Here is a 72,089-nt window from a genome sequence, read left to right on the forward strand (position 1 = left end):
AACCATAGTTGACAAATAATATGTTCTCTAAATTAATTGCCACAAAAATGGTCCTTCACCACCAGCATCACTCCTCTGTCTCTAGAGGTTGGCCACTCAAAACTGTCGGCAGACACGTGCACAGAAAAAATATCTTGTAAGTGGTCTTTTGCTTTGTATCTTGACCAGTAAAAGTACCTGATGTGTTTTCTCCACTAAATAAAGAATAAAGCTCACTCACATGCAAGTCCCATCCTTGCTGTGGTTGACGAACCACTGTCGCCTTCGTCCATAGCGGTGGACTCGAGCACCCCTGCACAATCATAAGAAACTGTGAAAACCATTTTGCTTTGACAAGAGCTTTATGCACAGTGAAACCTCAACATAACAAGCTATTTTCATTTACTGATTTTAGTTCCACTGAAAGCCATGTATTTCTTAGGCAATGTGCAAAAGTATTTTTGCGACACAGTTTTAATCAAGTTTTTAGCCATCTGATATATGTGTTTGGAACTGAAAGGTAAATCCTGAAATGTCGACAGATGCAGAGGTTATTTGCATGCATTCTTTCATATTGCTATGTGCTACTAGAAAATGATGTCCACCCTTGGATTTAGACATATCCACAAGCCGCAGTTGCTTGGTGATCAGATGGTGATTCGCCTTGTTTGATGTTGGCTGGATTCTATGGTGGCCAGTGTTTATTACCCTTGTAAACATTTTTACATATATGTGCAGCCATGGGACAAGGAATGGATGATGAATGCCAACTAACAACCGAGTTTATTGATCGACAAATCATTATAAATGCTTGGTCATGTGGTGCGTACCAATAAATTAGGACATTCAAAATGTCTTTTTCTTTGCGATGCAATATAACAGACATTTGGCTCACACACGAGGCAGAATCTATGTACATGCGATGCCTCAGCTCTCTCTAGGCATGTTAGTTTGCCATTTTTGAACAGCATTGCGGTTTGGCAAAACGGGGCCGCATTGGCAGTGCCTACAATGTGCCGCCAGATTTGAGCCTGTAGAATTTGTAACAGCAGCATTCAGTCTGTTTATAGTACATTTTGCGGCATGATAGCGGTACCGTGTACACCACCACTACTTAACACAAGACGAGCTGCCAAGTGCGTTTCATCTTACACAAAGTTGTGGATGCCTGCCACGTTTTGCTGACCAGATTTCTCGTCCCACTTAGCTGATCTCACAGAAAAGACAACTCAGACCTGATATTTGTTACCAATTTTTTTCAGTCCATGTCCAACATCTCGTGTTTGCAAGGAGTAACGGCCAATTATTTTTTGTTCGTGCTGTTTTGGGCGATTGTCTTTCTCCTCTTGACAAGCCCTTCATAGAGATAATAGTAGATTTAGGAAAACTGTCCTTCTATAGCTGGCTTAGCTGTCGTGAAAAACTTAAATCGGCAACAAGGTGACAAGACTTCCCAAGAGCCAAAACTAAACATGCTGCATGTATGCTGCTTTTTAATAATTTTGAGTGTGCTAACCAGCCTTAAGATTTGAAGTTGAGATTCATTACATGTCCCAAATGTGAGCAATACAAACCAATATTGACTTACTCGTCTGCACGCTAAAAATTAGCATAAAGAGGCATACAGTCGCCGACCAATTTTTCGGACTCCAAAAATTAGGACATGCTCGATTATTCGGTCTGCTTAGCGGCACCGCCACTCTCCCCATAGACCATAATGTATAACAACTGCCGAAAGTTTGGACACCTTGCAACCTCTAGTCTGATTTTTCGGACACTCCTTGAGCGAATTCGATCGAGAGCACCATGCATGGGCTTTGACCGCTGCCTGGTTCGACTTGCTGAATGACATTTTTGTATTGAACGGAGCCTCCTTGCTGCCCCACGAAGTGGCGCTACTGCAAATCGCCGCTCATCATCGTTTCTGCCCGGATAGAGTGGCTCTACAGCAGTTCCGGTTTCAGCTTAGTAAGCCATATCAAGACAATCCAGCAGCTGATTTGTTTCTTCGCGTACGACGCTGCGAGTAGGCCACATTTTTCGTTTGTGCAACTGGTGTCGGCGTGACAGCATGGTGATGTTTGCTTTGTGTTCTGTGTCGAGGTTGCGGTGATCCAACGTGGCATACGTAAACATCGCGTCAAGTGTTTAATGGCGCAGACAGCGCTGGGCAATGCCGGCAAGCGGGTTCCGGGAGGCCTGGGATTTGACGCCTACCAATGTGCTCCCTACTGACGCCGAATATATTCTGCCGAGACCTGCGCAGTGGTTGCATTGCAATTCCGTACACCGTCTCATTTGAGTTTCACAGCTGCTGACACTGCTGTACTGACATGCGCAGAACTCGACGAAGGGCGAGATCATTCCTCAGGTTTCTGCTGCACCGCCGGAGATGAGTCAGAAGATGACGTACCATGTGCTATGCTGCCGTCACATGCAGAGCGTGTACAAGCAGCGACTGCTTTCAGCCACCTATAGTGACCGTACGACCCTCTCCAAGATTCAGGCTTATCTGATTGTGTGTAAACGGAACAGCGTGCAACAGCGCATTCATGATTTCTTCAAGCCTACTGCCGAGCCAGAACAAGTGCGTGGAAATCAAGAATTTTTTTTTCTTAATCTGCTTTTTCGGACACCTGTTTATTCGGACATTTCCACAGTTCCCGTGAGGTCCAAATAAACGGTTTACAACTGTAGCTAGCTGCAACGTGTTTCGGTTTAGCTCTTGAAAGTCTTATCACCATGTTGCCAACTTAATTTTTCAGCGACAGCTAAGCCGGCTAAAGAAAGGTGGTTTTCCTAAATCCACTACTATTTCTGTGACGGGCTTGTAAACAAGATAAATATAGGCACTTCCCCATAGCAGCAAACAAACAAAAGAAGAAGAAATTGCTGTTATTTCTTACACACGTAGGATGGACCATGGACTGAAGAAAATTGGTAACAAACATCAGGTGCGAGTTTCTTTTCTGCAAGAGATCAGGTAAGTGGGACGTGTAATCTGGTCAACAAAACTTGGAAGGTGTCGACAACTGCATAAGATGAAGCACATGGCAGTTCGTCTCGTGTTCAGTAGAGGTGGTATATGCGATATCGCTATCATGCAGCAAACTGTACTATAAATATACTGGATGCTGCTTTAATGTTAGTCTCAAGGCTTGTTCATGCTACCAACTTTATACCGACACTGACAAGAAAACGACGAGACATGACACCAGTGATTGGCCAACTAGTCGGCAGACAGTGTTAGTGGCACTGAGTGGCATTCTCATAAAAAGCCAACAAACACTGACACCAAAGATAGGGGAAATTACTTGTGCTTAATGAATGAAATAAAGAAACAATAAATTAATGGAAATGAAAGTGGATGAAAAAACAACTGGTTGCAAACGGAAAACGATCCCACAACCTTCGGATGCGAAGGTTGTGGGATCTCAATGTCTAGATGACGATAGTGCGGCATCGAGACATTGTAGTAAGCGGGTTAGTATTTCACCATGGAAAACATACAAAAGTTGACAGTGCAGCAGCTTCTCAGGGTTAAACCAATATATTTGTAAGACCGGTATCATAATAACTTGGTTTGACTGTACATCATTTTTCCCAAATGAGAGAAAGTTGTATTTCTGCATGAAAGCATGAGGTATGCAGTTCTGTAAAGGAGTTTTCTTTCTTTACGTAACGGCAAACAGGTGCGCGTTACAATTGAGGGTGCGTTAGAATCAACTAAATGCGGTACTTGCTGATGCGGTACTATCCACCTGGACTGTTTGAGCAATTTGGGAAGTTATTTTTACAACTGTAAAGACCTTCAAAATCTCAAATTACCAAAATTCACAATGTAATTACATTTTTCGCTGCAAGTGTGGCTTTACTATATTGAGGGTTAGGTGTATTAGTTCCATTGCTAGCCAATTCTATTGCAGATGCATGCAAGAGACGAGGTCACACATGCATTTCACAACTAAAATTAAGTCACCCCATGACGTATATAGTGGCTTTCCAAAACCTGTAAGCAGCTATCAATGTTTGCAGAAAGTAAAAAGCAGGTTAGAGGAAAATGTACATTGACAGTGACAACAGTCGCAGACAGAAGGGTGCCATGCATTTGCAACACCCTTATTCTGGTATGTTGTCTTCTACCTACACTTACTGAAGCTGCGGCACGGAAAGTGCAGTTTTCATGCTGCGTGAGATGGGTGGAGGAGGACTTTTTCTAGACCAACTTAAAAAATGGTGACTTCCTGCATTAGCTACACTCATCTGGACACTGTACATAAAAAATAGTCTAGCTACCAGTCAACCACACACTTTGCTCGTCAAGTGGCATATGCACAACTTTTTTGAAGCATGACTTACACAGATAGGCACACAGAAAACAGATATGCACACAGAATAACAGTACCTTCATTCAAAGATGCCGCTGTGCAGACCACTGGGTCTGGCACTTCTGCAGCCTGGTGGCCCATGGTCACCGAAGGTTGGTCACCTTCTCTGGACTCGCTGCGAGCAATCTCTGCATTTAAATTTATTAATGCTGTGTTCAAATAACTGCCAGCAAAGCACTGTCATACACTTCAATTAGCAAAAAAAGTTCATTACTGTCTGCCACTGCTTCATAAATGTGAGGTACAGGTCATGTATTGAGCACACATATTTAGTAGATTCCAACAGGTATGCATCAAGAATGCACCCTCATGCAAGGGTACCAATGTAGGCTTGTTGGTACATCTTGACAAAAATGGGGTTAGAAACACAATTACAAAGAAGGCATGGTGGATACACAGACACTACTATCATGCATGCATAAACATGCATTTCAAATGCTACTCGAATATCATGGCACACCTGCTATCCCACCAGTATCTATCAAGCGACGATCCACAATGGTGTTTATTTCCTTCACCGAGCTGAACTAAAGTACCTTGAGCATGTGTTACCAATAACCTATCTGCTCAGGTTCAGTTTATTAGGCCAGTGACTTCACAATTTCTGCCCACAATAACTTTGATAGTAGCTTGAACTCGTAAACCAGGAGAAAATTCAGGAGTCGCCAGGTATGAATAAGGGATGTCTGCAGTGACCATAATGACAAATAACTAGGCACCAAGCAAACACTATGCTCGATGTAAATAATAAATAGCAATGTTTATGTGTGAACTTCGTGTGAAAAATGCACCATGAACCAGCTGGGTACTATTCTGATTTCAATATTGCACTCTGTCAAACAAACTATTAAAGTCTGGGGTTTTACGTGCCAAAACCCTGACACGGTTATGAGGCATGCCATAGTTGGGGGACTCTGAATTTATTTTCACCAGCTGGCATTCTTTAATGTGCACCCAATGCATGGTACATGAGCTTTTTTGCATTTTGACCCCATTTATACGGGGCCACCATGGCCAGGATTTTCTCCCATGCCCTCAGGCTTACCAGCGCAATGCCAAAGCCATGTTGCCACCGCGGCGGGCTGTCAAGCAAATTATTATGACCAAGAAGTGGAATATCAAAACCATAAGAAGCCAACAGGCAAGACACTAAAGGAAAGCATATGGGAAGTTTAGTTGTACATTTAACTGCACCATAAAAATCATGAAATAAAAGGAAATTTCAGCAGACAAATAAACAATGCGCCCCTGGTGGGGACCGAACTAACAGCCATTGCATTACATGTGCATTTAGTGGCAAAAATATCCTGTATGCCTTCATTGGCTTTTTTGCCTGTTAGCTTGTTCTGGTTGTCATTAAGAAAGATACAGCGCCTCGGTTTCTTTTCTTGATCAAGTGGAACAACATGATGTTTGCTAAATCTGTGAAACCATTGTAGTTTCATCCCTTATGAATGCATGGACAATATGGATGGCAGTGCTGCGCCTTGTTGGCATTATAAAACAATAGCTCATTATCCTCATGTACTTGGGGAATTAATAAATTGCCCACAATAATTTTCTTTACAATCCAGCAAGAGCATATCCTTATTAATTGAAAAGAAGTACCAGCAGCTCGACATCATTGGAAAGTGTGCTAATGCTGCAGAGTGCTCATGGGAAAACTCAACATAAGCCATTAAGCACCAAATTGTGGAAGCGAGGCAGGCAACTAATTTGTTAATGTGGCCACTATTTCTTGTTGTAAGGTGATAAGGCTACTGAGAAATACATTATGTACTCACCAAATTTATCCAGCAGAGCTAGGGTTAATTTTTTATTAAGCTCCTCTCCTTTAAGTTTTTGCTTGAGCTTCCGCAGCTCTGTTGCCTGTTTTTCAATCGTGGCTTTGAGTTCAGCCACGTCTTCTGGTGGCTCACTGGCCTGAAAATTGAAGCAGTGCAAATAAATAAGATGCATCACTATATTCTACTGAGCAGTGTACTCCTGTCCATTTTGGCACACAACGTGGCTCCAAAAAAGTCCTTTATGTTCTGTTCATACCTTGTGCTGCTCCAAAATGCGTTCATGGAGAGCCTCTGTGGCTGCAACACGCTGTTTTTTTATTTCTCGTGGTGTTGGCTCCTTCTACAGAGGTGGGATAAGCAACAGAGGAAAAATTAAATGCTCCCTCAAGGTAAATACCTATAGATGAAATCCTATAAGCATACTTGAATTTGAAGCACTAGTTGCCTAATTCAGCACACTTTAAAGTAGCTAGGTATGCATGTTTGTGACTCGCCTTGCTTTAATAAAAAGAAGATGGTTGACCAGTGGTACAATCATACCTCTACGTAGCATTGAGCACCGCAGACTGGTGTTCTAACCGTTAGGCCACAATTACACGCATGCTTAAGTTTCAAAGCCAGCCTGCTCTTGAAACACTCGGCGCCTGCACCCCATGTCTTTTCCTCATCATCTTTCCCTGCGACCGCTCACACTTATAGATGCCTTGTTGTACTGTACTTTTTCTGGGACTGGCCTACTTTTTTTAGTACTTTTTTGCAGCAGCTTACACTATGTAGAAACTATGCAGCATTGCACTAACTTCATGACTGCCTAGGCTAATCATATTTTACCATTTCTTTGCCGGAATACAAATGCCATAATTTTCCAGACCCTGCATTACATAGCCTTAAGTATGATTGATTATATAACACAGTCCCTGATCATGGCACAATCAGTGCTTCTCTCAATTAGTTCACCCACTACCTCTATGTAGAAAACAGTGATCGCCATGTCGTAAGGTCATGGCAAATAGCCGGCAATGGTCGATCATGCCATTGCTGGCTCATGATCATTTTAACACGGTTATCGCCATGCTTCTGTCACACATACACAGATACATGCTCACTGCCCCCACACACTACTGAATTTACAAAAAAACATGTTCGTCCAGCAGGCTTCCCTTTGTGGAACTCCAAACAAGGCTGGATAGCCAGGCACCTTGCCAAATGCTTTGCATAACATGAATTTTCACAGCAAATGGTATCTGCACAATTTTTTTTAGTACACAATTATTTCACTGGTATATTGCTGAACTCTGAACACCACATAAACAGCATGCAAGTGGTGGTATCGAGATAAAATGGCCAAGTAATTATAGCGCTTAGAAATACTCACTCTGTGCTTGCGTGACGCCGGCAGCTCTCCCTGAACTTTTATGAGTCTGGGGAATGATTCCCTCATTTTCTTAAGCTTCGTGTTGAGGCCGTCCAGGGTGTCTAAAACCGAAACAGCAGCACAGTGTCAACAGTCACATTTAACTACAGTGAACAATACCAAGTGCATGCAGTTGCACACAGACGTACAAAAGAAAAATTAAGGATGCTGTTATCAGCTGAACACCATTATGACAATCTCCCTGCACAGCCTTGCACTAGAATGTGAGGCGTGAAAATTTTTCGTGATCCGAGCTCACATTCCCAGGGAATGTGGCTGAAAGTTGGCTGGCCTCCACATCTCGGGCAAGAGCCCACGCATGCCATGAGGTAGGTGGATGGCAAGTTTCAACCGTAAGTGCAGGCATGTACTTGTTTGCGGGCAGTACCACTCATATGCTTCCCTTATACTTAGGTGAACGTGTGGCGGGAGGTACACTTTCTCTACACTGGTGTTCTAGGGCATCCTGGGGAGTGAGGGGCACCAGTGGTGGGAGGAAGGTGCCTGTATGGGGGACAGTAGTTCGGTAAGCAATAGCTGTAGCAGCACTGTCCACTGTCTGTTCCTGTAGCTGCAATGTGTCCCAGGCACCATGTGATACTGTGTTCCTGGTTTATTGCTGCACCTAAGGGGCAGACGCCACATGCAGGAATGCAAGCGCTACTTAATAGCACGCTATTTGCGAGTCCATGAGGATAAATGATCCTTGCTTCATGTCTTCTTTGGTTTTGATTGCGAGGGCGATGGCTGAGGCGTCTGCCATGTTTGCCAAGCTGGACTTGGCTGAGGCACAGGTGGATATACCTGGCCTACGGTCCGAGCCAACGATGGTCTATGAAAAGCCATGTGTGCGCAGTGGACCATGTCCGTGTAAAGTGTGCCTGGGTCCATTTCGTACTGTTTTGCAAGTTGTCTGGCCATTACATCGCGACGCGTACGGCAGTACAAGGCATTCATGTTTTGGCACAGGCGCGGTGTGGATTTGGGGACGGATATTGGTAGTTCCTTATTGCTGTACTGTGGCCACATGGGATACCCGAAGCCATGTAGCACCTTCCTACAGACTTTCTTGTTGAGACATGAGGGCCGCGATCCTCAGCTCTTCAAAGGTCATGTAGATTCCTAAGGCGAGAAGCCGATCCATGCGTGTGCCTGTTGGTAGTCCGAGGGCAGCCTTGTCCGAGAAGGCTTAAGATAAAAAGCATGCATATCGGCATTGCCTTTTATGAAATTTTTCGCGGGCTGCCATTCTCAATATTGTTAGGAATAATTTTGTAACGGATGGAAGACCTGGTATAAGCAACCTTAGTGATAGAATGTTGTGACAATATAAACCGCTTATACTACATGTCATATAGCATGGCATATAGCATACATGTACTTAAATATATATGAACCTCCCGACGAAATCGACGGCAATTCGCTTGGAGTGTCCATATAATTGCTATCGCAATACAAATTTAAAATATCTTTTTGCAAACAGATCTTGAGACCTGTTTGGAAATAACCTTTAGGCTCAGGAATTAGGCCTTGACGCGGATGTCTTGGACATGCAAAATTAGTAACTTCCTGTGACAACTGCTTTGCATCTGTCTACGTATGCATCAACACTTCGAAAAGCAGCTGTTAAAACACAAATAGGCTCAAGATGTGTACGTCCATCCGTTGTGATGATGCGATAATGTCAACGACGCACGCGGCGCACATTTGCTCAACATCAACGCAAGCATACAATACCGTAGAGCACATGTGACAACGCATTTATGTCCTGTGATACTATGCTAACACTGCACATACTAATGTATGTCAGGCACTCCCTAATCTCATAAAAGTGAGGCACATTGCCGCTTTCGAACGAAATTTCTGCAAGGCCCCATTATGAAGCCCAACGATAGTTTTTGCTAGCTTCGCAGTTTCTGGTAAAGATAACCGGGGACCAAGAAAGCGTTAGACAGACAGCTAGGCATCGACGGAGACTACAGAAGACGCAAAACTTGCCCAGTGTAACAATATAACATAGGGAAGCAAGGCTTACTTACCTGCCAGGGCATGCACAAAGGCCGGGTAGTAGCCTTCAGTAGCGCCGTCTTCGCTACACCAGTGAGCCTGGACTTCTCTTGACTTTGAGAAGCCTTCTTCGTCCTCTGGCTCGAACGACTTTATAAGCCGCGCAGGCAATATCGCGCGGTAGTTGTCGCGGTATTTCACGTAGGCAAGCATTTCTACACGCGGCAACAGCAACAACGGCGCCTCAACACACACCTACACGGCTACGGCTACAACCACGGAGTGGCTACAACTTTGTCTCCGCCCGCGTGCAACGTCACAGACACCCTACAACGAAAGGTTCCTGTAACTTCCTGTACTTTGCTGTGGCCTTGCCGTCCTAGCTTAAATAGTTCATGAAAATAATATTAATAATATCGACTGATGTGTTAACCTCCAAAATTTGCCTTAGACCGCACCGGCAGATTTCGGAGGGTATGTTCGATCGGTTTCTGTTTCGTTGCGCGAAATCGCTCGCGCGCATTTTGGGATTGGACGCAGCACATGTACATGTCGGTGAGATTATTGGCCATATGAGGAGTAAAATACAACCACAGGTTAAAAAAAATTAAGGGAAATATAAACGTGTGTAACTCCTCGTTTGTTCATGCCCTTCACTTTCATCATACGCCCATAAATTCGCTGGAAAGGCTCTTGTGTTCGATTTTGGGTGACCATTTAGTTCGTTCCAACGCCTCACATGCATTAATATATAGCTTGATTATTTGTATTCTCCTTGTTTGTAAAGGTGTGCCGCTTCTGAAAGTGCGCCGATTGCCTTTTTGCTACACTCATCTTCCTCTCATCATGTACGCATCTCTTAAATCATTTTCTCAATCACCTCGCGCAGGCAAGTAAACCGGAATTCTTTGTTTTGAATTCATCCCTTGGGCCCAGATAATAAAGCTACAATAATGTAACATCAAACAATGGGCATGAAGTCTCATCGACTTTCGCGTACGTCGGGTGCGTGCTTTCATGGACGCGTCCAATCGGCAGCTAATGTTTATCCGCTACAAACTGTAGGACTTCTTTCCGCTCTTGGTTGCGTCTAAACTTCACAGAATCATGTTTACTTGTTTTAATTTCCGTTACAAAAGTCACAATGTTAGCGATATTAATTGTAATTTTGTTCTTGAACTATTGCACATCCATTAGTTCAGTTATTGTACATTTCAGTTTTGAGTTTAACGGGCCGGGATCTCTGTTTCGAAAAGTGTGAGTCAACTGCGGCTCCTCTCTGCGTCATCATTCGTTCACGAAACATAGTCAACGCTGATACCTGGCAAAGGGATATGTAACAACACTATCGAAACTTGACACCGCGAAGGTCATGCACGGAATAATTAAGTGCAGATGAAAACGATTTTTTTTTGCTGCGACATGGATGCTTCAGGCGCAACAACGCCGTCGGCGTGATGTCCCCACTACTGACGTCCTCTGTCAGTGGTCCCACTCGACGACGCATGGGGCACTCCCATGCGGAGAGGACCTCCATGCAGAGACCGATACCATTTGGCTCCAAGGAAGCAGCGAAGTGAACGCATCGTCAGTGCACTAAGATAGGCTAATAAAATTAAAGGTAAATCGCCTCGATGTCGCTTTCCATGCTCTGCTAGCATATGAACGTATGTTTTCCGCACCTGCTCAATCGGTTGCTGCATCCACTGCTGTGAGCAGAATGGGCACGCAGCTAATGGGACAATTAAGCTTTCTAATTAACCTGATCTGTACATTTCACTTGGCGTCGAGATTGTTTCCCACCGTGCGCCAATTAGATGAGCATAGGCCACAGGCAACGCTCCTCCCTCTCCTCGACCATATCGCTTCATGAGACCGTGCAGAGCCTGCTAGAGCGCTTATAAGCAGGCAAATCATGCCATTAAAGCAGGATATATATTACCTTGTGTACTGTACCACGCCAAATTGGCGCGTGCCTGCGTGTATATACGTAGAACATCGTCCGAGGAGCCCTTTGGGCAAAACTGCTTATATTTTTTGTTAATTACCTTCGTACGTGCGCACGCACACACACACATCGTTTTTTTTTTTTTTGCATTGCATAAGTCGATCAGACGAATTAAAGAGTGCGCAGCCACTGATTTAATGCGAACTAAATCTCCGGCCGTGCGGCCGGGCCATGCTGCGTGTCCCCAAATTTCTCTGAAAATATAGCTCTCTTAAGAGCTTCAAACACATATGAGTCCATATATATATATATATATATATATATATATATATATATATATATATATATATATATAGAGAGAGAGAGAGAGAGAGAGAGAGAGAGAGAGAGAGAGAGAGAGATCGAGCCTGATACAGATCGAATTCAATGTGCAGAAGGGAGCCAATCGCAGTGGCACGCTTCTATATCCAAATCGGGCTCGATCGCGATCAGTAGTGCGCCGCGTGACATCAATTGAGGGTACGTGGCGTCGTTCAGACCGCGTACGCTTTATATTCATATACGACGACTTTCCACCTGTAGTGCGAGGTTTCTGTAAGCAGCGCATTACTTCCTCTGTGACACGGCATGTTAATGTCCGCTGCGGACTGGCATGTTAATGAAAATTTTATATTTGAAGCGATTGGCGTAGGTAATATCTTTACATCCTCCACACGACAAATTTTGCTAAGACAAATGCTGGAAGTCCGTGATCCAAGCTCGAAATTTCGTCTGCACATGACGAGATGTAATCACATTTAACTGTGTTTAATTCATAGCATGCAAACGTTACAGGACATTTCAGCGCTGGCAAATTGCAATTTCACCAAGCATTATTGGGAAAGAAATTTCTGTCACGTACGGCAAAACACGAACCGTGCGTCAAGTGCGGAAGAAAGGTAAAAATACAGCATCCTGCATATTTCGCTGCGTACGTTCGAAAAAGGGTTTTGCGCTCACCGCAGCACGGCTTTTGCAAAAATTTTGCAGAAATATCGCATCTTGTAGTCTACGTCGTTCAGTATAAGACTTGGCACAGTTACTTAACTGGCTTTTAAGAAAAAAGTGCAAATTTGCCTACACCTAGGATTATGTAAGCTACCGCCGCGACGGTGCAAGCGTAAACTTTTTTCGCCACCTGCCGACAGCTGCAGAAAACAGCGTTTTAAGGGGGGCTGACGCGTGTTGCCCACTTCTGGAACATGGAACTGCCCTCCGCGAAGCGCTGCTTTCTGCACCTACCGACAGGCCGCGAAGCAAGTTTATGCTTACGCCGTCGCGGCAGCAGTTCACTTCTTAAAAACCAGGCAATTAACTGTGCCAAGTGGTATATTAAACAACGTAGACTCCAAAATGCGGTTTTCTTGCAAAATGTTAGCAATAACCGTGCAGCGGAGAGTACAAAACCTTCTTTTCGAACCTACGCAGCGAAATATGCAGGACCTGTACATTGCTTGGTGGCATTCGCCGCTTCTCTATTTCACAGAGGATGCTAGTGGTATCTGTCTATAATTGAAGTAATGATTGTCTGGTTGGTGTAGTGGTGTTACCAACGCGGCTTCCTGTTGGCTTCTTTCCGCAAGCGGGAATAGAGCGCCCTTTATTCTGTGGGAAAGCAGTGGCTATTGCGTGATCGTTCGGTGTTTATCATCACCTTAGCGTGCACCGAAAGCAAGCGATGACAGAGAATTCCGCTATAAAGCGGCGTAAAGTGTACTTAGACAAGGATGGCTACTTCGACGTGCCGACCTCTACTTGGTATAGGCATGAAAAGGCGCACACCGTCGCCGTCGCATCGGCAACCTCACGGGCACCATCTACGAGCGTCGGCATCAGTGTGCAGTCGGGAAGCGCGACAGAGGCTTCGCCTAACACATCGCCATGTGGGTCAAATGACGGATACAACAACGCAGTTTCTTCGGACCACGACGGCAGCGACAACTTCATATTCGACACTGATGACGAACCCGACGAGAGGAACAGCTCAAGTGCAAGTGGCACTTCCGAAAATTGGGACAGCTCTGACGGTAATGACGAATACGTTACTAACAAATCCTTTGATGATGACACGTTGCCGTCCTGGTTTGCGCAGTACGGCGGCGAAAGATTGCCGCACTCAAATGTAACAAAGGCGGCCGCAATAGCAGCAGTAATGTCGTTTGCGGTGTCTCATGGTTTGACGTGGACAGCACTGGGCGACCTAGCGAAGCTGATAAACTTTCTTGTTGGCACAGATGCCTTGCCTCCGAGCAAATTCACTTTTCGGAAGCTCTGGGCGGGAGACATGCGGGATATTGTGCAGCATCACTTTTATTGTGAACCATGCAAACGCGTCATGACAACGCATGGCAATTCTGCTGAGTGCAGCAGCTGTCACAGTGTCAGAACAACCCAGTCATTAAAAAATGAAGGTTGCTTCTTCTTCATTCTTAACCTGGCAACGCAACTCAGGCTTATGATTCAACGGACCAAAGAGGAACTACATGAAAGCCTTGAAGCACTTCAGCACCCGTCATCTACCGTTACTGATATTACCAGGGGTCAGTGCTACAGCAGGCTGAGGGAAGAACAGAACCTTCGCCCTGATGACTTGACATTGACAATAAATACTGATGGGAGCCCTGTATGGAAATCTTCGAAGACGTCAGTGTGGCCCCTGCAATTTATTGTTAATGAACTGCCACCGCATTTGCGATTTAAACACCCGGTTCTTGCAGGGCTCTGGTTTGGTAAAAATCATCCAGAGATGCAACTGTTCCTTGAGGGGTTCGTGAATGAAGTAAACTGCACAGGGGCAGTGAAGTGGGCTCACAAAGGAGACGTTCATGTGTCAAAGCCTCATGTATTGTGTGTCTCCGTTGATGCACCTGCGAGGGCATGTGTGCAGAACATGGTGACCTTCAATGGATATTTTGGTTGCACATGGTGCCTGATTCCAGGAGAGCACCGAGAAGGTAAGTAAAATATCTTATATTTCTATCAGTCTCTGAAAAATGACTAATATGTATGTTTCTTAAAAATGTGAAAGTTATTCTTGGAGCGTGTAATGCACAGAATATGTTATACGGATATATACACTTTATAAAATACTGGTATTTCATATAATTATGCTGACTATATGGTGCAATCTAAACATGATGATGCAGGTGCTAGATGTTAGTGACAAAATCGTACTTTGTTACTTTCACTTATGTTATTGTTTCACTGTTTTATGTGCATTAGGGAGCATGCGGTACACAACGGTGTCTTCTGTGGAACAAAGAACTTCAGACCGTGTCAAGAGTGAGATGCATCTGGCAAGCAGGTTTAGAGACACCATCAATGGCTTAAAGGGGCCGTCAGCCTTGATGAACTTGAAAGGTGAGTGAGGAGCATTGAAGCCCTAATTCCTTTCCTAATTGCAGTAATACCTGTGTCACATGGACTTGGCTCAAAGATTTCAGTCAAGGGTCACTGAAACTGCCAACCTCTGTCAAACTCGAAAGAGTTGTGATGCTGCCACACGGCACTTCATAACGGCTATCAAGAGTTTCACCTTACGAAGGAGTGGGACGTTGGTTGCCACACTAAATCTGCACAAAAAATAGACAAAAACACTATCATTTCTAGCACTATCGTCGCATACGTAGATTGTTTTTAACTATATAGCAGCACCCATTTCGTCGTTATGTCAAAAGACTGTCTGTTCGATGCCTTTAGAAGTGCATGCGTGACACTGGTATAGATTCTTGGCTTCACAGCTTTTCTGCTTCTACACTGTGGACAGCGCAAATAATTCACTGCTGTACATGTCCATAACATAAACCACATGCAACATGTTTTAGTGATAATTGTTTTCAACAGGACTGACTCTTGGGCTGTAGAAGGTCTTGCATTATTATGATGGTACATTAGCGCTTGTCCTTTTGTTCTTTGTGTCTGTTAATAATTTGCGCTAGTCTACCTTGAGTATATTCATCTTCAATTATAACAAATATGTGATTCGAGGCAAAGTAATAATTTTTTTCTGCAAATAATTCATGGGGGTGGCAGACATCACATTTTGTGTGTCAAATGCTAGAAGCTAATATTTATATATAACTAAATTTCTTAAGTTAACTGCCAGTATAGCAAGTTTAAGAGCCTCGTATATGGTTTTGTAGTCTCATGGCAGAAGTTGGGGACTTGTGTGCACAGCATGGGTACTTGTTAAAAACTCTTCACGTTCACCTAGTTAAAAAAATTAGACTCAAAATTGTGAAAATGTTAAAGGGCGAAACACACAGGACAAAAAAGAAAGACACAGACAGCACGAGCACTAGCTTACAACTCATGTCAAAAGGAAGCTGTCCACTGCTGGCGTACTTAAGCACATGCGCAAAAACAATCACGATCACTAAAATTTCCATGGCAGAGGCTGAGAATACGTGATCCTAAACTGACATGAGAAAAGAAAGCTAATATAAACTTGGAAAGGACCACAAACTAGACAGAAAGATCTTTTTTTTAACGAGTGCCTTCTGAGGACATACCTGAAGGAGCTTATCACCCACTAAATAAAAACAATTCTTTCTCAGTTAATGACACAGATGGCATACTAACAACTGCCCCCATCCCCCACCTAATCATCTCTGATGCCTCAGTTTGATCATGCAAACATTTTACGCCGTACCATAGAAATAATCTTCTCCACACAGTTTTGTTACACAATCATTCTACACCGCGCCAAAAAAAAAGGGAGGCAGCATGAGTTTCCCGAGTGGCTCCTTTTTGTGTGGAAGCTAGAAATCAGGTGTAACCAAAATATGCAAGAAAAAGCATGCAGAAAAGTATCTTGTTTGTCACAGCAACGTTTTCTACTTGATCGGAGGGGCAGTTGTACAAAAGAATATCTGACAGAACATGCAAATTCTTTTAAGAGCGAGGTAGGTACTAATCTTGCCATGCATTGCAGCTAGTGCAAGTGTAATTCTGAAGACGTATTCTTGGATGATCACTTTCCACGATCCTGTCACCTTCACCTGATTTTGTACATGGCAAGTTCGGCGACTAGAGGAGTTTCAATCAGGCTGTACTGAAGGAGATATCTCTGAAAGTGACTGTCCGAGAATCTGTCCTCAGATTTCCACGGGTACCTTGATTGTGCGAAAAAAATTGTGAGGTGAGTGCCCGAGAAATATTTGAAGCAGTTTTGATACATAAGAAGGCTTCATTATAGCATGCAAAATCTTGGTCTCATGAAAGTAATCTGGAAAGACTGCCTCCTTTTCTGTGGTAAAATATCGCAGACAAGAAACTGTAATGAGGACAAGGATAAGGAGTAGTTTGACAAGACGAAGTAAGGACGACAGACAAGGTGCTGAACTAACAACCACTGGTTTACTGTGGAAAATGAAATATATACGAAACACAGGTTGAGCGCAGAACACCAATGAAAACAGTGCCTGCGCCGGGAAAGGAATAAGTAAATTACATCACGTGCAGCGTCATAGCAGGCTCTCATGTTTTTAACGAATAGTTCATCTCACAGCTACGCACGGAAACAGGGTACACTGATGCTGGAGTTTCCATGTGGTTTGTTAAAAAATGCTTCGCTAATCTCACATGCACTTTGCTCTGTACATCTACCTAATATTGTGCATTTATCAAAGAGGTTAGCAGCTGCACTCTTTGCAGTTCTGGGATAAATGACTGGGTAGACACACTTTCAGTGAGTAGTATGCATGCTCTCCAGCCGGTCATTCAAATATCAGCCTGTTTTGCCTATGTAGCCGCGTTTGCACCTTTTGCGAGTAAAATATATTTTTGACATCTTTCAATTGGTAATAAACCCTTCGGTGCTAACAATCGAGCATCCCTCCGACAATAAGATAAGGTTTTTAGACGTCGAGATATTGGTTCGAATTCATCACCACTTAGTTGGACATAAAATGTTATTATTTAATCTTCATATAAATGACCTTCGTAACATTTCTTCCTCCCCTAATATCATCATGTACGCAGACGATACTTATCTTTTTTTTTGCAAATTCTTCCTTGCAATGCTTACAAAAAGAAATAAATGATTATTTAAATTTATTATATGAATGGCTCCACATCAAGAAACTACAATAGAATGTCAACAAAACCAAATATATGATATTTAAACCAATAAACAAGCCATTGCCTGTTAATATAACTGTTCTATTTCAAGCAAAAAGGTTAGAACAAGTAACAACACAAAAGTTTTTGGGGGTATGGTTCCAAGAGAACCTCTCCTGGGACAATCATGTCAATAAGCGTAGCAATGATCTTAGCAAAGTAGTAGGCTGTATGTATAAAATAGGCGATCTAATACCTTTATGGCTAAAGAAAGCAATATACTTTGTCCTTTTTTACTCGAACCTAACTTATTGTGTTTTGATTTGGGGAACAACTACAGAAAAAAACTATGATAAGTTATTAAGCTTGCAAAAACGAGTAGTCCGAATTTTTGAAAACTACCATTGTAGGCCGCGGGACTTACCCACACACAATCTCTTCGGCAAACATTTACGAGCAAATCAAGTATTTTATTAGAGATTACTCTTACATATAAAAAAGCACAGGCTCCATGTCAGCATACCCACTTCTCCTCGATACCCATTACGTTATGAAATCAAGAAAATACCATTCACGCATACTAACTATGGACGTCAGGATATAAACTATCGAATACCAAGGCTACTAAACATTGTTGAGCAAAAAATTGATTTCTGTGCGTCTAATTTTAAGCAATGTATAAAAAATCTTCTCATACACAATCAAATTATTTATACATAAAATGCTATCGCACTAAGATTTTTTTTATGCACTTTATATGTTTTCCTTAATCTGTGCTGTAATGTGAATGCACAAACAAAAATTGAAGCATAAATGTCTTTTTCACAAAGTCATTGTATAATGTACACATTATCTTGTTTATTTGCCTTTTTCATACATTGGATCATCATGTAAGCCAAACGCGCTTAGGAGCAAGAGCCCCTGTCAGGCCTAATGGCCTTTAGCTCTTGTTTCCTCCTTCTGTAATGAAGAAAGAGAATAAACTTCAAACTAAACTAAACAATCCACGCTCAAAGAAAAGTATTGCAGTCTCCTGCCTCAGATCAGCTCTGACCCGTTCATGCCACCACCAGGTGGCTAGTAGCTTCATGCACCAAGTACACTGTGTTACTCAGGCTGGATATCCTATGGCCCTGCTGACTGCTCTTTCAAAAAGGCTTTTGGTGATCCTGACCAGATGAAGGGCAGGGCGCGACACACAGGACAAAGAACCTCATGCAAGCAGAGCCGTCATACCCTATGTCCATGAGGTCTAGTATAGATTAAAAAAGGTTGCAGGAAAAATAGGCATGTGTGTTTTGTACAGCGCAGGGAACAAGCTCTCAGCACTATGCTGCAAACTCAAGAAGGAAAGCCCAAGGAAAATCATTGGTGAAAAAAAAACACGGAACGCCATTTGTTGACTACACATACGCAGTTTTATAAGATTTCACTGAAGTGTGGACACTGCAACTAGGCCACACAGGCCGATGTTTGAACGACCGGCTGAGAGAGCACATATGCTCACTGAAAGTGTCTGTACCCAGTCATTTAGCCCCGCACTGGAAAGAATGCGGCTGCCAACATCTCTGTGATAAATGCAGAATATTAGGTAGATATACAGAGCAAAGAACACGTCTCGTTTGTGAGGCGTGTTTTATCCAGTCGTGTGGAATCTTCTGGGTCAGTGTGCCCTTTGCTTCCCTGCATAACTGGGAGATTAACTATTAGTTAAAAACATGACAGCCTGCTATGACGCCAGATGTGATGTGATGATTTCATTCCTTTCCCGGTGCAGATACCGTGTTTTTTTTTTGGTCTTCTGAACTCGGCCTGTGTTTTGTACATATTGGATTTCCTGCAATAAACCTGTGGTTGTTAGTTCCGCATCTTGTCTGTCATCCTCACTTCACCCCATCCAAGCGCTGTTTGTTTGCATCCTAATGATGTACCAACCAGCCGAGATCAGTACACTCCTTAAGGAACGGTAAGTTAGCAGTGACATTCATATTGCAGTTTGATGCAAAAAAAAAGAAAGGGCAAATGTAGGCACAGTATGATAATAGAGAAATCTGTATCAAGACTCATCGAGGGGGGAGAAATCAAACATTAAGTTCCGAGGTGACAGCGCTTTGTATTTCAAAAAACAGGAATGATACACAGCTCGTACAAAAGGTTGCCGCCAGTTTGTTCTGATCATTTTTGACAACAAATTTTCTCAAGCCCCTGGGAGAGAGGGCAAAAGTAGGCATGAAGGGGCATTGTTCTGAACTAAAACAATGGAATCCTCTATGTTTAAATGGGAAACACATTGCGAATCAGCATTGCTATCCAACCTGGGTGAGTGCTTTGCCACGTGCCTGTGCGTTGAAGCTCATAATAAGTGTAATAGGGCAACTAAGGGGTGTATGTTTTCTTACATAAGCTACATGTGTTCATTCAGGTCTGTACCTTGTGAACGGCTACAGCGTTGAGTACATGCACTGTGTCCTACAAGGTGCTGCAAAGCAGCTGACAGAAACCATCCTGTCAAGTTCAAATTCTGATGAGCGCTTCTATTCAGGTAATGTGACTCTTTCCGTTGCCATTTATTTTGTAATATTTTGATTACATAGTGAAATTACAAGATGCTTGACTTGTAGAATAAGGCGGATTCACAAAGCAAACAATGTCACCAAATGAAATTGCCTGACTGTGTGTCATGGGATTTTGCATCATCAATTTGATGTTTTGTACTTGTTCACAATTGTGATAGATCCTTAAGTATGTTTCACTGGATATTTTTGGTGCATAAAAGTGCACTTGTCCTGGTTATGAATATTTCTTTGACATTTTAAAAGGTGCATTACCATCTCCATTGCGTTTGCAAGCATCTGTTGATATGGGAGCAGTGTTTGTAAAGCATGACATTAGCAGGATCACATACTCTCAAGCCGCGACACAGCTGAGCTTTCATTTTGTGGACTTTTATTCCTAGTCAAGTTGCTTGCTTAGGTCTTTTGTACTTGTCTGCTTTCACAATTTTCTCTTCCAGAAAGTGGCAATCGTTAGTGTATCATCTCGTGTGTATGACTCTACCTTGAGAAATAGCTACTCAATCTACACTGCCATGTTTGCTTGTACATACAACTACTGCAGAAAACTTAAATGAATAGAGCAACCTGAATGCATTAAAATTGCTTACTTTCAGGGGCATAGCCAGAGGGTAGCACATTAGGCATGTTCCCCTCCCCCTGAAAAAATGTTATATATATATATACACCACTACACCACTGCTTAGCTTTAACATCCAAACTAGCACTTATGCAATCAATGACTTGTCTGTTTTGGTTGTTCATCTGCACTCTTTAAAACGTTTACATCCTTCGGGGCTTATCTTCTTCCACAACAATAATCGCCTTCTGCCTTGCTTGTGTTTCCTTTCTTGAAAACTTGGTGCTCGCTACTTTCTTGTCGAAAATGCTGTGCCACACTGATGACTCACAAGCTGTTCGTGACTTGGAAGTACTGGGCTCGCAGCATTAAAGAAAGGGAATGTGGGCAAGACAGATGATGATTATCATTGTGGGGTAAGATACGACCCAAAGGGTGTAAACATTTTTAAGAGAGCATGTTTTCAACCGATTCTCCCATCACCAAGGACAAGAAATCTTTATGTGTAGTATTTTTTAACTGAAAAGAGTGCTATGTTTTAATGTCCTAGAAATAAAATATTGCACTTCCTTATGACAATTTTTAGGCATGTAATGCTGTTTATTTTAATCTATTTTGAGCAGTGCATCCACTTGTTTGCATAGATTTGTCGCGTCACGCTGATGAAATAATTAAATTAGGTCGCGTTGTCTGTTATAGGTGCACCAACAGCCCTTTCCAAAATAGATGCACGGCTGTTGTCCATCAAGCCACCTCACTGCATTACAAGGCTGCCACGGTCTGTTCAAGAAAGAAGCCATTGGAAGGCATCTGAATGGAGAAATTGGCTCCTTTTCTATGCTCTGCCTTGCCTTAATGACATTCTGCATCATGAGTACTGGAGGCACCTTTCCAAGCTTTGTGAGGGTATATATATCCTCCTTCAAGAGGAACTCACCATCCTTGAAATTGGCAAAGCTGGTAAGATCCTAAAAGATGTGCTACTGCATGCATGCAAGCCAAGTTTGAAGTCAATACCTTATGTAAGCTTATGGTAATGTCTGCAGATACTCCGCACACAGACTATCAGTCCACGGTTTGTACTGTAGTGAGTTAACCTGTTGAATCTTTCAGCGCTTGTATGACCAAAACCATGTCCACATAGCAGAGATCTTGAAGACGAGCATGGCAAATAAGGTGAAACATGCTAGACATTATATTTCTACAGAAACCTGCAAGGTGGAGAGAAGTAATTATTTAATAAAGGCAAAATGAGACATGCACCCAAACATTGCAGTTGCTTCGGAGGAAACCCATGCAGGTTCCTCGAAAGAAAAGCCTCACAGTTGAACAAAAATTCATCCTGGTCCGGGGCTCGAACCCAGGACCACCACCTTCCTGGGGCAGCCACTCTACCATATGAGCTTGGGCCAGGACCAGGATGAATTTTTCTTCAACTGCGAGGCTTTTCTTTCGAGGAACCTGCATGGGTTTCCTTTGTAGCAATTGCTACGTTTGGGTGCATGGCACATTTTCCCTTTATTAAAGGAACAAGCTAGCCACTGATTTATTTAGAGTTGGCAGAGTGAACCTATACCGGTAGCTGATGAGATAAGCCTTCTTACACATAGGAAAAACAGGCATAAAAATGTAATATACAGCATGCATAGTGCCATATATATTTTTTTTTCTGCAACATGCAAAGAAATTAAAAGGTCAATAATGGAGCTAGTGACCTCCTTTGTGCAAGTACGGCTGTGGAAGTTCCCTTGAGACAGTCCCACTCTTTGTTAGCATCTTGATTTCTCAAGAGTGACTGAGGTACCAGACGGGGTGTGCTGGTAAATGTGTGCTTCCTTTATTCCTGATGAACAAATTATTCTCCCATGCACAAGCTCAGTGACCAGACTGGCAAAATGTGTTTGCAGAATTTTATGTGTGTAACATGGCACACTACATAGAGGTTTGCTTCTTCCTGTAGTAATTTTTCTTTTTCTGGCTGCCTGAAATCAACTCATAGGGGCTACAAGATTCTGCCAGCACTCTGTATGTTCTGCCTTTGTAGCTTATGTATGTACAGACCGCGCCAGGCTTTGCTGTTCTTTCTGACGCCAGTGGCTTTATTGTGCTCCTATGCATCGCATTCTTTGGGATATTCTCAGTAATTGGGATCGAACTAAACAAGTCTGCTGCAGCCAACCTACGTATTTGCTCGAGTCTTGGCTGACCCCTGAATGTCTGAAACCATATAAAAAAACTTACCTCGAATGTAGGCCAAAAAACAAGTGAGGGCAGTGTCTACAAAATGAAAACAGCACTTATTCAGTATGAACATGCCGAGCTCAGTCTATGTCATTGCTGCTAGCCTCGTACGCTTGCGGATGCATACCCACGCATGTGCAGACAGTGATGCACAGCGCGATCTCCGTAAACTGGGCGCGATCTCGGTAAACCACTCCTCTCTGTTATCACATGCGTATCTTCCTTATTGCCGTCATCTCCTCGTTGCGGCAAATGCAAAAAGCATCTCCTATTGCCCCTCCAACAACGGGCGTTTTTCTCATCGATGCCCAATTCCGGTCTGGCTTGAATGTTTGTTGATGCCTCTGTGGCTAGCACAATTTTTCGACTAAAAGTGGCACTGCAGTGTCATCACCTAATTGGTGTCATTGCGATAATACCGCGCCGCACACCGATACGACACAGGTCAAAATGGCAACGTCGTCGCTCGTGTACTTCAGTTGTCTACTGGTGCGGCTAGTTGTGGCTACGATACTGACTTTTCTAGATGGCGCTAGCTATGCACCACCTAATTGGCACCATATTTAATATGTTCAATGACAAACTGGCATGTTTTCAAAATCCTCGAACCTAAGCTGACCCTAGAGCTTGGCATATGACGATTTGAAAAAAAATAAACTATTCGCCTAGATTCAAATAAATGCGGTATTTTCTTGGTTATGGAAGCTGCCCTGCATCATGGAGGGCACAGCCTCAGCAGCAAAGAGTTCATATGCAGAGTTGTGTTGGAGTGTGCATCCAATATATGGTAGCAGACCTTTCTGAGCCTTTGTTTGGTGACAAAAGCAAACATGTTCTCAGGATAGCTTCAAGTTGCTGTCCAATAATTGCTAAAGTTATTGTGGAACTAGCTCACCTATCAACGAAAGTTAATTCAGTGTTCAAAGATGCTTAGACTTTGTTTCTTTGTGGGTTGGTATGTTAAAGGAAGTTCTTTTAATATAATTAAAGTGTCAGCACACCTAAGAACATTTTAAGACCATGTCTGGGTGTGCACAAAGGTTGAAAACTTGCACTGCCAGCACATGACAAGAAAATACGACACAGGATGGAAGCCATGCAAGAAGTGGTGGCACTAATTTCATTGTAAAAACATTTTGTTAAAAATGATAAGTCAACTGAAGCTTCAAAGGAGCTCGTAAAAATAATTGTTAGGTGCACCAGATGAATTCCATAATGAAATTCCTCCATTCTTGTCAGTGCAATCCTTGACTGTGGTACAAACAAAGCATATGTGTACAAATTGTTAGCATCACCCAATAATGTACATTGAATATGGTAGTCACATGTAAGAAGCTGATCAAATCATTATAATTTTTTGTGTAAGGATTTACCTTCAGGCTGGCTGTTTCTTTGTACCTCTTGGTCATGAAAGTTGTGTGTAAAGCAAAACTTACAAACTTACATATATTTAGCAGGCCTGACCAGCTCAAGCCATTTGCACATCAACTCGGGCTTTCCTCCTATTTGTAGCACCTGTCCTAACTGGAGTGAATGTTTCTGTGATGACAGCTAGGGGAAAGGCTATTATTGTAGGCACCAAAATATTACAGAACTGTCCATCTTGGCTTATGGAATCTTGGGTCACCGCTTCCGAAAAAGAAATGCGCAGTAGTTATGTCTTTATGTCATAGAAATTTATTATGAGTCTTCTGCACCTCTTTTTGATTTGCTTGTACATGTTAACACAGCTAACTTTGTGTAGAGCACTTGTCTTGTCTGTTGTGCTCATATTTGTTTCACTTATTTCTTTTCTCTTATAAGCCATGCACCTGCGGGCCCTGCAATACAGAGCAAATTTCCGTGAAATGTTGAAATTTCTTCTTTGCTGGTCAGGTTACGACCGCACTTTAGATGACAAAAGCTGGGGTTGCTTATGGCGAGACTGTTGAGGCTACATGTTAAACTTTGGAAAAGCACTGTATTCCTTCTAAATATCAGACTGGTTTCAGTGCACAAACCCTGCAGGGATGTTTTCATATCGAGCAGTGTGAGAGTACACGTGTATGCCTTTAGGCATTGTTTATCTGCAAATATTTAAAACAAATTGAGCCATGCCCTGTTTAAAACTATTTTGCTTTTCAGAGTCTCTTCTCAAGAACTTTGTGTCAAGGTGTGAAGCATTATATGGTGTGGCATTCATGACATATAATGTCCACGCACTCCTCCACCTTGGAATCTGTGCCCGTTCCCTTGGGCCCCTTTGGGCACATTCTGCCTTCGTGTTTGAAGGGGGAAATGGCACCATTGTGCGGCAGATTTCCGCAGCAAAGGGCCTTCCGGACCAAATTGTAGAACGAGTCGTCATGTCTCAGCAGCTGCAGCGTCTACTTGGAAGTCCACTTCTAGCTTCTGAAGAAAAAAGGTTGTGCAATGGCTTTCTTGGATATTCACCTGTGAAAAACTTTTTGTGTGTAGATGGCTTATCACTGTTGGGCACAGGTAACAAGACAGTGCTCAGTGCTGAAGAGCAGGATGCACTGTATAGTCGGTGTGGAGTGGCAGTGTCCGATGCTGTGGAATATGAGCGATTTGTGCAAAAGAAGCAAGTTTTCCACAGCACTGGATTCAGAAGACCTTCAAAATCTGATACGACCTTTGTGCGGACATATGCTGGGTGCTATGCACGAATTGAGAAAATACTTGTGCTTCAGGAGACAGGCTGCTGCTATGTTATCTGCAGACCAGTAATTATAGCAGATGTTCGTGCCATTCCTCCTCACATAAAGGAGTGTTTCCTTTCGTGTGATGGAACGCGCGACGTGATCTTGCCTGATGAAATTGTTGACAGTTGTTTGTGTATAGATTTTGTGCAAGAAGATAAGATGTTCATTTGTGACCTGCCGAACAAGATTGAAAGGGATTGAAGAGACACTAAAGAGAAAAATGAGTTTAGCTGTATTAGTAATTAACCGTTCCTCATTACCAAAAACAAAGTGTCTAAAGCTACTGTGGAATGGAAGATCCATAAGGAAAACACTCTACAGCAACTGCATTCCACGAATCTCCTTGCTGCTTTCAGAATACTAGGGTTCAAACATGTAGCGAACTGCTTATCACACATGTATACCAACCCGTCATCACACAAGTGAAGTGGTATCCTGCACAAACAAGAGGGATGAGTATGTGCTGCAGCACACTTCAACGCCAATCGGTGCTAGCACAGCAGAAGGCTTGCTGTTGTAACGAAAGAGCCATTTACAAGTAATCTGGGTGTTGAATACAATACAAATAAGTTAGAAGAGAATGTTTGTAAAGCGCACAAGAATGTGCCTTCGAAATACTGAAATCAACAAAAATAATGCAGCAGAGGCCTGAACAGTTTCCAGGTAATGGTTACTATCTCAACTGAGGATACAGCTTATGAAACTTCAGTAGTATCTGTCAATTCCACACTGTAGTTTAGCATTCGGTTTTACTGCCACACCTAATTTTTGTAGTTGATACTTTTTTCTCTTCATATTTTGGGGTCCGTTTTCGTTGCAAGGGTTCCCAAATTTATTCCACAGGACCGAGAGGTTCCTTGAATGACACATTGGAGTTCGGCGAGCTGTCTAAATAAATCTGCCCCATGTTCCTTTCAGTGTATTTTCACATTAGAGCTTGAATTAAAAAATTAAAAGCATCACAACCCCACTTCGGTAGCCTTCATGAATAAGATCATTGCGACAGTGGCAAGGGTCACTCGTGCTTGTTTGTGAACGAAAACTTAAGGCGGCTTGAAAAGCGGTCAGCAGAGCTAACTGTTAGGAGAACAGGTGCGCTTCTCTGCTTTCATTACTAATGATTCTGTTAATTTGAGGGTTGCAGTTTAAACGTTGTAGTTGTGAAATTACGCTAATGAACATATTTTTACTAATCACTTAAGTGGACCACTAATGCAGTGTAATTGCATAATTGCACTATTTGCGATAAGCATGTCATAGTATCGTGTTGAGGGCCACCAAGTGGAATGCAGGTATTTGGCTTTAAAAGTGCCCATCAACACTACGGAAGATGTTGAAGTTACTGGAATGATAAGCATGTCAGTCTCTGTAGGCTGTGCCAAAACAAGCATGCTACACTGTAAGCCACGGGATAAGTGCTGAGGCAAGAGAAAAACTGATTCAGCTGTTCAGCATGATTATGGTTGATGTATCTTAAAGGTAAGCAAGACAAAGTAAATGATAAATGTCAAGACGTGCTTCCATAATAACAGTGCCTTATTTGTCTAACGTGCTTGTAATGAAATTAGTTGGGGGGTGAAGGACGTACCTTTAGTCTCATCTTACGAACAAAGTCACTCGTACTATGAGAAGATGCTGTGTATTCCTGAAAAGATGTGAAGTGGCAATGCTGTCTTGAAATTGTTGCCCTAGCTTGGTATGATGTTATAGATTTTGATGCCATTTGCTCACGCTTAATGAAATCCTTACGAGTAAAAATGAACGCATTGTGTTCCAAAAGAGCCAATGACTGAATTCAGGAAATTTTAACTCCTGCCTAATTACAATGGCTTAAATGCGAAAAAATGCTTTGCGATCTGTGATGTCACACTGACTGGTTTCGGTGTGAAATAAAAAAAAAATTGATCATGATTTTATCTTCTAATAATCACCCCAGCTGTTGCCGCAAAATCAATGAAACTAATTTTTAAAGATACTTTTTATTATAAGCTGATTCAGTACATCTCTTTAGTGTCTTTTTGATGTTGCAAGGTAGGCTCTGCACTTGCAATGCAACTCATGTAGAACACCCTTTTTTGGGAAACATTTTTCTTATTGGTACCCAGCATTTAATGTTTGTCATATTTAGCTTTCAACTTCTTGCCCACATTTTTTCGAAATGAAGATAGTTCTGTTAGAACCGTGTGTTTTGTTTGGTCATTTTATGGCATCTTTAAAAACCTACATTTTCATTTTCTGTTGTGGGGTGTAAGTATGCTTCTAATAGGAGAGAGTACGTGTGTGTGTGGATAAAGCCAAGTAGAGGGACAGCCTATTTCCTCATCAAAGGATTGGAATATTTTGACACCCCTGCTTGATCTACCATGCATGTCTGGTACTTTTCTTTTTGAGCAAAGGGTGCTATCACTTGTATTTTGTTAGTGTTGTAAAATCATGTTCTCTGTGCTGTATGCAGTGCTGTGTCAATTGCACCAGTCCACGTTTCATGAAAGTTGCTACATTCGTATACAAATGAGATGACTTATGCCAAAGCTATACCAAAGAGCGGTGAACAATGCATGTGACATGAGCATATGCAAAGGATGCTGTACTTGTATGCCTTTCTCCACTCAGATGGTAGTGCTGCAACTGGCATATGTATATAACTACACTTACGTACACTGATTGATGTTCTGTCATTTTGGTGATAATGGATATTGTTGGCTACAGCTGCTGTAGAATTTATACTTTGTCACTGCAGTCATCGATTGATCTTTTGAATGCCAGTTTTGTTAGACTTGCTTGATAATTTGGTAATCTAAGCAGTGCTTCATAGAGCCACACCCCAGCCACTCCTTATGCCTATCCATAAAGCCATATATGCATGGTGTGACAAATTTCAAAAGCCATATAACAATTTTGCTAGACATTTATATCATCTCCACACATCACGTCGTAAAACTTGTAGTTGCAAACTAATTGAAGTCTTCATTTTAAGGTTATCATCCTCGCCCTTGCCATTGGCAAGTGATTTTTGACTTCCGCATGCAATTCATTGCTTCAAGACGTGTTCACTCACTGTCAAACTAATTTTCAACCACAGTTTCTGTGCAATATAATGCATGTTAGGCCTACCAATATGGCTTCAATGACTGGAGGCATGGTGGCAGGTGACAAGGCGCCATTGGAAGGTTGCTGCTATTTTTACTTTAGCGGCCATGAATGGCAGTCAAGCCCGAGATTGTGTTTACTGATGGCTGATTGCCTATTGAGGGCCAACCTCCTCATTGCTATCAAATTTGCCTGTAAATGAGTTTGTTTTCTCACGTTATGCTTCCTGTATTTCTGAGCTAACTTGATTGCGTACACCCTTGTCCTACTGCAGCATCTGTTTGGTAGTATTTTACCTCTGTCTTTTGGCCCCTATGCTATCACAAAAGGAACATACCTTTGTTCAGTAAGACCCCAATTTGGAAAGTAGTATTTGTACATTTTAGCCATTTTGTATCTTGCTTTCTATACTTAATAACATTGCACATTTTTGTGGTATATCATGACCACCTGCTATAACATGACAGCAGAGTATTGGTAGACTAACTAGTTTCTTTTTTTGTAATATCTTTTTGCACTAGGGAATTGCTATTGAAATAGCAGTGTGAAAATATTTGAATGCTAGAATTAAAATCAGAATAGTTCCAGCCATTTCTGTTTATTTTTCTACACTTCTTTAGTACACCGGCCCTTTCTTTAGGAGTAAAAAATATAGGTTGTCCAAAGGGCGTGCTAGAGGGGAACTGGGTGAAGCTGACCATGCTGTTTGTGTGGAGGTTGGAGGTTCCTTCATGTTCTACTTTGCACCAAGAAAAATATGTTTAGTGAACCTAAGCACCAACTTCCCGAAGTGCAAGTTTTGAAGTGTTTTCCAGTGCCCTTATTTTCATAAGCCACACTAGCTACTTTTCAATTGGGGTGATGCACCACTGGGGAGAGGGCATTCGGTGTGCCCAGAAAACTGGTGATAATAAATTAAATTATGGGGTTTTACATGCCAAAACCACTTCTGATTATGAGGCACGCCGTAGTGGAGGGCTCCGGAAATTTCAACCACCTGGGGTTCTTTAACGTGCACCTAAATCTAAGTACACGGGTGTTTTCGCATTTCGCCCCCATCGAAATGCGGCCGCCATGGCCGGGATTCGATCCCGCGACCTCGTGCTCAGCAGCCCAACACCATAGCCACTGAGCAACCACGGCGGGTAAAAAGAAAAGAACTGGTGATAATGTCAGCATCATCTGAAGCAGGTGAATTGTTACAGTGGCTTCCTAGAGTGGAGTCTTTGGGCACTGAGTGTCCAGGATGCACCCTCTTGGCCACATAGATATAACCAATTACCCATAGCTTGATGGTTGATGTCAGTAACAGTATCTAGCTGTGTGATCTGGTGTGCCACCTTAGCAGAAGCAGAGGGCAAACTTCCGAAATGCTGATGAAACTGTTGAGCCACATCCATCTGTTGAGAGTAAAAAACTTCTCTATAGAAGTCATAGGCAGTAACTGGCCTCTGTGAATGAGGGTTGCGTGGGTACTGATCAAAACGTCGATCAACAAGGTCATTGTAGGATTGTTGGGCTAGATCATAATGCAGACTGTCTCTGTAGCTGCTAAAGTAGACAGTGAACATTGTTAAACTGCGCGAACAAACGGACCACATAGACAGCATGGGACAAGGACGGGCGCAGACTTGCAACTAATGTTTATTCCACAAAGACCACATATAAGTACACCCCCGACATACACCACTGCGCATACGCGAAAAAAGAAAAAAGAAAAGAGAAGAAAAACCTTGTATATGCAAAACGCGACCTACCTTCGCTCGCCAATAAACCTCATCTCACTGTTGTGTAAATAAACTGAGGTGTCACTGACACAGTCTTGTCCCTTCTTTCTAATATGGTACGCCTCGAGTAGCTCTCTGGCTCGGCTATCTCGGCAGCGGCACAAAATCTTTACTTCCTTCATGATCGGCTTGCACGTGCACGCCAAGCAGTGGACTGGCAGGCGCCCATTCATTTTATTTGTAATTGAGAATTCATGCTCACGCAAGCGCACATTCACGCACCTTCCTATTTGGCCTATGTAAACTTTACCACATGATAGAGGTATCTGATAAACTACTCCAACACTGCAATATACGTGGAAAATGGAGTGTTTTGTTCCGCACCCTTGGAAGCTATCTTTACTTCTTCCTATGTGCGAGCATAGCCCAGCGAGCTTGCCGGGAGCCGAGAACGCTATCTCAACTTCATACCGTTTGACAACCTTTTTTAAGTTGTGGGAACTCTTGTGAACATAAGGCACAACTTTACGTTTCTTATTTTTGCGCTCCCTTGTGTCTTCAGTAATATTGCCTTCCATCTTTATCTTCTTAAGCACTGCCTCCACTACTCCTGAAATGACTGATTGTGGGAAACCTGCTTCTTCCAACCTTACAATCTGCCTGTCAAAGCTTTCCTGTATTTTGTGTGTGCAGGACTTTCCTGAGGCTGATATGATACACTGGGTGGCTATTGCCCGCTTTACCGTTTTCGAATGAGCCGTATCGTAGGGCAACAATTTCTTTTGGGATCTTGGGTTATATTTCCAGCACACACGGTCGTCACAGAAGCTTGTAGCGCTGTCTAAGAAATGAATATTATTATCCTTTGTTAGTTCATGGGTAAAAGTCAAACCCTTGCCAAGGCGCTGAAAGATGTGTAGTACACCTGCGATGGCGTTGTCATACGTGGAACTGGCTTGCTTTTTTAAATGTACAAGAAAATCGTCAACATAATGAAACACGGCAACAACCTGGTCACGATCAATCCCTTCGTTTACCGCTCTGTCAAATTCTGATAAGTAAACATTGCATAAGATTGCGCCTGTCCTTGTCCCATGCTGTCTCTGTGGTCCGTTTGTTCACGCAGTTTAACAATGTTCGCTACTATCTACCAACTCGCCCAACAACAAGTTCTTCTAAACTATAAAGTAGACAGTGTCTACCGGGTGCTGCCAAGGAGTCAAAGTGGGTGCATAAACAATGTCTCAAAGCATTGGAATTGTAATATTGTAGTGTATAACATGCCTGTGCTGATGACCAGGGACATGGGAGGTATTCTCCATTTCGGTGGGGGAAAAAATGCAAAAACACCCATGTACTTAGATGTAGGTGCACGTTAAATAGCCCCGGTCCACTTTCATTGCCATTAATTTATCATTTCTTTAATACAATTAGTAAATAGAAGTAATTTCCACTACGTTGTCCTTGGTGTCTTTGTTTGTTGGCTTCTCATGGTATGATTAACAAAAATCGGGCACCTCCATTAACCCCCTTTCTTCTCATCACTAAGGTTGTGTAGTTCTAGAGCCTTGGCTATCAAGTTTCCAAGTTGCCCTTTGAGTAGGCAGTTCACCTCCCATAAGAGCAGTTTTGCAAAATTGCTGCCCTTTGGAATGAGGTTGACAGCAGATTACTTCATTCGATGCATAGGACAAATAATTGATGACCTACGTATATTGCTGTATTGGGAATGGTAATGTCATGCAGTGTGTAGGGCAGACAACTTGCAGTCTGATACAGTTACGGAGTTTGGCGCACGAACAGACGGGAATGCAGTCAAAGGTGATGGCATCGCACAGGATGATATGAGATTTTGATACGAGAAAATTAGTGGCCATTGGGTAGGTTTGTTTCGCACATGAAAGTACTTAGATGTGGGAGAGGAGAGATAGCTTTGTGCTGTAGTTGACTCAGTCAAATCAAGAGTGGTGGAAACATGTCAACAAAGATGCAGAGACTTATTGGTGCTTTGTTTGAAAATACATTGTGATTTCAGTGAAAATAGAAAGCACAGCCAAAAGTGCTCCATATTAAAATTCATATTTTACATTGCTTGCACATTACTTGTCTTTATGGTGTAATGGTTGGGTCATTTGGTTACATATATGTCTGTATGAATCAAAAGAATATATTTTTGTGTAGTCTGCATAGGGAACCTGCACGAAATTGTTTTGTGCTAATACTTGGGTGTGCATAAACACCAGTGGCAATGCTCTATCAAGTGACCTACCCCATTAACATATGTGTTGCTGTGTGTTGCTTGTACAATCCTAAGTAAAGCATCTCATCTCCACAACACACTAGCAGTGGCCTGCTTGCGATAGGGTATGTCTAGCATTTTTAATAAGAAGCAAAAAGTAATAGCAAAAAAAAATTCATCCTACAGCACGGAAAAAATTAAAAGTAATTCATATACCTTAAAAGTGTCCCTCACAGGCACCAGTTATTAAACTTTGTACGGCAAAAACTACGCATTGTAACTTAAAGATATCTCCGTTCGTCTTACAATTAAATGGCATACCTTTCACGAAATATTACAGGATGTACACATTTAAGCTCACTCTAAAAGGCTTATTTAGCATTACATGTTCTGTCATAAAGTCTGGTTCCATATTTAGTGTAGTGCGCAAAACAATGGGGTGGATTTGCTTTTTCACCTTCGTTAAAATTTTCTTTTCTCTGGTGAGTCGCATTTCTTGTGATTACAACAATTCGCTACATCTACATTGCAATGTATAGTGTTCAGTGGAAACACTATATATAGCTAATCTCAAACAATGCCTTCATTATAAATAAAGCCTAAGTTTCTTTTGTCTTCTATAATGTACATTATATAGCTTGTTGATCAACAGTTACATTCATATACACAAGAAAAGCTGCTGCAACATCCAGGCCATCCTTCATTGCAACCAAAAAGAGCAAAACTATTTGATTTAAAATGCGGCATACATTAATTTCTATTGTTACTGTATAAAATAAACAAAGCAATAAGAAAATGTTCGACAGTTATGTCCGAAGGTAAACATCCTTACTGATGCTTTGTTGTTGACATCTGCATGCTAAGTTTCCTGAAACTCCGCAGATTTAGAGGCTGGGACAGCGCATAAAAAAGAAACATTGTTAACAACCTAATTTATGCAATATTTGCTGATTGTTATAGTCTGCAGAACTATTTTGCAACAGTGCACTGTTACAATAGTGCTGTGCCTGGAAGAACATTATCCTTCAGTTATATTAGAATCGAGTTAGGCATTTTTGTTAAAGTGTCAGTATTATGTGCTCTCATAATGTGCTACATGCATCATTGTCATTTGTACCTATTACTCACCAAATTATATCAGAATAAAATTTGTTTGATATGAGGATTCCCTGCCTGCTATTGATCTCTTGACACCCACTGAGAAAATTGTGGTGCTTCTCGCAATAATGATGGGCTTGCATTTTACCATAGCCAAATCAGTGAAGTATAGGTACATGTCTGGAATGCTTTACCATCATCATCAGTATTCCCTATTTGAGGTGAACTAGTTATTTATTTTATGTGCTGTACATGGAAAACTGGGAATAAAAGTTGCACTGAAGCAGCTTGACCAGATCCCACTACCTACAAAGGATGGCAAAGCAGTGAGATCTTATTCTCAACAAAAACCAACATGAAAAACTCAAATCATTACAATAATAAACATTACTATTAACAGGCTCAAATTTAGCAGGGTACAATAGTTAACGATTAAGCGTCATAAAATAGTATGCAGAAATACTTGAATAAATGTTAGAAAAGTACATGTGCACATAGAATTATATAAGCAAAAACTGGGACTACTGTGATGCCATTTGGCAAATCAAACATAACCCTCTGTACACATCATGAACCCACCCTAATGACTGTGTCACTACTATTGCCATAAGCCACGTGTTAGGTTATTGATGTCGCATGCATTCACCCATTGTACTCCTGCTATGTATCCCACTATCCACCCAGTACTCCCAGCACGCCACCATTCACCCACTATTCACACAAGTCACCCAGAATGTATCCTACTATCCACCCAGCACACCCCTCATTTACCCACCATTTACACAGGTCACCCGATATGTGTCCCACCATCCACCTAGCACACCCACTGTTCACCCAGCACATCCATCATTCACCCACCATTTACACAGGTCACCCAGTATGGGTCCCACCATCCACCTCACGCACCCACCGTTCACCCAGCATATCCATCATTCACCCACCATTTACACTGGTCACCCAGCATGTATCCCAACATCCACCCAGCACACCCATCATTCACCCAGCACACCCACCATTGAGACAAGTCGCCCAGTATGTATCCCACCAATACATCCCACCATCTTCCACTACACCCACCATCCACCCAGCATACCCACGATGAATTCCACCATACCCACCATGTTTTCCGTCATGTACATCAAATTTTCCATCATACCCAGCATAAAATTCATGATGGGCAATGCTGGGATTTTCAATAGGGTATACTCATCCCTGTGCCTGGAAAATTCCTGGCCTAAATGCCACGCCGAGTCGCAAGAAGGCCCATTCAATCGAATGCAATGCCATTGCCAAAGCAAATAATGTTGCGGTAGTACCTTGCATAGCATTTCGCATAATCTTGAAAGGTTAAGGAAAAGGTCCAAGTGGACCTACATTTTCTGCCCCGGAACTATCGCAGAGTTTCTCCAGTTATGTGAATTCGTACAAGAAAAAGACGACCACCCATGTCACGAGGCAGCGAATAGAATTTCTGAATTGCATACAGATTACAATTTATTCAATAACTCTGTTGTTAGAACGTGCGTATGTTAGTTAGACGTGCCGTTGTATTAAACAGAGGCTAAAGCCGTGTCACTATAACGCCACAAAATTTGTTTCAGGCCATTTAGGCATACGTCGTAGTGCTGCGGCGGCGTACTGGTCTTTGAAAAACCTTCTGTTTTGGATCCGGCCCAAAGCAGAACCACTAGACAAATTCTTGAAGCGCACAAAATTTGAAAAAAAGAATACGTTAAAGCTTTTCTCGCGATGGTTGTCGACGGCAGTGCGAACAGCAGTGTAACGATAGACCGTATTCCTGAAGTACTGGTTACGTACCACGGGTTGTGCTAATTCTCACACCTTCCGATATCTTCCCACTTTTCCATGGCACTCGCTTGCCAAGGTCGCCGATGAACATGACGGCATGACGACGACTGACTAACGCTGAAGCAGTGACGATGGTATCAGGAAGAATGAAGGAGAACGATGGAACGACAAAGGCGGATAACAACGACGGCTTGGACAGAGTGGGATTTTGATTAATAAAGAATGGCGTTGTTATAACGACGGAAACGTGAGCAATGAGATGACAATGATGGTGTAACGACAACCGGATGAAGAAGCAAAAATGACGACGATCGCACGGGTAAGGTGGCATGGCGATGACGGCATGACAACGGATGCGTGGTAGCATGTGTGTGACGACGACGGAATGACAACAATGGCATGACAACGACGGCATGACAACGACGGGAGTTTTACGACTGAATGGCGACGGCATAATTACGATAGAATGACGAACAAGGAATGACCAAGGTGGTGTGACGATGACTGCATGACGGCAATAGGATGACGATACTGATGTGAGGATGATGGCGAAGCGACAGCGTGAGAACGATGGCACGCAGCGCTGTTTTGAGGAGGGGGGGGCGGCTAAGGGGGCTGCAGCCCAGGGCCTCGCCTCGGACAGTAGGAGAAGGGGGCCCATTTATTCTAACCTGCTTAGTATATGAAACCATGGGCAATGGAACTTCGAGCGACATGTATGCAGCGAGAAAACGACAACGAGCAGATGGGGCCTCGTGTAACAGCATGCGTTTAGCCTGATGATTTGGGGATAGCTTGTTGAGCGGCAAAAACAGAAATCCCCCGACACCCCGGCAGGGCCCTCTTGTTACGAAGCGAGGTGCGTTTGCTTGGAAGAGTTTTCGTCGTTTCCTGTCAGTCTGCCTGTCCAGTGCTGTCTGGAGAGGAGGGGCAAGGGGAAAAGACCTAAAACATGCAACGTGGGATGAGGACCTAAATCTCCCTTGGCCCTCGTCACCACCACGCAATCCTCCACCTCTTAAATAGACTCACCGCTGTCTTTCTCATAGAAAGGATGTGCTACAGTACCCAACAGTGTATGCCATTCGACTTTTCTTTACCGTGATGGTAATTTGGGCGAGGGAGGATGAGTCCCATAGCCGATAATGATGAGTCTGACAGCAGAGTCTAGGCAGGAAAGGAAAGATGTCACACGTGCTTTTGTCCGCGTGCCGTGGGGCATGGAATGTTCACTGTTCGGGCTAGGATTATGGAACAGTAAAGGGGGAAGTTGGAGAGCTGGACACGAAGGCCTGTCTCCAGGGTCCATTCCTGCCTAGTGGCTGCGCACCCTTGCGCGCGCTCGACGGAAAAGCTTTCGAGAAAGAAGTAGAAAAAGATGACTCTGAGGCAACGGAGGGCGCGTAACTTCGCCCGCGCTAGGAGTCGCCCACTCCCCTTCGTTCTCGCGTTCGACGTCGACGGGGCGAAAGAAAAATCGAGAGCCTCCCAGAACAGACGATTGCTCCTAGCCAATAGGAAGACGAGACCGAAGCGGGAGAAGGAGTGAGTTTGTACGGAGAACGATTGAATTTGTACAAGGAACTCTATGCGTATGTGAACGCCTGCTTTGGCGCTAGTAACAGACAGACGCGGCGCGCGTCTATAAAAGGAAGTTGATCGGGGGCTGCGATTCAGCCCCGAGTTACCGGTTAAGCTTGCATAAACCCTCCCGCTGAGAAGCTCCCGGGGGACGCACCAGTCTCGGCCAGCCACGGACCATCCCAGCAGCGTGTGCCAGTCATCGGGATGGCCACCGTTGGACATCTGCGGTCGCGTCGGACTGGCGAAATGCCCGGTGAACAATTAGCAACCATTCATGTGAAAATGCTCGGTTGGAAGCATCAAAGTGGTGAGTCTAAACGAAAGGCGAAGTTAGAAAGAGAAGAGCGTAAAAAGAAGCTACCAAAGATGACAAAGTACCTACTGAATACAGCTTCCGCGGAGCAGTATGATCGCTCTACCCAGAGTCCGTGTCAAACTCCCAATAGTACCGACTGTGCTTCTGTGGAGGACTTGCGAACTCCATCACCACGGTTTCCGGGCAAGAAGCAAGGTTTGACTCATCTTGGTTGTCTGGATCCTGTGAAAACGGTGCCAAGCTCGGTCGTCCCTATTTCTGAGCAACCGGCGCTAACCGAGCCCTGTCCTGTTCCTGAGTCAGCAACGTCTATGCTACTCGGCCGGGCTCCTGCCACAAAGCTCCAGGTGTCCGGTCTGCCACGTCCGATTTCTACTACTGCTGATTAACAGGTGCCAAGCCTCCCCGATGAGCCTCCGTCTACTGACGAGTGCCAGGAAACAACACTCCAAGAACCGACTCACTTGTTTCCTGTCAGTTTGGCTTCAAGTAATCATGTTCCCACTCGCAATGTGTGCCTCGAGAGGAAGAATGAGACGGATTCTCGATGCGGCAACAGAGAAGTACAGACACCCCCGAAGCAATAGGAATGATGCGAGATTCTCCGAAGTGAACCTGGTAAGTGGCCGGACGTTATTACTGACAACTTTCGGAGTGTATGCATTGAGAAAGGGCCATCGTATTTTCAAAATCAGGCAGAAAATTTTCCTTCTTCCGAAAGGCAATACAAAACTCAGAAACGCTATATGTCACCTCATTTTTTCGTGCGAAAGGCTGTAAATGGGGAGGCGTATGAGCGACACTGGTTAATGTACTCGGAGTCCAAAGGTTCCGTTTACTGTTTCATGTGCAAACCATTTTCGATTTCAAGCAATCCCAGTGCTTTCACCACGCACGGATTTTCTGATTAGAAAAGAGCAGAAGAAGAGGTTTGCGCACTTTGAAAATAGCGTCGAGCAACGGAACTACATGGCAGCATCGCTCGCCCGTTCTAACTCGAGCAGCACAATTGACAAGGAGCTGGTTAAGCATCTTGTCTCTGAGACCGCTTACTGGACAGAGGGGTTGAAGCGCGTAGTCGTTGTAGTTAAGCCTCTAGCTGAGGGCAACCTAGCGTTTAGGGGCAGTGAGGAGATTGTTGTTCACCAAGAAATGGCAATTATATTGGAGTGCTTGAGGCCATTGCCAAGTTTCATCCCTTTCTAGATGAGCACATCAACCACTACGGGAACAAAGGAAAAGGTCACCCATCGTATCTGTCAAAAGCATTTATGATGAATTTATCGAGCACATGGCAAAGGCTGTCAAGGAACGTCTCGTTTATGAAGTCAAACGCGCAAAACACTTCTCTTTAATTGTTGATTCGACTCCAGATCTTACACAAGTTGATCAGCTGTCAGTTGTTTTACGATACTATTTAAATGAGAAAGTGTACGAACGCTTTCTTGGATTTGTTCTAATTGAATCGCACACGGGCTTGTATCTTTTCGATGCGGTGATGTCCCTCTTGACGACCAATGGCATCTCAATTGATGACTGTAGGGGCCAAGCTTCTGATAAAGCAGTAATATGTCAGGAAAATACAAATACCTGCAAGCTCAAATCAAACACGTGAACGAATTGGCAGTCTACGTCCCGTGTGCTGGTCATTCACTGAACTTAGTTGGCGCGTGTAGCGTTGACAGTTGCCTTGAGGCAGTCAAAATTTTTACTGTAATTCAGAGACTGTATGTGTTCTTTGCTGCCTCACCTAAGCGCTGGAGGTATGTTTTGGACAGCATGGGCGGAACTAGCCAGCAGCTTGTTTTGAAAAGTATCTCTGGGACCAGGTGGTCAAGACACGCTGAATCATGTAAGGCCATTCTGAAAATTTTCAATGCTGTCTTGTGTTGCCTTGAAGCTATATCAAAGAACGAGGAAGAAAACGGTGACACTAGGAACGAAGCGCACTCTCTTTTCAAGAAAATGACAAAACTAGACACGGCATTCATGGCGATCTTGTGGAGTGAAATCTTGGAGCGTCTTGACAAAATAAGCGTAGAAATTCAGAAGCCAGGCCTAGACATTTCAACTGCTGTAGAACTGCTGAGCTCTCTAGAAAGGCTTTGTTAATTCTTTGCGACCTCTCTTTGATATCTTCGAAGAGAGAGCACGCAGGCTAAGTACAAACCAATGTTATCAGGATCATCATCCATCATGAGCACCATCATGTGCTCGGGTACGTGGTGTCGCAACTCACCAAACGCCTGCTGACGCAGACGCCTCTTTGGGGTACATTTGAATTTGCGATAACGCTACACTTAACGAGGCGTCTTGTCTTTTCTTCCACTTCTAGTTCCCCCTGTTCATTATTAACCATTTTACTGAAATTTAAAAAAGATTTATAATTTAGAAATAATCAGCTCTCTAGTTTCTAATCAGTATCTTTAGCTCTTCTTACAATTATTTTTCCGATAGGCATGTCATTTCAACGAAAAAAAGGAGAAGGGAAGTGGTGAGAAGGAAAAAGAGGGCTTTATTTAAATATGGGAAGCCCATTAGAATCTTACGCATTATTCACAAATAATTTTAAATTCAATAAGTGAAATATCATTTACTTGGTTCATTACCTGTTGGTTCCATGGAGTTACTATCTCTCATAAATAATTTTGTTCAATAATGTTCCTTTTATTTCTAGAAAAATAAACGGGCCTTATGATAGCCTGTCATTGTAGTAATTCTATGCTTTAACGCTGGTGTGTTGTACAATTTTATCGGATATCATTGTCAAACGGTTTTCTGTTGCTTGCTCTTTTTTTGGAACACATAAATCAAGTCCATCAGGGCAAATAAGAAGGAATTCATTAAATTCTTTCTCCTTTCGTTTATCTCTTACTTTTTGTGCTTTTTTTGCGATGGCAACGTGATATGACGCCGGAATCAGTTCGGATCTGCGACCGACGACTTGACAATCTGTCGCATAATATACATACACAGTCGTTTAAATAAGAAAACATGTGAGCGTCATATCATTCTTTTGTATCGTAGCTTTATTTTAGCATTCTAGACAACTCTCGCATTTCACATTTGCATGTCTATCTCCTACTGTTACGTTTCGCCTACGACGCGCGGTATAGCCGTCGCGGATGCAACGGACGCCGGGGCTTCGTTCAAAGCGGCGGACATTTTGGCCCGTTCGACGCCGCCGATACGCCTCCCCGCCAAGCGCGTCCAGGCATGTTTCGATGCCACGTGTCTTCAAGTGTGCGTGTGTGTGTGTGCATGTTGGTGCCCACGCTTGTCAAAGCGCGGCAGCCGGGGAGAGGAGCTCCCCAAGTGTGAAGCGAGGAGGTCTTACCGGCGCCGGCCCGGCGGATGCGTCACTACACTCGTCCCAACGTGTCTCTCAGCCTGTCCGTGCCGCGCATCACGTGCGCCTCTGACGAGGCGTTCCTTCTTCCCCTCGACTCCGAGAGTATAAGAGCAGCTGCTCCCGGACGCCGAGGGAGGCTCCGATTTCTTCCGTTGAGTTACGTGCTCTCCCGTCTCTCCACTTCGGTCGACCTGACCGCCCGCTCTTTTGCGATGCTTGAATAAACAAGTTGTTCTGTTATCAGTCGACTCATGCTTTGCCGGGACCTTCGAATGCTTCCAGTTCTGCCCCATGCCGCCAGACCAACGCTACCCTTGGGGCTTGCGACCCATTTGCAACAACGGGCGTCAGCGCTGAGATTACAACAACTCGTGCCAGCGGTGCGATTGCAACAACTGGCTGGTAGCGGTGAGATCCCGACAACGGAGGCCAGCAGCGAAGATATGCGGTTGACTGTATGCTGAGCAGCACAACGACCATCAGGGAGCAGTGCAACGAGCCCTGTGTGATGACTGGTTGCCTGCAGCGGAACGACTGCGCTGAATTCTTGGCTGCGAGGTTTGGTGAGTGCGGGACTTTCTTCTTCTGAGTTTTGCCAGGCTTTTGTTAGTGTCAGAAACAGAGCTGGTAATTGCGGTTGTCGTTGCTGCCGGGTTAGTTTGCGGCAAGACAATAGTAGGCAGTAGAGAAAGCAGCATTCAGAGCAGCCATGGATTTGAAGTCGTTGCGCAAACCGAAATTGCTGGAGCTTGCAAGAGAGTTGGGTCTGGATGTCTCAGACAAACTCAGAAAACCAGAACTGCTAAGGCCTATTCTGGAGTTAGAAGCTGAGGATGACGAGCTGTCGGAATGCCTTGAGACCATTGAGGAGAGGGAGACGGCAAAAAGACAGGAGCGCGAACTTAAAGAGCAAAAAGAGAAACAGGAGCGCGAACTTCAAGAGCAAAAAGAGAAACAGGAGCGCGAACTTAAAGAACAGAAAGAGAAAGATGAGCGCGAACGAAAAGAACAAAAAGAGAAAGAAAAAGAGGAGCGCGACCGTCAACACGCTTTGGAAATGAAGCGTCTCGAGGTAGAGATGGAACGCGCTCGTAATGGAAGTCAGGCACACGGTGCAGGAGAACGAGTATCGTTCAAAATGACTGACCTGATGCGGCCGTTTAAGCTTGGAGAGGACATTGGTTTGTTCCTGGTTAACTTTGAGCGAACGTGCGAGAAGCAGGGGTTCTCTCGGGAAACGTGGCCACAGCGCTTGCTCACTTTGTTACCCGGCGAGGCGGCCGACGTAGTCGCTCGCTTGAAGAGAGAGGAGGCAGAGGATTTGGACCAAGTGAAATCGAGTCTGCTAAAAAAGTACAGGCTGTCAGCGGAGGCGTTCCGTCGGAAGTTTCGGGAAAATGAGAAAGGCAGAAGTGAGTCATATACAGAGTTTGCCTACAGGCTTATGTCAAACATGCAGGAGTGGCTCAAAGAAGAGAAAGCGCTTGGTGACCACGAGAAAGTTCTGCAGTGTTTCGGGCTGGAACAGTTTTATAGTCGGTTACCTGAGAACGTGCGGTACTGGGTCTTGGATAGGCCACACGTTAGTACGGTGGCTAGAGCCGCTGAGCTAGCCGAGGAGTTTGTGACGCGTCGGGCTCGCGGAGCTAAGGACGGTCAAAAGGGTGAATTTGGCTCCAAGTTTGAGAGGCCGAAGTTCACGCCCATGAGACCAAAGGGGGACACACGTAGTGCGGATGCGAGTGAAAGCAGTCCGACCGAACCTAAGGAGACGGCGGCAGCCGAAGCCGAACGCAGAAAGCGGTTCGAGACGAGGCAAGCGCGCGTGTGTTATACTTGCCAGAAGCCGGGTCACTTTTCGGCGCAGTGTCCGGAAACAAAAACAAAAGTCGTGTTTTTGTCATTATGCAGCACTGACGAGAACATGAAGCTTCTCGAGCCTTACATGCGAGACCTCCTCGTGAACGGGAAAGAGTGCCGAGTGCTTCGCGATTCCGCAGCTACAATGGATGTAGTTCACTCCTCTTACGTAGAACCCGATATGTTCACGGGCGAGTGCGCATGGATCAAGCAAGCCGGGGAAGCTCATAGCGTGTGTCTGCCCGCAGCAAAATGCTTATTGAAGGACCTTTCGGAGCGCTTGAGACGGAGGCCGCAGTGTCATCTATGCTGCCCCCCCAGTACCCGTACCTATTTTCGAACAGGTCCGATCACCTCCTGCGCGAGAAGGGGCTTTTGCTTGGTGAGGCTAGCGTTCAGGCCTTAACCAGATTGAAGGTTCGGGAGCTCGCTGCAAAGGCGGTAGTTGCGGGGCCGACGTTGTCGAACAATGAGAAAGGGTCAGAGGCGCAGCAAGCTGATATTCAGAGGACGCCCGAACTGAATAAAATTGAGCCTGTAGCGTTAAAGGCACCAGATACTGGAGAGCAAATGCCCGACACGGGAAAGTTAGAAGAGCTATCTGCAGATTTGCTCATCGCGCCTACGTCAGACGGACTTAATAGGTTGCTAAAAGTCAGCCGGGCGGCTTTGATAGCCGAGCAAAAGAAGGATGGCAGCCTAGAAAACATACGCTGCATTGTCAAGGAAGGTATCGCCAAGAAAAATGCTCGCTTTGTGGAAAGAGGTGTGGTCCTGTACCGGAAGTATCTAGACAGCAGGGGAGTGGAGTTCGATCAGCTGATCGTGCCTCAGTGATACCGTCAGGACCTGCTGCGCTTGTCGCATGGGGGTTCGTGGTCCGGACACCTAGGAGTTAAGAAAACTAAGGACCGTCTCTTGCAAGAGTACTATTGGTCAGGGTGTTTTCGGGACGCAGACCACATTGTGCGGACATGTGACACCTGTCAGCGGGTGGGCAAACCAGGGGACAAATCGAGGGCGCCGTTGAAGTTGGTACCTATGATTACGCAGCCTTTTAGACGGCTCGTTATTGATACAGTGGGACCTCTGCCAGTAACAGCCACGGGGTACAGACACATTTTGACTGTGATCTGCCCAGCGACAAAGTTCCCTGAAGCAGTGCCGCTTAAAGAACTCAGCTCAGTTGAGATAGTCAATGCACTACTGTCCATATTTGCACGAGTTGGTTTTCCAGCGGCAATCCAGTCAGATCAGGGCACAGTGTTTACTAGCGCTTTGACGGCAGCCTTTCTCGAAAGGTGTGGGGTAAAGCTGTTACACAGCTCAGTGTACCACCCACAGTCGAATTCCGTTGAGAAGCTCCACTCCGTCATGAAGCGCGGGTTGAGAGCATTGTGGTTTGAACAGCAAACTGACTGGGAGCTGTGTCTGCCTGGGGTGATGTTTGCATTGAGGACCGCGCCGCATGCGGCTACGGGGTTTTCGCCAGCTGAGCTAGTGCACGGTCGCTCGCTGCGACCTTCGCTTCGCATGCTTCGAGACGGATCACTGCCCTCTCCAATGGCTGCAGACCATCTCTTCTCCAAATGGCCGCCTCCTGCGCTGGAGCCTCGCTTTGCAACAATATTCCTTTGAGGTGCGTTACAAAAAGGGGAGTCTCAACGGTAACGCCGATGGCTTAAGTCGAAGCCCCTAACGTAAGAATCAGCCTCAAAGTTATTTGTTACTGATGTTTTTTTTTCCTGAGGCAGGATTTTTAACATATTGCTTTTGTGTAGTGTCTCAAAGTGATGACATGCTTTCTAGTGCAATTTTCCAATTTGTGGACGCCTTCTGAGTGCTGCTAGACTACTGTAAGGAACTAGGCAGTGGTATAAAAGGGGAAAGAGCTTGGCAGGACTTGGTGAGGGTTGTTTCGTGCTTGCTGACTGAGCGGTTGAGTTTCGGCGTGGTTCTAAAGCTTACCGGGACCGAGAACAAAAATGTCAAGTCTCCCGAAGTCACTTTGCAGTGTCCTGTGTCAACCTGAACGAGAGAACGAGGCCTTCTCTGTGCGCTGCGCTCAAGAAACGCCGAAGGACGCCCGACTTCGGTTACGAGCATCATCGAGCGACATCCCTCCGGACAGCGGATGCAGTCCCCTAACCATCGGGATCTCCTTCCCTCGGCGGGGCGGTCTGTTACGTTTCGCCTACGACGCGCGGTATAGCCGGTGCGGATGCAACGGACGCCGGGGCTTCGTTCAAAGCGGCGGACATTTTGGCCCGTTCGACGCCACCAATACGCCTCCCCGCAAAGCGCGTCCAGGCATGTTTCAATGCCACGTGTCTTCAAGTGTGCGTGTGTGTGTGTGTGCATGTTGGTGCCCACGCTTGTCAAAGCGCGGCAGCCGGGGAGAGCAGCTCCCCAAGTGTGAAGCGAGGAGGTCTGACCGGCGCCGGCCTGGCGGATGCGTCACTACACTCGTCCCAACGTGTCTCTCAGCCTGTCCGTGCCGCGCATCACGTGCGCCTCTAACGAGGCGTTCCTTCTTCCCCTCGACACCGAGAGTATAAGAGCAGCTGCTCCCGGACGCCGAGGGACGCTCCGATTTCTTCCGTTGAGTTACGTGCTCTCCCGTCTCTCCACTTCGGTCGACCTGACCGCCCGCTCTTTTGCGATGCTAGAATAAACAAGTTGTTCTGTTATCAGTCGACTCATGCTTTGCCGGGACCTTCGGATGCTTCCAGTTGTGCCCCAGGCCGCCAGGCCAACGCTACCCTTGGGGCTTGCGACCCATTTGCAACAACGGGCGTCAGCGCTGAGATTCCAACACTACATATACTAGTTCATATCTTTCACATCCCAGCCATCTTGCCCATCACGCGAAGCTATACCTCTACATGCAACGACACTGAACGCAAGACACAGACTTCCAATATCCTGCGTTGACTAATGGAAATTTGACTCGTGTCAAGGCCAATTTTTTTTTTTCGGCGGCTTGCCGTTCTGCTAATCCGAAAGTCTTACGTGACTCGTTGCGCGATGGCCTTGAAAAAACGCGGAGCGTTACAAAAGAAATGGGCTCCGGCCTAGCTCAGCTAACCCTGGATATGCAAAGCGAAAGCTTGGTTTAGCCTGGTTAATTCTTGGTTTCACTTGGTGAACCTTTGACTTAGCTGTAATGATTATAATTAGGTATACCGTCATCGTTAAGCCAGGTATGACGGCTGGCCCTAGGTTGGTGGCTAGACATGATTAGGCTTGGGTAGACAGGCATCGTTCGACAGTGCGACGCCTGTTGTGCCACAGGGAAAGCGCAAGTGCTAGACACGCATAGAGACCCCGCAAACATGCTCAGCATCGAAGCACAAACGAACAGTGCGCGAACTCGGCCCCTACTTGCAGTTCCCTCGACGGTGCGACGCCAGTTGAATTTCGGATCCTCTCCAGTGAAGCAGCCCGCCCTATGTTATCCGCGGGGTGGTCGGACGCCCCTTGGCGATGAGGGCTCAAAGCCTCCCGCTCGCGCGCAACGCTCAGAGAAGAAGACCCCGTCTCGCTCTCATCCATGGCCATGTTCGCACTCACTAGGCTAGTGCGGCGCTCCTCTCATAGGCGCGCGGCGAGTCAGGGGGTCAGGCGGCGACCCAGCTGCCAAGAGTGCATGCGCAAAGCCGGCGGCGGCGGCGGCTAGCGCACTTGGTGGCGCCGGAGCTCAGCGCGGCGAGTCACGTGATCCGTTGCCAAGACTACCGCGGAGCTGCGGTCAAATGAAGCATAGAGTTACTATACTGACTCTAGAGGACAAGCTACCCACGGGGCGCATGCATTGAAATTGGGAACCGCAAGAGCGCCGCCATGTTGCTACACGCTGTGGTTGCCAGCTACTAAGACGCTTACTAGACTTGGTGACAGTAGTCAGTTTTAATCTGGAAACCGAAGCAGCGTAGCAGCGTGGCGTCACGCTTGTAGTGTGGTGATGTAGTGCGCGTGCAGCCGTGTGTTTGCACTTGATAAGTTGGTTCTTTATTCTATGTTTCGGGATGGTGTGTTGTGGTCGATGTCGGCCGTGCAGGTGGCAGTTATGCAACGGAAGGATGATTCTGCTGAAGTTTCCGGAGTTATGTGATTTTCAGCGGTCACGCCTGTAGCAGGAGTGTCACTCGACGAGGTTACGAGTCAGGAGCTGGAAGCTGGGGTCAGATTTCTCGTTGGCGTTCCGCAATTCTCTTCGCACGGGCGCGTTACGTTGCAGAAGCCGCTGGGCACTTTTTTCGTTGCGGGGTGCTTTTCTCGTCGCGACGATAGATCTGTTTTTTTTTCTTTTACGAGTACTGATCCAGCTGTAGGGCACATGTAATCGACAAACGGAAGTCTCGGGATACCACCTGAGATTATAATAAATTAGGCGGCGCAGGAACTCCAGGGCACCTAAGGGACAAGAGAGGGATCAAAGCTCGAAGCAGAACGGTACGTAGGTTGGGGCCGCCGAGGCAGGTGTGTGCCTGGGAGTGTTCACACTAACAGCTCCCCTGGCACGCGCAGCGGTGTCTCGCAAGGTCAAGATACTTTAAAGGCCCCCTCGCCCATGATCTTTTATTTTTGCCTCGGTGCAGTGAGCGCGATTAACCAGAATAATATGGAGGGCACCCGGTGAACTCGCGAATGCGAGTCATGGCATATGTAGCTCGCGTATCCGCGAGTATGTAGTAATATCAGAGTTAGTGGTATGAACTTTATGCATAGTACGCTTTTTTACGGTACCTTAAAGGAAAGGGTCTAGAGGATGGTGTTGGTACGTTTTTTCGTACCGCCTTAATCCTATATCCCCTCATACAAAGATACACATACCCTTTTTTTTCTATATGTATACATACAATTCCTTCCCATGACGGATTGACCACTTGAAGTTGTGAACTTGTCAATAACTGTCATAGGAATTTTTGTAATAAACACAATTCCGCAGTTGGATTGTTTACTTTATTTTTATTGCAACAGTGAAAACTATTAGTTTGTATATGCGAGAGAAGTATAGGCATTTTGCACATATGGATATCACAAGCTTAATCCAGTGTGTTATACATGGACAAAGCTGCTGCAACAACATAAACTGCATTGCGTTTCTGTTGTGCATAAACTGCACAACACAAACGTAATTAACGGTGAAAAATATAGACGGAAGCTTCAAAATACGCTCTGTAGCACTGCAAAGTATAACATGTATATGCACACTAAATGTTCAAAAATGCAACGCATCAATGTTCTATTTGCCTTCAAATTTATTATCCAGTTCAAGTTTACTGAAGTTTATTAGGAGCATATGTACAACAGGAATCAGCTAACACACCCGCAGTCAAGGTGGCTGTTCGAGGTGTGCTTGCTGCCTCAGCATAAGAAAAAGAAAGAAATTGGGTGAATGTCAACACCAGTGCCACTGTTTCTTGCCTCTGACCTGCATGTGCGTCCGCGGCATACTTGGCATGGCATGGCAAGAACTTTATTTTAGTCCAGAGAAACTAGGGTCCGAGGGCACAAGCGCCAGGCTAAGTCGGTGGCTCCGCCCACGTAGGCACCGGTAGGCCAAAGGCTTTCCCGATGTCGTGAGCTCTCCAGACGGCCAGGAGTTGATCTTGCAGGGCTTCGCTGGGTATGCGCCGACTCCAGTCCTCCTCACTGTTGAGATCCGAAGCCCTTTGGTTTGGGCACAGCCAGAACATATGATCAAATAGACATGGAGTGTGTCCACAACTTTTACATCCCGCGGGATAATCCTGGTCAATTTTGTTAAGCACAAAAGGTGTGGGATAAGATTTAGTTTGAATCATTCTTAATGTGACTGCCTGAGCTCGGTTTAGCTTCTGATGGGGGGGAGGAAAAGACCTCCTGCCGTCGCTATAGTGTGAGGTGATCTCGTGAAAAGTAGTAAGTGGGTCTTTGTAGGAGCCGCAGTCATCCTGGAGCAGTTCCTGATCTGATGTGCGACATGTGAGATCTCGCACAGCAGAGTGAGCTTGCTTCATTGGGATTGCATCCATTGGGGCTGACCGAGTGGCTCTGATGAGCCGGAAACCAGACTAGGTGTGAGCTATCCAGTTGGTCGTAATTATGAGTATTAATACTGTGTATAAGTAATTTGTGTGCTTCCACTGAGACGAAGCCGGCTGAGTAATTCCTAATAGCTGTACGGGAATCGGAGAAAATCGTGGAGCGTCTCCTCATTGTAATTGCAAGTGCTATGCTTGCTTCTTCGGCGGCATGAATGGAGCTCGTTCTTAGTGACGCCGCGCTTAATAATTTACCGCTCTCATCGACCACGGCAATAGCGTAGTGGTTGCCCGATCCATAACTAGTTGCGTCCAGAAAAAGAGCTGAGTGTTGTTGGTGCAGTTTACCCAGAATGCATTTGGCCCTGGCGTCCCTTCTGCCCTTGTTGTGGACAGGATGAATATTTCTAGGTATGGGGTCTACAACTAATTGTGTCTCCACCTCCTTGGGTATTTTGAACTTAGAGACGTCTCCTCCTCGAGGCAGTATTCCGGCTTCATCTAGAATTTTACACCCTGGCTTAGTGTTGGAGAGTCTTGCAATTTGTGACATCGAATGTGCCTCAATGAGCTCATCTATAGTGTTATGAAGTCCTAACTTGTTGAGGAGTTCGGTACTCGTTCCGTGCGGGAGTCCCAGAGCCCTTTTGAGTCCGGAGCGTATAAGTGCGTTTAGCTTAGCCTTCTCTCCTTTCCCCCAGTTCAGGTATGATGCAATGTACGTCGCATGACTGATGAAAAATGCATAATATGCTCTGATGATATTGTCCTCCTTGAGGCCTGCATTTCGATTTGAGACCCTGCCCAGGAACTTTAAAGTACTGTTGGCCTGGCCTGTGAGACGGTTCAGGGCCGTAGCGTTACAGCACCTTGCGTCAATGAGAAGACCCAGAATTTTAATTTTCTCTACTCTGGGTATGACCCGTCCTGTGTTGTCTGTGATTTTAATTGGCAGAGTTTCTCAAGGCGCAAGGTTTCTAGCACCTTGTCTCCCCTGTCTAAATAGCAGCAGCTCAGATTTACTGGGTGATAGCCTGAGTCCGGTGCCCTTAAGGAAGGATTCTGTGGTGTCTACCGCTGCCTGTAGTGTCTGCTGTAGTGCTGCGAGTGACCCCCTTGAGACCCACACTGTGATATCGTCAGCGTATGTGACGTGCCCCAAGCTCGGGATTTTGGACAATTCCTCCGAGAGCCTGTGCATGGCAATGTTGTCATGGCAATGTTGTCATGGCATACTTGTCGGTGGGGTCTGCACAGGTGAGCTGGCGTGGCGAGGCGTAGGAGTCATCCGAGAAAAACAGTATCGTTTACATGGAGAAGTGCTTGTTCACTTTGCCTGTCGCTTTCCCTCGAATGCTTCCTTGGCGACTACGGTGACACACCCGCAGTCGAAGTGGCAGTTCGAGGTGCGTTGGCTGCCTAAAAGTAAGAAAAAGAGATTAGATGAATGACAATACCAGTGCTATTGCTTCTTGCCTGTTACCTGCATTTGCCTCCACGGCCTCTTGGCTTGCGGAGTCCGCCTAACGGAGCTGCTGTGGCTAGGCGTAGGCATTGTCTAAGCAAAAAGAAAAGGCCATTTAAATGGGAAATTATGGAAATAAATGCAGTTTTTATGTCTGCTTCTTGCATTGTTCTTGCCTAAAAGAATTTAAAGGTAGTGTCCAGAATACACCAGCACTTTGACTGCTTCTGCTTTTTACCTGCAGGTTTTGCTGTGAGATGGAGATTTGCAGTGGTAGCCAAAAATATAAAGAATCATCCTTGTCTGCATGAATGCTTTCAATTTCCAAATACAGTGGTAACTATCACTATTGGTGCTAGCCTCCCTCCCCATCATATATGCGGCAAGTGCCATAACTCGAAACTGAATTTTTCCTTTAGTCTTTCACAACGTGTCTGACATGTCCACATTAGATATGATACGTTTCTTTTTATTTATACCAGTGTGGAGAGAGCATCATTAAATTGTGTTTTTTAGCGTGGTTTGTTTCTTTTTGTTTTTGTTTTTTTTGCTTGTTTCTGAATTTATCAAGTAGCAGTCTCGTGATGCTAAAGTGACTCATTTAATAACAGTCATCAGGTATTGTTTTGCAGAAGAACAACGCATTTCCTGACCCATTGTTTGATATCCCATTACTCGCTTAATTTTGCAGGGTATTCTACCTATATTGAATTGCTTGACCTCCACTAAAGAGTCTTGCATTTTCAGATACCATTATTTCCTTAAACTCATTCGATACTTCTCATAATTTGTGTACCTTGGGGTTCTGATACCATGCATGTATTCACCATTTTTGCCTCTTGTTTCTGACATGAAATATCTTCTTTAATTCAGAGCTTGAATTTTACCTTTGGAACACACAGAAGGACTTGCCATGACATATCTGCATAACCGGAAAACATGTTTCATTAATCATTTGCAAAATCCAATAGAAGATTGATGAATGCGGCTTGCAGTGTGATTTGACTGATTGAGCCATAAGAGTAACTCATCTTACTTGGTAAATTAAAGCGGATAATAATGTGATGTACAACATACGTTACATTAATGTCGTACGTTCTCTTGCTTATACAGCAATATAACCGGTGCGCGTGAAAAAGCATTTTTGCATACTCCTTGTACACAAAGATTTAAGGAAAATGAGCTTGAGCTGTCCCCATGATCTACTTATTTTTACCAACAAAAAGTGCCCGAGCTGCTTAGTGATATTTGAGATTATGTCAATATTGCATATGTGCGTGTTGTCTAAAATAATTGAATTTTGAAAATGCTCATAGGGATCTGATGTGCATATCTGCAGTTTATGGATACCTGTAGAAGACTCGGCATTATATGCAACTGAACGGTCCCACAGGCCTCGAGTCGATCATGCAAATAGATTCGCTGCACACATTTGTGACCAGAAAAGATATGCCACATGAAATGGCATGCAAGGAAGTTTTCAAAATATTGCACAGTTAATAAAACACCTACGCTATTAGTATGTGGGTTCATGCACTCGCCTCTTTATTGCTTCGTGGCCCAGAAATACTCCGCATAAGGCTGTTTTTTGCTGTGGCCTTTCTAGAAGCGGAATTGTTCAAAGTGCAACAATTAAACAGATTTTATGACTTGCTTGTGCATTCGCCAGTACAATTCCGGCGAGCTGGAACGCCTGTCCAACAATTTCCTACTGAAGGGAAACCTGCAAATAAAAACACCACTCCGCATGCAAAAATGCCCTACTGTGACGCTTCTCAAACGATTGTGACGCATCACAAGAGCTGTCTGCTCGCGTGGTCTTCTGAACAAGAAGATACATTCGTTTACTTACATGTGAAGGTGTATGCCAGAGCCCTTCAGGCCTCGGATGCGGCAAAAAAGGCATGAAGGTGCCATAGCGTCCGATGTCGACGCGCGATCGCATGTCAAACCTAAACTGCACGAAACTACTATGCATCCAAAAAACCGCTTCGAAACCGAAATTCGCGTCATCCTTTATTGCATGAATGCGTATATCGTGACTTACATGTCACGCACTTAGCAAGAGCTTTCTGTAAAATTGATGTTCACGCATCCCCTTCATAAGGCCATCAGGTATGCGTTTTTAAATGACAAAGCATAAGGTGACCTGTACTTGTTTTCAGTTCTTTCAGTAGTAACTGCGCTGGCCACATTGACCAGTATCCTCAGGGCGGCGCCATAGCGGTTCCCATTTTTTCGGGCCAGCTTTTCCTCTAGAGTTGGTTATACCAACTGTATGAAATGAAGGTCAAGTTCGAGGCGCCGGCGAAACTCGGCTCGACGAGGTTAGTAAAGCTCTCGCTTTAAATCCACGTGACCTTCTCCAAGTGAGTGGCTGGTCGAGAGGAACAAGCGGCGCGCGGAGACAGAAAAACAGCTGTTGCGTCGCTAACGTCACGTGGCGGCGGCGGCGGTTGTGGAGGCAGTCAACTGCGAAGCGAGGGAGACGGCGATTAAGGACGCTCGCCCGGGGCCTAGCGGATTGCGCGTCAGCCATCGGGAGTAAGCTATGGCCGATGATGCGCGCCAAGCGAGGAACAACGTTCGAAGCGGCGGGACAAAGGCGTTCGACCGCAAATGCTGATTTCCCCTGCTGAGTGGATACAACGTTGTTGTGTTCGGCTTGTGCTGCACATTTGTACCACTTACTGGTGACAAGTATGCTGCACCTTCAGGTAGTGCATTAAGCGCTCGCATGTGTCGTTGAGGAGGTCGACCTAAAGCGAAACATATGTACTTCACATTGCGGCTCCTTATGTCTTGGAAGCAGTCCGACCCCTCCGACCGTTTAACTTAATGCATTACCAAGTGTGCAGCAGGCTTTCGCCTTCACGTGTTACAGGAGTGTAACATGCTGACGAACTTTTTTACACAGCGTACGAGTAACAAGCCGGCGCTGTTCAACCGAGCTAACCATCCATCCAAATCCCTGTGTTCTGGAACCAAGCTGCTTTCAACGTCTTACTCGCTACGGCAATAGACGTCCATTTCATTTCCTTGGGTTTCAAGGTCACATTGGGGGACGCGAATCACGTTTCTGCACGGGTATTGCTTAGAGCCTGGCTGATCTCGTACAGTCGCGCTTAATCTACTTCGAACATCCCATCAAGTCCCGCCAATCACCCTTTGTCGCTATAGCCTTGATTTGTAGGCTGGCTCGAGCGCAAGAGGCGCATGTTGACGCTTGTGGCGACATAAAGAATGGCCGACTTTATGTTACATCCAGTGGTGGGCAATAGCGAAGATAGTTATATTATAGATACTATCTTAGGTACTCTCTGGGTATCTTGTACTTGTATCCAGATACGTCCGACAAAACGTGTGTCAGCATCTCTACTTCTCATACATAAAAGAATCTATCGTCCATCGTAAGATACAAAATACTGCTATCGCAACATCACTGTGCGAAGCCATAACCGTTGCCTGAACTCCGCTTGTCAAGCTGATGTTGCTGCCACAAAGCTATCTGGATTTCCACAGGCACTGAATTTTCTCTTCTCTTATCTTACCAAACAGGTGACAATATGATCATCATCATCATTATCATCTGCATCGTCAGCATGGCTACGCCCACTGCAGGGGAAAGGCCTCTGCCATACTTTTCACACTACCCGGTCATGTGCTAATTGTGGCCATGTTGACCCTCCAAACGTCCTAATCTCATCTGCCCACCTAACTTTCTGTCGCCCCCTGCTACGCTTCCCTTCCCTCGGAATCCAGTCCGTAACCCTTAATGACCATCGGTTATCTTCCCTCCTCATTACATGTCCTGCCCATGCCCATTTCTTTTTCTTGATTTCAACTAAGATGTCATTAACGCGCGTTTGTTCCCTCACCCAATCTGCTCTTTTCTTATCCCTTAATGTTACACCTATCATTCTTCTTTCCATAGCTCGTTGCGTCGTCCTCAATTTAAGTAGAACCCTTTTCGTAAGCCTCCAGGTTTCTGCCCCGTACGTGAGTACTGGTAAGACACAGCTGTTATAAACTTTTCTCTTGAGGGATAATGGCAACCTGCTGTTCATGATGCAGAAACGTCTGACCTGAAATAAGAAGTGCCTACCCAACAAGCAATCAGGAAGGCCTCATTCTCAAGATATCGAATGCTAGGTTCGTGCCAAAAAAATGCGCGGGGGACCAGCTGCCGCAACACTGTAGAAAGACGTCCGACCTGACCAAGTCAACCATTGGCCAGAATTCGAAGAGAAGATGCTAAGGTGTATGCGGCCATCGTGCACAAAGAAGTCGCCGGTAAGATGCAGGAAGTTCAACACTCATCTGTGCCTGAATGCAGGAAACAACTTGTTTTGTTTCATTCCACACATCACACTAACAAGAACACAATCAGTGAGGCTGTTTTTCACCCATGGTCGCAAGACCGCTCGGAAATTTTCATGTTTTGCCATATTTCGCACAAAGCTGTATCTGTGTCAATACAGTCGTAATAAATCAGGAAATTTTAGTATATCGTTTTGTTCATTCAACATATAATAAAAGCTGAAACAATAATATTCCAAATGACGTTTTCATAATTCATGCAATAGAGAGGTAGGATAAAAATGGAACGTATCATATTGGATACAATAATTGCTCCCCGCTAGTGTCTTGTATCTGTACCTCAAATACTTGTTGCCCGAGTATCTTGTATCGTATCATGAAACAATTGCAAAGCATCTTTGTCCAGCCCTGGCTAGATCAAATTACGTTACCTTTATTTCCTATGGGACTCGCTATTTATTTGCCGCGAATGGATTCAGTGAGAGAAGTCACTCCAGCCTACGTGTAGCATTGCCTGCCTTGTATGAAACATGGATGGAACTTGTCCTCCGGCCTCGAGGATGAGCAGTACCAGCTTGTTTTGTGCGGATGAGAAATAGCTTGTGACGCGTGGCTTACCGATGTCCTTGTGAATACAACATATTCATGCAGTACGAGTCTGTTGGGGCAAACATTTGCGGTTAAGAATGTTGAAACATAGAACCCCACAAAATCCGAGTGAGTGGAAAATGACACGGGCAGCATTAGGAGACAGTTTTGAGCATGTGGTTATTAGATCTTAAGGTCTTGCTTTCCGAGGATGCAGAAACAAACCCTGGCCAAACTGTGGAAAAAATGCTGGAACAAATTTTGGATAACCACGTTCAAATGGACAACAAGCTCGCCAATTTGGAAGAGAGCCTAGTTAAAATTACGAGTCAATGTGCTCGGGTGGAAATTATAGAAAGAACGGTTGAAGAATTTAAGCGAACAGTTCAGCATCAACAGCAGCAACTAATTGATTTGGAAGACCGTACACGACGGAATAATGTTACTGTGTTTGGTGTTCCAGAGACTAAAAACGAAATGCGTGAGGACATCGAGCAGCAAGTAGTTGCAAAAAAAAATATTTTTTTCTGAAACGCTTGTCGTCACGATTTCATCAGTTGAAAGAATGCATAGGCTTGGTCAAAAGAAACCATCACGCGATACATCTGTTATCATAAAATTGTACGATTACAATGAAAAGGTGGCAATTTTTAGAACTGCAAAAAACTCAAAGGAACAAAAATGAGTGTTTCTGACAAGTATTCGTCGGAAACAATCGCAAAAGGAAGGTTACTTTGGAAACCAGCTCAGACTGATAAACGCTATGGCGCAAAGGTCAGTCTTGTTCACGATAAGCTTTTTATCAATAGCATTGCTTACACATGGGACTTTGAGCAGAATGTGTGCGTGAGACAGCGCAATGAACGAACTCTTGCCATCGAAAAAGTTGACTAACGCACAAGCCAGCCCAAAATAAAGTTACTGAACGTTAATGCCCGGAGCATAGTGACTAAGGTAGAACTGCTTGAATGTTTGTCATTGCTTCACGACGCAGAGCTCATTGCCATAACAGAAACGTACTTGCACAGTGACGTGAAGGATGATGAGGTATTTACAAGCACTTACAATGTAATCCGCAAAGATAGAGCAATGCGAGTCGGTGGCGTGGCGATTCTAGTGAAGAAACCACTCAGATATAAAACTGCGCCATCCATAAAGGGGCATGAAAGTGTGTGTTGCAAACTATTTCTGGACCATACCATTTTGATAGTGGGCGTTTTTTTTTATTGAAGTGAATGTTAGGAGAGGTTGGCGCCTTTATGGTGGCACCGGCTACTCCTTGTCACTTGGCAAACGAAACAACTTTGCGCAAAAAGGGAGAATAGCGACACAAAATATAACACTCAGTAGAACACCGGATCAATAAAAAATATACACTCCAACAGTACATGAGTCGCAAAGTTCTGTGCATTAGTTCTGTCCACGTACGCATATATAAAGTCAGATGTTTTGAACAGCCAAAACACACAACACATGTAATACACTGCAAGTACAGAACAGAATTATACACATTGCGAAAAAGTTGCGATCACCACATAAACCAATTATGAACCACGAACAACGTTTATGTAACTCATTAAGCGTATTCGGATCATCTGATACTTAATATTTTCCCGAAATGTTGGTGTCCTCTCAAAACTTTTTCAGAGCAAGAAGTGCTCTTTTTTGAAGACCCGCAGTTGGCCATGGGCCAAGTATCTTTTTAAGAGTGAATAGTCTTCTGTCTAATATAAACAAATGAGCTTGCAGTACCGTTCTTTGTGTATCGTATTTCGTGCACTCGAGAAGAAGATGATGCACATCTTCGTCTGGATGGCCACAAGAACACTGCGGACTAGAGACACGTTTTATCCTGTACAAGAAATGTTTCGTAAATGCAGTACCAAGACGCAGCCGGTGTACCAATGTTTCAAATTTTCTGTTGTCTCTTAGAGTTTCCGGCACTGCTAAGTTTATACATGGGTCTATAGAGTATAACTCCGAGTTTTTAGCTTGCTGGTCAAACCCAGTAGTTTTGCTGAGGCGACAAGAAATCTGTCTCAGGATCAGACGAACTTCACTACGCAACAGGGAAAGATTGGTTGTCTCTGCGTTTTTGTGCGCTCGATTCACAGCTGCGCCTGCTGCAGTATTACCAGGAATATTGCAGTGCCCAGGTATGCACTGAGAGGCAACTACGTTGTTCATTGCGCTTGCTTTTGTGAGTTCTTTGAGCGTCTCATACAAAAGCGAAGTGTTCAAAGAAATTTTCTTATTGTTCTGTAGTAATGTGAGAGCGGCTTGCGAATCGCTAAAGATAACCCATTTTTGCGAATGTTTTTCTAATGTTATGAAACGCAAAGCACACAGCATTGCAAATAGTTCTGCCATGGTGGAAGATGTCTCCCGGGATAATTTAAATGTTAGCTCTAGCGCTAAATGTGGAATGACGAATGCTTAATTCGAGGAATTTTTATGACACGAACCATCTGTATAAACGTGGATGTACTGGGGATATAATGAGTAAATTAGGAAGAGTGCCAGTTGCTGTGCGGTTACTATGAACATGTATCTCTTAGATATAATCCCGTCAACCGATAATTCTATTTCAGGGCATGTTAACATCCAGGCAGGGTAACTAACACCCACTTTGCATAATTCAAATCTTGGTAATAATGCTTTATGTTCTCGAACAACATCGTGAATTTTGCTTCTGTTTCTTTCTGTGAGCACGAGGTTTAATGGATGCTTCTCGTGTTGGGTTAAGATGCGATAAATATGTCGGCAAGTTTCAACTGTTCGTATGACTGGAATTGGGGGGTGACGAGCTTCAGTAATTACTAAAGAACTCGAGGTAGCCTGCGGAACCCCAAGACACACTCGTAGCCCCCTTGTTAGTAAACGTTGAAGACGTTCCTCAGAAGTTTGCGATAAACCATGGAGAATAGGTGCCGAGTAAGCTTTTTTTTTTTATGAGTGCGTTATGAACTTGTAGTAACGAAGAGACTGATCCCCCCCACGTTGTGCCTGCGAGTCGCCGAAATACGTTTATTACTGCATTGGTCTGCTTTTCAATTGCGCGGATGTGTGAAGCCCACGTTAGCTGGCGGTCAAGAATAACTCCAAGAAATTTATGCTCTTTCACAAGCATCAAAGTTTGCCCGTTAAGCCTAAGTTGGAAATTCATCAACTGTCGTCTAGTGAAAGGAAGTACGGCTGTCTTTGCGTATGAAAGACTCATGCCTCTTTCTCTTAAAAAGGTGTCGATACTATCAAGACCCTCTTGCAGCATTGTTTGAATGTCTTGTATATTAGATCCAGAGGCCCATATGCAGATGTCATCTGCGTACAGAGAATACTGTAGACCAGACGGGAGTTTTTGTGGCAAGGCTGCCATGACACAGTTGAATAAAAACGGACTGAGAACACTGCCCTGCGGACCGCCTTGCGTGATGCTGTGATAATTACTTTGTCCTTCAATTGTTTCCATAAATATTTTTCTATCTTTCAAGAAACTTGATACCCATCGCAGCGTTCGACCGTGTAGGCCAAGCTCTAACATACCAGCAAGGACGTGTATGTGACTTACAGTGTCGAATGCTCTTTGAATGTCTAAGAATACTGCTACTGTCACATTTCCGCAAATTCGTTCATGTTCGACGCATGTGGCACTGACCAATACGCATCCATTGTACACCGATTTTGTCGAAAACCGGTCATGTGGCCGGAAAACACATTTGTGTGTTCACACCACCATTGTAGTCGACTGTCTATCATCTCCATTAGTATGGAAAACAGCCTGCGAGACTGACGGGTCGGTAGGAGTCAAGACAAAGTGGAGTCTTTCCTGGTTTTAGCACTGGAATTACCCGAGCTAATTTCCATGAATCCGGAAGAGTCTCTCTTATCCAGATATCAATAAATAACTCCAAAAGAGTCATTCTTCCTACTGGACCTAGGGTCTTTAACATCACAAAGGTAACACCACCTGGGCCTGCGGTTGTCTTTGTACAGCATGACGAAAGACCACTTTTCAATTCATTTAAATTAAACTCACAGTCAAGTTGAGGATGTTGTGACATAAAGCACGCACGAACCTTCTGTTCTGCTAGTGTTGTCGAACTTGCAAATTGTAGGCAAGTAAACGGAATTCCTGGTCTGGATATAAGTTGACAGAATTCATCAGCAACAGATGTTTCCGGAGTGCTTCGAGCTACGGCAAGGGCTCGGAAGGGATGGCTCTGGGTAACTGAACCACTTAAAGATCGGACAACGGACCAAATTCTGGGAACGGGAGTAAACGGAGACAACGACGCGCAGTATTCTCGCCATCTTCTCGTACTTAATTCTTGTAAACGTCTGCGCGAAGTTGACTGAACTTTCTGTGCCATCTTGTAGTCATCCAGATTTCCACTGCGGCGGTAAGACCGTTCTGCGCGTCTTCTAATTGCTCTTAGGTATTCATATTCGCCGTCGACTGCAGCCTATTCATTTGCAACAATGACTTGCTTTGTGCAGATCTTGTAAGACTCACACAATATATTTGCAAAACTTTGAAAGTTCGGATTTTCGCCCAATGAGTTACGTAAATGGTGCCGAAAACTTTGCCAATTAGTATATCTTGAGTAGCGTTGGGTCCCCTGACTCCGTGTGAGGCGATGTTTTACTAGGATCGGAAAATTATCACTACCGTGCGTTTCTATGTCCGTTGACCATTCAACGCCATCAAGAAGGTCTTGTCAGCAGAGCGTAACATCTATACAGCTTGAGTAACGAAACCCCCGCAAGAACGTTCGAGAGCTGTTATTTAACACGAGGCAGTACGAGTGTCTCAGTTGGAAAGACTAGGCCAGTCTAAAACAGGGAGGAATATCACGGTATGGGCAGGAATCCCATGCGACAGGGATGTCCCGACTGACAAGAAAGACATTCCGTTGGACGTGCGTAAACGCTTCCTAATCACCCCACCTACCTAAATATATGCATCCTATCTACAACAAAGAGAGGAGAGCTCACAGGGCTAAGGCTCTAGTAAATAAACTTAAAAACACACCGGTGCATAAAGTAGCGTACGTGGACGCCGCTTGCGGCAGAGACGGGGCTGCAGTATCGACGGTGGTTGATGGCGACGGGTGCGTTAAGATAGCGTACTCCACGTGCACGAGGTTGCAGTAGCGCTCGCTTGTGCGGGTACAAAAGCGGGAGTAATATTATGCGATAACAAATTAGCAATCCGAAATTTTAACACAGAGAAAATCTCGGAAGAAGCCCTCCACATTCTACTGAACAACCCTCCCGCGAGGGACATAACTTTTATTTGGGTACCGGCCCATGAAGAAGTCTCAGGCAACGAAGCCGCTCACGAGCTCGCCCGAGCACACTACTACCGGGCAACTCTAGAGCAGCCAGTTCCAGGGATAAAATATAGCATCATCACGTACATAGAAATTGTCGATCATTACAAAGCTGAAAAAAGAATCATTTTTCTTCTCCGCATCGGTCTCTCCCTCTGGAGGACGCTCGCATTTGGCGACGCCTCCAGCGAAACAATTATACATGACCACATTGGATCTACTTAACACAGACGAGGGACTATAACGACGCCCTCTGCAAAATTTGTAAGCAAAGAGGTACGCCAGACCATATAACATGGGAGTGTGCTGGCTCCACAGGTGCCAAGGAAAACATTGACAGTAGAGAAGCCTGGGAGGCCTTGCTCCAGAGCGAGTCTGAAGACGAACAGCGTCGAGCAATCTGCCTGGCCGTTGAGGCCGTGAAGACTCACCGTCCCCAACACGCGGGGACTACTTCGTCCTCCCCCCCCCCCTACCTACGTGTAGGTAAAGAGGCGGGCACCCCAGCTCAGTGCACTAATAAAGTTTTGAATCAATCAATCAATCAATCAAAAGAGGTTCATTGAACACCACCCAAGAGCGAGTGGCACATACCCAGTACTCGAAGTTTTGCGTCAAAATGTTTCATTGAACCGTAGTTCCTTGTTCCGCATCTAATACATTTACCCATGTCCACGTGAAAGACGTTCGTTGAATAGCGGCACATATGTACACATTGTCACATACTGAGTGAGTCAAGTTGGTCCGATGGTTGGTTTCGGAGCTTGTTTCCTCGGCACTGCTGCACCATACGCTATCCATTTGACCATGGACTACCCAATCACGCACGTGGGGTGGAAAACGGTTATATACAAAATGTCCTAGCCCTAGGAAAGTGGGTGAACTACCCTCGATGCGCTAACTCATTAATGGATAATGCGAGTCAGCATGTGAAAGCGAAAAGGGTGCACTGCGAGCAGCGGCATCTCTGCAGCCGGTGTAATAGCCCAGATTTCCAGGCAAAAGCCATGAGAGATTCCAGGGCTAGGCAACGGTCTTCTCGGCTGCCCACTGGTCCCACCTACCTTCTCACAGCTAAGCTCTTCTTCCTGGCGGGTGATGCACAAAATCGCATATCATGTGTTTGACGGTGGGTCCTACACGGATTCCTTGCAGCCGACGCAGGTGCAAGCGCGTAGGAAGCGGCGAACCCTGCTTTAGGGGTAATCTGCCTCGTGCGCAAAAAGTGGGCGTGTCTAGACAGCGTGGCTTCATGCAAGCTGTCTTCCCGCGCCTTAAGTATTGACGTTTACGTAATCTCAGGTTTCGTTGACCCGTTGGAGCGAGAGGCTGACAAAGCATTCGCTTCCCGCTGCCAACGATTTCCATGTTAGTGTCGTCCCAGTGTCGGCGACGCTATCAGCCGCTGGGATAAAGTGCGGCTCGCTTCGCTTAATTCGCACAGACTATGTCAAGATATCGTCGACGTGCCATGAAACCGTATCATTCGTCGCCGACTCCGAAATTCATGAAAATCAGTTGTTTTTCATCAAGATCACTTTTTTCGATTGCCCGACTATTCGGAAGATTCAGCGGCCCCATTTCGTGTAAGAAAAATCAATCGGCGACTGCCGTTATTTTTATAGAATGGTCAAATTTCAATACAACTAAATGTCGATATAACGAAGCAAATTGAAGCTTTTACCTACTTCGTTATATCGAGGTTTAACTGTATTTACTTCGTTTCTAAACAATTTTAGCACCACGAAAGGTTATGTGAACCTTCCTTGGTTCACCTATAATGAAGTGTATTTCTTCGTTGCACTTGGCACTATGAGGTGCTGTCAAAATCCATAGCGTCACGAAAAAGTGGCGTGGGAAGTTCGAAACGACGTCGTCAAATGTCGTTCGTTTCTTGAATTTTTTTGCGACATGCCATGTTTCCGCTCATGTTGAACGCGTACTTCACGGGATTCCGAAAAGCTTGTTTATTCATACAGCTTTATTCTTTTCCTTGGCTGTTCTTTTAACTGTGCCATCTGATAACTGGATCTAATGTATAGCCTAATTTTCTAGGCGTGTTACTAACTACCGGAAAATGTCCCATAACTGCAATTTAGCATTCGACGGTAGTACACGGAAGCTTGTCGCTCAAGATCATATCGCTGGCATACTGAAACACCAGCCTGCCGCTCTCGGTAAAATGAACTTCCCTGTCATGCAACACATCAAGTTGTTTTTATTAGTTTTTTAAGGCGGCGCCGCGCACAGCAAGCACACGTTATGATTTCATTGGAGTTTTTTTGGCGAGTGCCGCTCTCTAACTGCATACGCAGGTTGAACGGGTCAGTCCGACGCAACCCCCTGATTTGCGGCCGCTCTTCTGGCAGCCCCTCCTACAGGTGCCGGTGCTTGGGCAGCCGCCATCTCGACCTGTAATAAAACGCAGTTGAGGTCGTCATGCCACATCATTCGCGACCAAAGTTTAGAGAACCACGAGGTGCCACCGCTGGCCAGATGGAGATGCGAGAGACTCTGCTGTTCGAGCAGTAGCAGAGAGGTTTGGAGTGAGGAGTATCTATAGTCAGGCAAGTTGCCACACACCGCAAGTTTAAACAGCGCGAAAAGACGACGACGACAGCTACAAGTACACACAGGAATAGCGCTGGGGAAGTGAGCAAGTGTTACTTCACCGCGTCTTGTCGCGCGGTTTCAACTTGCAGCATGAGGTTTGGACGTATACTTCCCTCTCCCAGCACCAGAACCGTGGCTTCGGAGGCTATGGTCCACACCAGATACTTTCCTGCAAACTCAGGAAACTCTGACATTGCCACCGCTCAGCTACCATGAGAGTTGTGCTTAGTGCAAACATATCTAACCCTCATCTTCTGACTTCTAACCTTTTTGTCAAGTCAACTACCACGTTCTTGTTTTTTTAAATTTCCCACCACTCACGGTTTTCAAAACACAAGAAAGCAATTGGTCTCGGCGCGTATGTGCTATAATTGCAAACTGTTTTGTTTATGCATTAATATGTTGAATGTGATTAGGCTGCTAATTCACAAAGCCGTTTAAAGCCAGGAGGGCGAGGTTTGGGGAAATTCATGTGCTGCCCATCATTCCTATGTTAGCTGACCCACCATTCTTGCAGCGCCCATAAAAAAAACAAAAAGGATTCCTCGGCTTTAGGTGTCGTAACCAGTATCTGATTATGAGGCGCGCCGTAGAGAGGCTCTGCAACACGATCGTTTTTGCATCCCGACTCCATTGGAAGGAGGCCGCTGCTGCTTGAACCGAACCCGCGACCTCGTGCTCAGCAACACAACGACATAGCCCCGCGGCTATGACGGTGGCTAGCTCCATAAGACACTCGCGCCGGAATTTCCCCTAGTGATTTTTGTAGCAACCTCTATGCTGCGAACAAGCAGCGCTCGCGTTATGCCAGAAGTGCGCCAATTCACCCCCGAGTCAGCTCACTCGTGGCCACTTGGACCGGGAGCCATTCGAGAGTCTGAGTGAGTCCCAGTGAGTCCAAGTTCGTGAATCGAAATTTAGTCCGTACAAGTAGTCTCTGGATCGCACAAGGCTCCGTTTCTTTTTAAATACGCAGAATACGCAAAAGTACGTCGTATGCATGACCACGAGCATCTGTAACATCAAGCACGGTCCACTGCCTTCAGTTAAGCCTCAGTGAGCACATGTGATTGAAGGGCTTGTGTCAAATAAATAAACCTTTAGATATGCAAGACGCCAGGTCATACAATGGATTCAGCTGGCACTTCAATGCCTAAAGAAGGTTCGCTACACCAATAAAGAAACTGTATTGAATAAGTGCATGATTATTGAAGAAGTGTACAGCGTGCCGTCATGCCCACGCCTGCCAGGAACTTGGCCGAATTACCTTGCCCAGAGCAAGTACCCATTTCCTTCCTTTCACCATAAACTCCTTAAAAGAGTTGAACTTTTGCTAAACTTCGATGCAACGTTCGTAAATTCTTAAGATGAGCCCAACTTTGTGACCATTACTGAAACTCCAGGCTTCTGTGCCGTCATCGTGAAGGGACCAGAAAAGAGCCACTGTGTGTGAATGACTACGTGGCTGCTGAATCCCACACGCCAGTGACACCTCGTCCGTCATTGCAATAATACTTCAGTGCATTCTCAGTGGCTCAACTTAGGCCCCCATAGCATGGCAGTACGAGCACTGGGGCTTATATCCATCTACCCGGCGCTCCTCAAAATGGCAGTACACACAGACACTTCCTTATGGTAAACATAATTTTAAGATTTAGGTGAAGCGGCCGTTACGTTCCCAGTAAATAAAAATGCATAACTGACTCGTCAACAAACATTTCCTTATTAAAGTATACATTAAACAATTTACAACATTAGAATTTACGAATTCCGGGCCGATAGCTAGATCGTAAACTACAGTAATTCTGAAAAAGTTTTGCCAGCACGTACACCTTGCGAAATAAATCACTGACTACAACTTGTATATGCAAGATAGCATGGTGAATTCTTTAATTAGAAGCCTAATTGTTGAATACTATTGTTTGTCGACTGGTCAATTATGATTTATTTCTGCCTCTTCGTGTAATCCCGCTGAATAATTACAGTTGTGCTATCTGGTACAGGCGATCTTTGAATATTCTGTAGAGGCTACAAGAAAAAAAACATGGCCTTAGAATTCGAGCATGCTAACACTCTCTAATGATATTACCCGCTACGGTAGCCTAGTGGCTGTGGCATTGCGCTACTGAGCTCAAGGTCATAGGACCAATTCCGGGCGCGCCAGTCGTATTTCGAAGGGGTTGAAATCCGAAAACCGTCAGGTACTTTGATTTAGATGCATATTTATAAAATTCATCGACGATAATGATACTCTCTAACAGCAAATTTGAGAGCAGCTCTATACGTGTTTTCGCTTCGCGAAATAGTAAGCCAAAGTAATTAGAGAGCGACATGTAGCAGAGTCGGCAATTGTCGAGCATCTGGTCTGTTAGCCGAGCGCGCCGACATTTATGCATGACTCGTGGAAGGTCCCAGTGTAATCGCTGATGCCGCTTGGCTTCCAGAAAGTACTACACTATTTGCGTCGTGCATAAAATCAAGTTTTCAAACAATCTCAAACCATGACAATCGAAACAAGCACGAACGAGACCAAACCAAGCAGATCGAACAAGCGCGAGCGAGAGCTGACGCAAGCAGACGATAGTACGAAACTAGCGGTATTGCGGAGAGCAGATAAGAGTACGCATCGAGAGGCCGGGCGGGTCCGCATAAAACTACATGAAATCAGTTTCCCGTGTCCACGTCACTGAAGGGCCCGCTCTCATTGGTGTCCGCCGTCAGCGGCTTGCGTATTTCGCGTGCGTCTATTTGTCGTACAAAAATCCCTCACGTGACCTGATCCTAGGTGCCTAGGGACAGCATCATTAGGGATTTTTGAGAAGGCGCGATGCTGGTGCCGAGCGACACCGTGGCGTGTTCGTCCTCTGCGTGATCGTTCTCTGGACCGCGCGTTGTTCAACATTGCTCATGTAATCGTGCGTACGTTGCTTGTGTGTTGGTTGTAGGTTCTGTGTTACTTGGTGGAAAGCCGTGAGTAGTGGCGGTGCGGCAATGCGGCTTTGGCCTCGACGAGCTCTGGCACTACAGAATCTGCGTTGTGCGACCCGTGCTTTCTTGAGAACCCGGCGGTGGTGACAATTGAAATATCGAAGTGGCCTAGCGCCTCGGCAGCGAAGTTCTGCGAACCGCGATGTGGCGTCGCCGTGTCCGACTTTGCTTAACGGACATCGAGTCATGTAAATGCAACTGCGTCGACCGCCCACTGTTCAGCGCTGAATGTGCGTTTGGTGTGCTGTGCTTGAAACGAGTGATGCAGCCATGCAGTGGGGGTGGCGGAGGAGCAGAGTGGCTCCGTTTGGGTGTCCACAGACATGTGCTCCCGTCTTGGTCTCATTAGCGGCTGTCGCGGGACTGTGGTGTGCTAGCTCCTTGCCTAGTATGAAGTTTACGACGCTAACACACAGCATGTTCACGTTTTTCCGCGCTATATGTCATTTGCATGACGGCCGAGTTGAAAACGAGACATATAGTGTTCTTCGCGTTTGTGTGTTGTAAATTACTTTCTATTGTGGAAGTTCTGGGAGTCTTATTACGCAAGGAGTGCGAACGTAAACATAAACACATATGTGTGTAAAATTTTGAATTACCCATAATACCCTTTACGACTGATAAGTGGGCTACACGGCCTGTGTGAATCAGCTACCGTATGTTGCGACGCTCTTCCGTGTGGTAGACTGATGCATGGTGCGCGTTTCTTTCTGTACGGTTGTAAAAACCATTTGTTTATTCACTCAATACAAATGTACGGCTTCTTCGCCGCAGTACGTTTTAGTTACGCGGTGAAGCATACTAAAAGTGGGAGGGGGCCACTATCAGCCAGCATAGTATGTCCACTTAGGCGACCTGAGAGGCGGCAGGTTCGCGAGTGTATGATTAAAGAACTCTTATTATGTCCAGTGACAGTGGCCCCTTTTCACTTTTAGTGTGCTTCACCGCAGTACATAGTTTAGGCTTCACCGCGAAATAATAGTGAATTGCGAGAAAGATAATCGTAAAAAGCCTAATTATGCAACGTTTCTTTTGTAGCTTGCTACACCGCAATACAGGGGCGTAAATAAGCATCGTGCAGTAAAGCATACTAAGAGTGGAAAGGGCACATAGGTTTACACTGTGCTCATTACTTTCAATTGTGACATAATTTGCAAGTGCATCTGTGCTCGTGGTAAGCTTCATTGACAATTCTTTGTACATTACAAATTAATATTGCAATGAAGCTTACTAAAGCACATTCGCCATTATGGTACGTGTTATTCACCTTCAATGCAGGAGCACAATGCAGATTCTTGCCCCTGCTTTTGGCTGGACTGCACATGCTTTTTGAGAATCGATTCATTGTTCATAAGTGCACTGGTACTTTACTCTAAACTGGAGGGCTCAAGTTAATATGGAAGCACAATTTTTATTAAAGGGACAAGATGTTGCCGAGATGGTTGCAGCACAGCTTTTTCTTTCTTCCAGGCACCTTTTCTACTTGAAGCTTCCATTGCAGTGTTTCGAACCTCATTGAACCAGCACATAGCGTATATAAATATTGGACACCGATTGGGAACATCACCTAAGTTCATGCCTATATATAGTAAAAAGATGTAGCACGACCAGACAAAATAAAAGTAGGGGGTGGGCTGTAGCAATACTAAGTGTTAAATGGCGCTTTATCCTTTCCCTTGAGTTTTCTCTTTTTGTGCTTTTTATGCATCCTCCGCAGTAACCATGCGAGTGCTGAGCTTGAGCTTGTTGGTTTCAAGTCTCATGGTTGTTACTAACAGAACAGTGTGATAAACGAACAAGGGCTTGGAGGCATCCATTCACCTTGCTTGCCTGATGGTGCTGCTTCATAAGCACCGTGAGCATCCAGGCCAACTAGGAAGGGAGGTTTGTTGCAATTGCTTCCGAACTTCATTGCCACCAAACCAACAGGGCTCTCAATGACAGCTTTTGGACAGTAGAATGCTTGCACCCAGCAAAGTCTTAAGAAGGAAGCATTCAGGATGTGCAAAATAGGCTTTTGAAGCTGGCAGCATTACTGAAGGGGCTTTGCCCATCTGCCCTCTTTATGGATACACAAAGATGATTTCCTCTTTAAGAGGGATTGTTTCAGAGGTCGTTACATGGCAACAGTGTTGGGTGTTTAGTAGCTTGTCTTTGCCCACTGTTAATAACCTGTTCCTTCTCCAGTGTCCCTGTGAAGTGCCTACTTTTTGGACAGAATGTGCTCTCCATGCATGCAGGCATTTTTAGCTTGTAAAGACGTCTATTACCCCTTGCCTCAAGCTGGTCCTTGCTGATATCACCCATGAAGGCATTCGGGAGTATGGCAATGTACGCTTACTGTCGATACCAGTGAAACTAAATTAATGGAGCTTCTGTTTGTTTTTTGTCCACTCCATCCTTGTTAGTTACAATGAGCAATGTCCGAACAGAAGGCATATGTAGTTGGTTGTGCATAGCCTGCGCAATAAGACTTGTTGGCATGTTATGACCTTAGCACAGTGTTTATATGTAAAAACCTTCTGATGTGTTGATGACTTCCTTCTCTTTATCATACTTTGCCTGGTGGAGCCAGCAAGTGGGTCAACCAGATGTTCAACAGGCTTCCCACTGGTTTTCCCAGAGTCTCCTTACCAGGGTGCTGCTCATAGATATCTGTTTTCTTGACCTTGCACTGCACTTCAACCATGGCCACACCTGCTAAACCTATAGCATGCGATCAAAAAAGTGCTATATATCATATTGCTCCAAACTCGTAACACGTGCTACAAGGCCTTGAGGAACGCCCTCATCATACTGTATGAAGCTTCGCATGATAAGTGCGACAATTAACATCTGCTGGTTTTTCAGTGTTCCTGTCCAGCTTGCTGAAAGCTATCCTGAGTGTTTCAAAAGCAAACGACCGCTGCTGGACAAGAAGTGCTTAAAACAAGGGTCGCTATAACCACATATGTCACACGAAATGAAGGCGACTGAGTATACAGGCGGTTTACTTCATATCCGACAAGCTTGGTTCTCCCTTTGCTAGTGAGTGAACTCAACTTGCCCCGAATACATGGCCTGTGACAAACTATGTGCCAGATGCTGTGTCCCCTGCAAAGCTGAAGATGTGTACGAGATCCTGACACCCTGCAGCGGCTTCTACACTAGGCAAACAGGCTACTATAAAAACGACTGCCTTTACTAATATGCTAATAACATGAAAACGGGCAGAAATTTGGCTATTCATTGGACCCAACTGCAGGTGCAAGCCACCCTTCCACCAGATGTGTGTTGTTCACAGAAACTGGAGCTATACAGATGCAGATAAAAACAATGATGTTTGAAAGTAGTAGAGCTGCACTATATTCTGCACAAGCAGTGCTATCTGCAGCGCTGGTGCCTTATAGCCACAATTCATGGCTGCACCACCATGCAAAAACACTATTCTTGAATGATTAACTTCTATTATATTTATGGTGGCCATATATTGCAATTCCATATCATCCACATTGTGTGCAATATGGTTAAATGTCAATTATGATAGCCATTCCTGATCTGAAATGCAACAAAAGAGCAAATTTAGGCAACAAATTACAATTCAAAGAGACAAAACGCAACCAGTGCACACGATAAGTGACAGACTTCCTTTTATTGAAAAAGAAACGTGACATGTGTCATGCCACCACCAGTGGGTAGCAATCTTTCATGCTTGGGTGACTGAGGCAAAACTTAGCAAAATGCTACAATCACGCTGTAAAACGGCCTTGGACACAAAAAACCGACATCATATTGTACAGAATGAAAGGGCAAGACTTCATCTAAGAACAGTCTATGGCACCACATACTTGAAATGGTGTAAAAAATGTTGACATGCCCTACCCATAAAGAAAAAGCAACAAACACAAAAAACACGCCTTAAAATGCAATGTGCAGAGTCTGAAACCAAGAAAAAACAACCTGAAAAAGGTTTCGCTAAGTCTTTCAATGATTAAAATTGTATATGTATCATCACTTCTTAATGAACCTGCACAGCTGAAAAGGAAGAAAGGAAACCTCAATAGCAGGGCTGCAGAAAATGTCACCGAATAAATATACTTTGCTTACCAACGATACCTGTGGTTTAGTTGGGGTCTGTGTATAAACTAATTGTGTATAAACTTTTCTTGTTTAGAATGGCTGAGCGGATAGGGAAAAAATGACCATAAGAGCACCAGGTGTATGCATAGGCTACGCACAAAAAGCCACTGCTTTCTTACTTTTTTTTCTCTGTATTACTATTCATGGGAGTATTTAAGTGCCTTATTAGCACTGCTAACATCCCACTGCAAAACACAAAATTGGGCAAGTTGTGGCATAAAGAAAATTGCAGTTTCACTCATAATGTGAAACAATGATGCAGTAGCTGGTGAAATATGCACAGGAAGCTTACTTCATGCAGTGTTTGCTGAAGTGAACACTTGCCAATGCAAGTCGGTAATCTCCTTAAAAAAGTAAAATAAGTAAGAGTCCTATTTATTTGTGGGAGTTGTGCCTCAGCGTTGAAGTGGAAAGACTCGGCTTTTCTTCCTCATCTTTCATATCCGGACTTAGCCACTGATCTACACCAAAACAACCCTTCAGCTTCTTACTGCTGAATTCGTTTTGGTTTTCTCAAATCGATATTTGGGCTACGCATTGCTATGTCTCGCGCTTTGCTTGAGGAAAACAAGACACCAACAGCTCCATCCAGTAAATCTGAGAAGCCAAGCACTAGAAGAAGATTAATGAAGCAGATGCACCCAATCATTGTCATCACATGCAAGAAGAAAACTTAACATAGGAGTGCCTTCACAAGTGGGAAGGTGATGTGCAAGAACTTGAAGGTGTGGATGCCAGCTCTATATACAGTATGCAGACATTGAGCAGGTGTTAGCCAATCTAGGCACCTGTTGGCTAGATCACGCTCTCCGGGATCAGTATTCACCACGACTGTACCTTCAGCAGAGTGGCTGAAATGTAGAATTGTGGACTGCCACTCTTTTGATCGTATGTTTAAATCCTCGCAGCACAATGAGAACTTTATTTGCAATACTCTAGCAAGAAATTCGGGAATTCCAGTGACAACACCAGTAGACATCAGAACAACCAGGGGAGTTAGCCCATAGCAGCTATTGCTATAAAAAATAAGACTGGCATAAGCACAAGAATTGTGATGGGCATACTACATGACTTTGTTCTGGTAGTGGTCCACTACTTTGGTGCTACAGTTAATGATCTCCACTGTCACTGGACATAATAAGAGTTCTTAAATTATACACTCGCGCACCCGTCGCCTCTCAGGTCAACTAAGAGGACATACTAATTCTGGCTGATAGTGGCCCCCTCCCACTTTTAGTATGCTTCACCGCGTAACTAAAACGTACTGCGGCGAAGAAGCCGTACATTTGTATTGAGTGAATAAACAAATGGTTTTTACAACAGTACAGAAATAAACGCGCACCATGCATCAGTCTACCACACGGAAGAGCGTCGCAACATACGGTAGCTGATTCACACAGGCCGTGTAGCCCACTTATCAGTCTTAAAGGGTATTATGGGTAATTCAAAATTTCAGACACACATATGTGTTTATGTTTACGTTCGCACTCCTTGCGTAATAAGACTCCCAGAACTTCCACAATAGAAAGTAATTTACAACACACAAACGCGAAGAACACTATATGTCTCGTGTTAGCTGCTGTGTGTTAGCGTCGTAAACTTCATACTAGGCAAGGAGCTAGCACACCACAATCCCGCGACAGCCGCTAATGAGACCAAGACGGGAGCACATGTCTGTGAACGCGCAAACCCTAAACCACACACATCGCAAACCCAAATACACATTCAGCGCTGAACAGTGGGCGGTCGACGCAGTTGCATTTACATGACTTGCAGCGAGCAGCACATCCCTCGATGTCCGTTAAGCAAAGTCGGACACGGCGACGCCACATCGCGGTTCGCAGAACTTGCAGAGCTCA

The 72,089-nt window shown here is 44.7% G+C and overlaps 1 protein-coding gene across 1 annotated transcript; it reads left to right on the forward strand.

The window, feature by feature from the left end:
- The first annotated feature begins 14,710 nt into the window (after positions 1-14,710).
- On the forward strand, positions 14,711-26,047 carry LOC126535610 (uncharacterized). The gene is made up of 4 exons (XM_050182420.3): positions 14,711-14,922; positions 20,045-20,164; positions 21,454-21,714; positions 25,120-26,047. Exons 1-4 carry the CDS (start codon positions 14,790-14,792, stop codon positions 25,899-25,901), a joined length of 1,296 nt encoding a protein of 431 aa, XP_050038377.2. The 5' UTR covers positions 14,711-14,789; the 3' UTR covers positions 25,902-26,047.
- Positions 26,048-72,089: the final 46,042 nt, after the last annotated feature.

This window comes from Dermacentor andersoni, chromosome 10 (assembly GCF_023375885.2).
Source record: "Dermacentor andersoni chromosome 10, qqDerAnde1_hic_scaffold, whole genome shotgun sequence".
NCBI lineage: Eukaryota > Metazoa > Arthropoda > Arachnida > Ixodida > Ixodidae > Dermacentor > Dermacentor andersoni.

Excerpts from the sequence above, each read along its gene's own strand:
- LOC126535610 (XM_050182420.3), top strand. The coding sequence starts at position 14,790 with ATGCGGTACACAACGGTGTCTTCTGTGGAACAAAGAACTTCAGACCGT. Across the intron at positions 14,923-20,044 it reads AGCCTTGATGAACTTGAAAG|GTCTGTACCTTGTGAACGGC; the intron begins GTGAGTGAGGAG and ends GTGTTCATTCAG. Across the intron at positions 21,715-25,119 it reads CCTTGAAATTGGCAAAGCTG|AGTCTCTTCTCAAGAACTTT; the intron begins GTAAGATCCTAA and ends TTTGCTTTTCAG.